Source organism: Salvelinus namaycush, chromosome 29, assembly GCF_016432855.1.
Source record: "Salvelinus namaycush isolate Seneca chromosome 29, SaNama_1.0, whole genome shotgun sequence".
Classification (NCBI taxonomy): domain Eukaryota; kingdom Metazoa; phylum Chordata; class Actinopteri; order Salmoniformes; family Salmonidae; genus Salvelinus; species Salvelinus namaycush.
The window spans coordinates 33,674,043-33,745,409 of NC_052335.1; the positions used below are offsets into that span (position 1 = coordinate 33,674,043).

General features: G+C 44.7%; 4 protein-coding genes across 7 annotated transcripts in view; all 4 read left to right on the plus strand.

Annotated features, from left to right (window-relative positions):
* The first annotated feature begins 9,425 nt into the window (after window positions 1–9,425).
* On the plus strand, window positions 9,426–21,300 carry LOC120024259 (papilin-like). The gene is made up of 11 exons (XM_038968454.1): window positions 9,426–9,482; window positions 13,613–13,722; window positions 13,887–13,947; window positions 14,141–14,243; window positions 14,359–14,489; window positions 14,681–14,989; window positions 17,101–17,277; window positions 17,513–17,663; window positions 19,895–20,042; window positions 20,567–20,642; window positions 21,034–21,300. The coding sequence occupies exons 1-11, from the start codon at window positions 9,426–9,428 to the stop codon at window positions 21,298–21,300; spliced, it is 1,590 nt and encodes a 529-aa protein (XP_038824382.1).
* Window positions 21,301–22,076: 776 nt separating this feature from the next.
* LOC120024347 (enhancer of rudimentary homolog) lies at window positions 22,077–25,100 on the plus strand. Its single transcript, XM_038968569.1, has 4 exons — window positions 22,077–22,225; window positions 22,736–22,823; window positions 23,266–23,386; window positions 24,118–25,100. Exons 1-4 carry the CDS (start codon window positions 22,223–22,225, stop codon window positions 24,218–24,220), a joined length of 315 nt encoding a protein of 104 aa, XP_038824497.1. The 5' UTR covers window positions 22,077–22,222; the 3' UTR covers window positions 24,221–25,100.
* Window positions 25,101–30,721: 5,621 nt separating this feature from the next.
* LOC120024613 (serine/threonine-protein phosphatase 4 regulatory subunit 3) lies at window positions 30,722–57,360 on the plus strand. Of its 4 annotated transcripts, none has more exons than XM_038968910.1 (15): window positions 30,722–31,834; window positions 32,379–32,434; window positions 32,544–32,642; window positions 32,994–33,614; window positions 36,799–36,876; window positions 37,071–37,178; window positions 38,023–38,139; window positions 40,831–40,962; window positions 41,301–41,403; window positions 41,712–41,870; window positions 45,806–45,975; window positions 48,860–49,002; window positions 54,255–54,469; window positions 54,753–54,967; window positions 56,119–57,360. In XM_038968910.1, the coding sequence occupies exons 1-15, from the start codon at window positions 31,684–31,686 to the stop codon at window positions 56,236–56,238; spliced, it is 2,487 nt and encodes an 828-aa protein (XP_038824838.1). In that variant the 5' UTR covers window positions 30,722–31,683; the 3' UTR covers window positions 56,239–57,360. The 4 variants fall into 4 exon arrangements, with proteins under 4 accessions (XP_038824838.1, XP_038824836.1, XP_038824837.1 ...); XM_038968908.1 differs by having other exon boundaries at window positions 30,723–31,834; window positions 37,071–37,187; window positions 48,863–49,002; XM_038968909.1 differs by having other exon boundaries at window positions 30,724–31,825; window positions 37,071–37,187.
* A 13,808-nt stretch (window positions 57,361–71,168) lies between these two features.
* Window positions 71,169–71,367, plus strand: part of LOC120024260 (B-cell lymphoma/leukemia 11B-like) — a 36,832-nt gene continuing 36,633 nt past the window's right edge. Inside the window, exon 1 of the mRNA XM_038968455.1 lies at window positions 71,169–71,292. Coding sequence (XP_038824383.1) covers window positions 71,169–71,292 — 124 coding nt within the window. The remainder of the gene's footprint in view (window positions 71,293–71,367) is intronic.

The following is a 71,367-nucleotide window of genomic DNA, read 5'->3' on the forward strand; positions in this document are numbered from 1 at the left end:
ATTGAAGTAGATAGTTGTGCTGCTATATCATGCAATATTTTACATTTTCTCTGTTCCTTCATCCCAACAGACGCAACAGAGCTGCCTCAAAAGCACGTATATGAAGTGTCAGACTAGCCTGGTTAATAAGTGTCGGACTAGCCTGGTTAATAAGTGTCGGACTAGCCTGGTTAATAAGTGTCAGACTAGCCTGGTTAATAAGTGTCAGACTAGCCTGGTTAATAAGTGTCAGACTAGCCTGGTTAATAAGTGTCAGACTAGCCTGGTTAATAAGTGTCAGACTAGCCTGGTTAATAAGTGTCAGACTAGCCTGGTTAATAAGTGTCAGACTAGCCTGGTTAATAAGTGTCAGACTAGCCTGGTTAATAAGTGTCAGACTAGCCTGGTTAATAAGTGTCGGACTAGCCTGGTTAATAAGTGTCAGACTAGCCTGGTTAATAAGTGTCGGACTAGCCTGGTTAATAAGTGTCAGACTAGCCTGGTTAATAAGTGTCAGATTAGCCTGGTTAATAAGTGTCGGACTAGCCTGGTTAATAAGTGTCGGACTAGTCTGGTTAATAAGTGTCGGACTAGCCTGGTTAATAAGTGTCGGACTAGCCTGATTAATATGTGCCGGACTAGTCTGGTTAATAAGTATCAGACTAGCCTGGTTAATATGTGCCGGACTAGCCTGGGTGGCTGTCTGTTTCTGCTCTCCTACCATGTCCTTATTAATTATCATGTCAAACAGAATCAAAATCTATTTTTCAAGAGCGACCAGGTCCAACCACGACAGCAGCAGTGTGTGTGTGTTGCTGTGTCAGTGTAGTATGTGTGGGTAGAGTCTAGTGAGTGTGCATAGAGTCAGTGCAAAACAATTAAGATGCATAAATAAATAATAAAAGGGGTTTATGTAAATAGTATGAGTAGCCATTTCATTAACTGTTCAGCAGTCTTATGGCTTGGGGGTAGATGCTGTTTTGGTCCCAGACTTGGTGCTCCGGTACCGCTTCCTGTGCGGTAGCAGAGAGAACTTGGGTGGCTGGAGTCTTTGACAATTTTTAGGGCCTTCCTCTGACACCGCTTGGTACAGAGGTCCTGGATGGCAGGCAGTTCTGCCCCGGTGATGTACTGGGCCATACATACTACCCTCTGTAGCGCCTTGCGATTGGATGCTGAGCAGTTGCCATACCAAACGGTGATGCAGCCAGTCAAGATGCTTTCAATGGTACAGCTATATAACTTTTTGAGTATCTGAGGGCCCATGCCAAATCTCTTCAGCCTCCTGAGTTGTCATGCCCTGTGTTGATGTGTGTGGACCATGATAGGTCATAAGTGATGTGGACACAGGAACTTGAAGCTCTCGTCCTGCTCCACTACAGCCCTGTCGATCTGAAATGGGGCGTGGTCGGCCCTCCGTTTCTTATAGTCCACAATAAGCTCCTTCGTCTTGCTGACGTTGAGGTTGAGTTGTAGTTCATAAAAAGCATTCTCATGTACTGTAGGTGTTCCTTTTGTCCGGGTCTTTGTGGGGTATGGGGTCAAATGTGTTTGTGTCCTAAATATCTTGTCCTAATGTAACCAAAGTTACTACATTCCCATGTTGAAAGTGACCTCTGCTGATCAAATGGTGCAGCTGACCTCTGCTGATCAAATGATGCAGCTGACCTCTGCTGATCAAATGATGCAGCTGACCTCTGCTGATGAAATGGTGCAGCTGACCTCTGCTGATGAAATGATGCAGCTGACCTCTGCTGATGAAATGATGCAGCTGACCTCTGCTGATCAAATGGTGCAGCTGACCTCTGCTGATGAAATGATGCAGCTGACCTCTGCTGATCAAATGGTGCAGCTGACCTCTGCTGATCAAATGATGCAGCTGACCTCTGCTGATCAAATGATGCAGCTGACCTCTGCTGATCAAATGGTGCAGCTGACCTCTGCTGATCAAATGGTGCAGCTGACCTCTGCTGATCAAATGGTGCAGCTGACCTCTGCTGATGAAATGATGCAGCTGACCTCTGCTGATGAAATGGTGCAGCTGACCTCTGCTGATCAAATGGGGTAGCTGACCTCTGCTGATCAAATGGGGTAGCTGACCTCTGCTGATCAAATGGTGCAGCTGACCTCTGCTGATCAAATGGTGCAGCTGTCAATCTGCATCTCATACATCATGGTCGGTTCGGTTTAATATCCCCATGCTAGAGTTCTTGTACATAGATTGTATTGCCTTACAAATGCATGAATTGTGTGTCTTCACAGTTTCTAACACCATAATGAAGCCAGAGAGCCGGTTGGGGAGAAAAGATAAGCCATTCTAGTTAAATTTGTCTTTTGTTTCTGTTAGTCTTTAGTGACATGGATAGAAGTACAGTCTGCTGTCATTCTGATCTAAGAATATTACTCCTGCTTATTATGAAGAAAAAATACATCTGTTTAACTTTGTAAACTAAAGGTGTGTTTAGAATTATTTTTGTTGTATTAATGCTATTTAATCTCTCCTCAGACTAATATTATTCTGTTTGTCCTGTGGGTACCTTTGCCACTGTTCCACCCCTTGTGTATTGCGCTGTCATGGTGTATTTGTAAGTATACTGTGTCATTCAGAGGAGCATGGAAAACATATTATAATGGGTCTAATAGTAAAGACATGTAATTTAACAGTAAAAATGTATTACATTTTAATGTGGCATGAACAACCAGTCATGATGTTTTCATCTGATATTCAAACAAATCACCTAAAAAAGTAGGTTACCTGCGGCTGCGCTGCTTAACACCATACGTGTAGTGACATTCAGTGATTGTCATTAGGCCTACTACAGTGGATGTATTCATGTATGCCACGGGAAGCCAATCTTCCCCAAAAATGTGAACAATATAAAAAAAGAAAAAAACGTATGAAATAATGTTTCATAATTTTCCTTCAATTCACAAGTGGCTGAATCTACAGTATCTCACCAGAGAAAGCAGGCTGAATCTACAGTATCTCACCAGAGAAAGCAGGCTGAATCTACAGTATCTCACCAGAGAAAGCAGGCTGAATCTACAGTATCTCACTAGAGAAAGCAGGCTGAATCTACAGTATCTCACCAGAGAAAGCAGGCTGAATCTACAGTATCTCACCAGAGAAAGCAGGCTGAATCTACAGTATCTCACTAGAGAAAGCAGGCTGAATCTACAGTATCTCACCAGAGAAAGCAGGCTGAATCTACAGTATCTCACCAGAGAAAGCAGGCTGAATCTACAGTATCTCACTAGAGAAAGCAGGCTGAATCTACAGTATCTCACCAGAGAAAGCAGGCTGAATCTACAGTATCTCACTAGAGAAAGCAGGCTGAATCTACAGTATCTCACCAGAGAAAGCAGGCTGAATCTACAGTATCTCACCAGAGAAAGCAGGCTGAATCTACAGTATCTCACCTAGAGAAAGCAGGCTGAATCTACAGTATCTCACCAGAGAAAGCAGGCTGAATCTACAGTATCTCACTAGAGAAAGCAGGCTGAATCTACAGTATCTCACCAGAGAAAGCAGGCTGAATCTACAGTATCTCACCAGAGAAAGCAGGCTGAATCTACAGTATCTCACCAGAGAAAGCAGGCTGAATCTACAGTATCTCACTAGAGAAAGCAGGCTGAATCTACAGTATCTCACCAGAGAAAGCAGGCTGAATCTACAGTATCTCACCAGAGAAAGCAGGCTGAATCTACAGTATCTCACCAGAGAAAGCCGGCTGAATCTACAGTATCTCACCAGAGAAAGCAGGCTGAATCTACAGTATCTCACCAGAGAAAGCAGGCTGAATCTACAGTATCTCACCAGAGAAAGCAGGCTGAATCTACAGTATCTCACCAGAGAAAGCAGGCTGAATCTACAGTATCTCACCAGAGAAAGCAGGCTGAATCTACAGTATCTCACCAGAGAAAGCAGGCTGAATCTACAGTATCTCACTAGAGAAAGCAGGCTGAATCTACAGTATCTCACTAGAGAAAGCAGGCTGAATCTACAGTATCTCACTAGAGAAAGCAGGCTGAATCTACAGTATCTCACCAGAGAAAGCAGGCTGAATCTACAGTATCTCACCAGAGAAAGCAGGCTGAATCTACAGTATCTCACCAGAGAAAGCAGGCTGAATCTACAGTATCTCACCAGAGAAAGCATCTGGGTGAAACAGCACCCCCTCTATCTAGCCCATGTCATACTGTTTTAGTCCAGACAGCATCAGATACTTGGGCTACACATACGGAGACAGAGGGGCGCTGTCGGCGCACATCTTGCTGTCGGCGCACATCTCTGTCAAATGATCAATATTTATAGACCCCCCCCCCCCCAAAGTTTTACTTTTGTTACCTTTAGAGGAGCTCATGTCTCATTCAGGGGAGCTGACCCCCGTAATTCACATTCTGCCTCTGCGTCTTATATGGAATTCTGTGATCTATGATCACCTTGACTCAGACAGACAACTTCAGGGCTGGGAAGGACGATGGAGTGGGAGGTAAGCAGGCACCATGACTGTGGGGTGGAGGTCATGTTAGCTGCTGTAAGCGGATTAGTGAGCAGCAGACGTCAGAGAGCGGGCTGAACACACACAGGTGCAGACACACTATGGTCTGTGCAGACATACTGTACTCTCTATTACACACACGCACACGCACACAAAGCACAGAGGATTACCCTTAGACCTGTATTCAGCCAGAAGAAGCTTAAAAACCTTTTACAGAGAGAATAAGAGCAGGAGCCATTTCTCTTTCTCTGTTACTTTCTTCTTGTTTTTTTCTAGCATTTTTCTTTCAACTCTGTACTCATATTTCTTTCCCATTTTACTTGTTGATCATCAGCACCTCTGATTACCGCTACATTTCTGTTTCCTGGTTTGGATTTCTCTTTCTTCTTTCTTTGGATCCCCATTAGCTGACTCCATAGCAACCGCTAGTCTTCCTGTGAAGCCTCTTCACTACAGCCTTTTGTCTCAATCTAGATGGGGGAGGGCGGGATGCTGGTGTCTCCCGAGCGCCTGGAGCAGCTGATGAACAGCATGGAGGTTCTCCTCTCCGACGTGGAGCAGCTCCGGGGCCACTGCGGCCACAACATGACGGAGCTGACCCGCATGGTGCTGGAGCTGAGGCAGGAGCGGAGAGAGCTGGCGGGGAGGTACGAGGCGTTGTCCCGTGACATGCAGGAGGCCATGGATACCATGGAGGAGCTGCAGGACACCAAGTTCGCCTTCAACTCCAAGGAGAGGCAAGCCCAGAAGCTCAACAGGCAGCTCTGAGGGGAAAAGAGCGCTGTGGTGTTCAGTAGGCAGAAAACATTTTGAAATGGAGTGAAACCGGGAGATTCCACCTGGATGTTTCCAATGAGAGTGAAGATTTTCATTTGTTCTGCGAAATGTTTTGCGATGTACTGAACACAACCCATGAGAGACTGACTGATTCAGATTCTGTCACAGACTGCTCTATGGAAAACCAAATGGACACTTGAGAGAGCAGAGACTGTGTGGTGGGGTTAGAGAGGATAGAGATGTATCACTCTGTGTGTGGAGAAACGGGAGGGAGGAGACGTCTTTGTGGAATGGTATTTTTAGCGTTTTTATTTAGCTGTTTGTGATGTTGAGCGATGAGTCAATCAAAGAGCAATCTGTCATGTCTGAGCCTATGCAAGTTTAACAGTCTTGTTTGAGACCTGAAGACTAGCGTTAGCTCCCTGAGCTAATGCCTAGGCTTTAGTTCACAGCTAACGCAGTAGCATGAAGGAGACGCAGTAGCATGAAGGAGACCGTGCGTTTGAACTCAGTTGGGAGCACCTGAAATATGGTCACCAAAGTAGTTCAGGACCGACCAGAAAGAAGTACAGTTCTACACATTACATACTGTAGTTATTTTTGATTTGGGCTCTCAGGTCATCGGGGGACACTTCTCCACGTCAGCTCTCTGTCTTGTCCTTTTCTGTCCCTTTTTCCTGCTCTCTGTCTTGCCCCTTTCTCCTGCTCTCTGTCTTGTCCCTTTCTGTCCCTTTCTCCTGCTCTCTGTCTTGTCCCTTTCTGTCCCTTTCTCCTGCTCTCTGTCTTGTCCCTTTCTCCTGCACTCTGTCTTGTCCCTTTTTCCTGCTCTCTGTCTTGCCCCTTTCTCCTGCTCTCTGTCTTGTCCCTTTCTGTCCCTTTCTCCTGCTCTCTGTCTTGTCCCTTTCTCTGTCCCTTTCTCCTGCTCTCTGTCTTGTCCCTTTCTCCTGTTCTCTGTCTTGTCACTTTCTCCAGCTCTCTGTCTTGTCCCTTTCTCCTGCTCTCTGTCTTGTCACTTTCTCCAGCTCTCTGTCTTGTCCTTTTCTCTGTCCCTTTCTCCTGCTCTCTGTCTTGTCCTTTTCTCTGTCCCTTTCTCCTGCTCTCTGTCTTGTCCCTTTCTCCTGCTCTTTGTCTTGTCCCTTTCTCTGTCCCTTTCTCCTGCTCTCTGTCTTGTCCCTTTCTCTGTCCCTTTCTCCTGCTCTCTGTCTTGTCCCTTTCTCCTGCTCTCTGTCTTGTCCCTTTCTCCTGCTCTCTGTCTTGTCCCTTTCTCCTGCTCTCTGTCTTGTCCCTTTCTCCTGCTCTCTGTCTTGTCCCTTTCTCCTGCTCTCTGTCTTGTCCCTTTTTCTTGCTCTCTGTCTTGTCCCTTTCTCCTGCTCTCTGTCTTGTCCCTTTCTCCTGCTCTCTGTCTTGTCCCTTTCTCCTGCTCTCTGTCTTGTCCCTTTCTCCTGCTCTCTGTCTTGTCCCTTTTTCCTGCTCTCTGTCTTGTCCCTTTTTCCTGCTCTCTGTCTTGTCCCTTTCTCCTGCTCTCTGTCTTGTCCCTTTCTGTCCCTTTCTCCTGCTCTCTGTCTTGTCCCTTTCTCCTGCTCTCTGTCTTGTCCCTTTCTGTCCCTTTCTCCTGCTCTCTGTCTTGTCCCTTTCTCCTGCTCTCTGTCTTGTCCCTTTCTCCAGCTCTCTGTCTTGTCCTTTTCTCTGTCCCTTTCTCCTGCTCTCTGTCTTGTCCCTTTCTCTGTCCCTTTCTCCTGCACTCTGTCTTGTCCCTTTCTCCTGTTCTCTGTCTTGTCCCTTTCTCTGTCCCTTTCTCCTGCTCTCTGTCTTGTCCCTTTCTCTGTCCCTTTCTCCTGCTCTCTGTCTTGTCCCTTTTTCCTGCTCTCTGTCTTGCCCCTTTCTCCTGCTCTCTGTCTTGTCCCTTTCTGTCCCTTTCTCCTGCTCTCTGTCTTGTCCCTTTCTGTCCCTTTCTCCTGCTCTCTGTCTTGTCCCTTTCTCCTGCTCTCTGTCTTGTCCCTTTCTCCTGCTCTCTGTCTTGTCCCTTTCTCTGTCCCTTTCTCCTGCTCTCTGTCTTGTCCCTTTCTCCTGCTCTCTGTCTTGTCCCTTTCTCCTGCTCTCTGTCTTGTCCCTTTCTCCAGCTCTCTGTCTTGTCCTTTTCTCTGTCCCTTTCTCCTGCTCTCTGTCTTGTCCCTTTCTCCTGTTCTCTGTCTTGTCCCTTTCTCCTGCTCTCTGTCTTGTCCCTTTCTCTGTCCCTTTCTCCTGCTCTCTGTCTTGTCCCTTTCTCCAGCTCTCTGTCTTGTCCCTTTCTCTAGCTCTCTGTCTTGTCCCTTTCTCCTGCTCTCTGTCTTGTCCCTTTCTCCTGCACTCTGTCTTGTCTGCTTTTGACAGAGAAATCTCCCTCTTTTTCTTCCTTGTGTCTCTCTCTCTCTCTCTCTCTCTCTCTCTCCCTCTCCCCCCCTTTCTCTCCCCAGGATAGATAGCCTACTGATTAGATTAAAGTATATATTCCAAGGTTCCGTGTGGCTGTGTGTTCACCAGCAGAGAAACCGTAATGTCTACTGTCTTCTTCTGTCTGGTGAAAACGTGGCATGGGAACCGCTACTAATGGTAACCTAACACACAGAAACAGGGGATGATTCCTTCCCCACCCTGGCATTGCTCTTCCTCTGTTTTCACACTGAAATAACTCAGAAATAACCCCCTAAGGTGATTTCAGTGACTTGGTGTGTGTTTAGTGGGGTTGTGGTGGTGTGCAAAAGGGACTTTCAGCGGTTGGAGTGGTAAACGTCGCACGAAGTTGAGCCACAAACAAACCTTTAAATGACTTAACTAACTGTTGTCCCTGGATGTGTGTAACCATGTCTTTTCCAACTGTTATACTCTATGCTTTTATGGATGTGTATATTTGTAATAAGGAAAACTCAGGCCTCTAAGAACGAGTGGCAGCTGGTACAATGAATTAGGTTGAATAATAGCAAAAAGGGAACAACAATCCACATCAGAGCAGAAGATTGTTGCAGTCATAGACTGAATCACACAGCGTGTACAGTATATACTTGATACATAATGGTGTAATACAATTCCTGTGTGTATACATTCATGTGAATCGTCAGTGTGTCCTCGGTCCTTCAGTAACTAGCTCTGTCGTCAATCATTATCATCAGATATATGAGAACAATTTATTATATCAGCCACAATCAATTCTAGATACAATCAGCCCACACCATCACACTATAGACCTTTGTTATCATTTCCCCATCACAATATACATTCTGAATTCTAGGATCATTTCATTGTCCTTCCAATGATCTTTGTTCACTTTATTCTACGTTACTGATACCACGGATACTTACCTCTTACCTGGTACTATAGGAATGGTTGTGGAATTATAATGGGTACTTTCTGGTACTTTCTTCAAAACTTCATAACTGGTAACTAACTACCTGTTTTGCCTAGTGGTGCTTGATAGACTGATTCCTAGAGAAAGAGTAATTCAGTGTTGTAATTCCTAGGTTATTTTTGTGTAATGACTGTTTTAATCATTTTTAAGTAAATCAGAGGTAATTTCTTCACAGTGAAATAAAAGGTACATTTTGTGTTATTGTTTGCTCTTATGGTGTCCTGCTCTGTCCTGTCCTGCCTTACAATATATCAATGTCTGTGTGCAACTAGGTTGATGTATCAAATACTGTACACAATAACATACTGTACTACCAACACATTATTGGCCTGGATGTCACTTCAGACAGAGTTGAATATCATAGTTTGCCAGAATGAACAGAAGAAAAGTTTTACCCCGAAATAGGTATGTATCCTGATAAAAAGAAACATTAATTTTTTTGAAAAACAAAGTGATGGGGGAAATCCAAGTGGAAAGGAACAAAGTGAATTGAATTTAAAAGGTGTTAATTTCATGCAAGGAGTTAATTGTAACCGGACACCTGTACTATAGCTAACAGCTCTGAGAGCTGGGAAGTTAAGAGGGCTGATAACTGAGTGTCAGTGGCGTTCCTGTTTCCTGGGCGAGTGCACATCCTTCTGGGACACTGAGCAAGAGGAGTGGATTTGAACTACAGAGATCTTGAAAAGGTACGATTGAATGATGATCATATATTCTATTGTATTTTGGACATTTTTGCAAACGTTTAGGCACCTTTGTATTTTATCCTATCTCTGCTAGTAACCATGAACATCCTACTGGTCCTGGTCGTCCTGCAGTTACTGGCTGTACCATCATTCTCTGTGAGTGATACTTATTTGATTTGATGTATTGCTTGGGTTAAAAAACCATACAGGTGAATAATGATGAGTGAGAAAGTTACAGACTCACCAATACCATATCCCCCCACCTCAGAAATACTAACATCCCCTGTTATTGTATTTTATTTGTGTTCTTTTTTACTACCATGTTGCCCATAGTACAGGGTAATACTGAACGCATTATTAAGAAACGCTATCTTACCTCTGAAGTTGCTACAGATTTTATTGAGTGTATGACCAATACCCCATCACCTATTCTGCCTTCCTCTTGTGATGATTTAGTTGATAGTTTTTATTGCAATTTAAGGGCAACTGTTGATGCCATAGCTCCAGTAAAGTTGAAAAGGGCCACAGCCAAACGGAGAGGCCCTTGGATGAGTGAGGAAACAAATCAATTAAAGAGAAATTGCAGAAAGGCAGAGCGGAAATGGAGAAAGTAAAAGTTACAGGTCTATTATGATATTCTGAGAGAGCAACTTGGCATATATAACAAGGCAATTAGAAATGCCAGAAGGGCTCATTTTCCAACTTGAGCACTAATAATCTGAATAATTTGAGTGCTCTTCTCGACCATTGATGGCCTGATAAATCCTACCTCCCCGCAAACCTATGTGAACTTTCCTCCACATCTAAATGTGATGAGTTTGTGGCATATTTCAGAGATAAGATAACCAACATTAGACTGGGTATCAGTCAAGACCCGATGAGAAGTTTGGTGATATGTCCCCTAACCTAGCACGCAAAAGCACTATGGATTGATTTTCCCTGGTTGACACAGACATGCTCAGGAAAGGGATATCACATCTTAAGCCTTCTACCTGCCTTCTCGACCCTATCCCCACCACCTTCTTCAAAACAGTTTTTAATTGCATATCTGAAGAAATGCAAGCTATTGTTAATCTCTCCCTGTTTACAGGCATTTTCCCCACTGCACTAAAAACTGCTATGGTGAAACCTCTTCTGAAGAAAGTCATCTAGATTCTTCAGCTCTTAGCAAATTTCAGCCGATCTCCAACCTTCCATTCTTAAGCAAAATTCTGGAGAAATTAGTGTTCAAAGAGCTAAATAATTTTGTAAGTGCCAACCGTATTTAGAATAAAATCCAATCTGGTTTCCGTGCCCACCACAGCATAGAAACAGCCTTATTTACAGTGATACATGATCTTAGAGTCAACACAGATGCCAAACAGCTGTCTGTCCTTGTACTCTTAGATTTAAGTGCTGCATTCAACACTGGTGACCATAATGTCCTTCTGGACAGACTGGAGAGGTGGGTTGGTCTCTCCGGTCCAGTTCTAAATTGGTTTAGGACCTATTTAACCGGTCAATAGTTTTATTTTTGTCAAATTCTGGACCCGATACTGTTCAGTTTATATGTGTTACTCCTTGGCAGCGTTATCAGAAAGCACAGCACTGATTTTCACTGCTAAGCAGATAATACACAACTTTAAATTTCTGTGTCACCAGAGGATTTTAGCTCCATGGATAAATTATTAGACTGTATTAGTGATTTAAATACTTGGATGGCTTACAACTTCCTCCAGCTAAATCAAGACCGAGGTAATTATTGTTGGAGACAAAGCAGAGAGAAAGAATCTAGCCACAAATGTTAATTTACGGACAATATAAGGTAAAAAAGGTGTTATTTTAGATTCTGAACTCCATTTCAAATCACACATTAGAAATGTGACCAAGATAGTTTTTACCACCTGAGGAACATTGCCAAGGTGCGGCCATTTCTCTCTCAGGCTGATACAGAGAGACTCATCCATGCTTTTATTACAAGCAGGCTTGACTACTGTAATGCTCTTCTGTCTGGTCTACCCAAGAAAGCCATTTGTCAACTGTAGAAACATACAGAATGCTGCAGCATGGGTAGTGACCGAGACCAGACTGAACACACACACCACCGGTTTTAAGGTCTCTGCACAGGCTGCCTGTGAGTTTTAGAATTCATTTTAAGATGATTCTATTGGTTTTTAAATCAATCCAGGATTGTGCACCCCAATATATGCAGACATGAATTTAAGTTATGTACCCAGTAGGTCCCTCAGGTCCTCTGGCATTTTTAACTATCCCAAAGCCTCAGACCAAGAGGCATGGAGAGGCAGCCTTTAGTTATTATGCCCCCAGCCTCTGGAATAGCCTGCCAGAGAACCTGAGGGGGGGCCAAGAGGCATGGAGAGGCAGCCTTTAGTTATTATGCCCCCAGCCTCTGAAATAGCCTGCCAGAGAACCTGAGGGAGGCTGAAACTGTGAACATATTAAAAAAGAGATATTAAAACAAATTTTTTGATTTGCTTTTCCTCAGGGTTCTTTTTAGTTCAGTTTGTCATTCTTTTGCTTTTTATTGTTTTTTGTGTAGTAAATTATTTCAGCTTTATTTTCATAGTTTTTTTGTTGTTGTTTTTTTTCTTCTGTAAAGCACATTGCGTTGATGTTTAAATAAAGCTTGACTTCATTTGATTTGATGGTGAGCGGTTAGCATGTCTTGGGGGATATGATATTTGTGCTTCTGTAACTTTCTCACTCATCATTATTCTCGATTCGTTTAAGGCCAATATGTAATCACGGTAGCATCCACAATAATGTAGAAGTGTTTAGAAACATATTCTGTTTACAATAAAAGTGACTCCAAAATGACACAATACATTATGTACCATTCCTTTCTATTGGGCACAAAATAATCCGAAACACAACCAAAACAAACAGCAAATGCATCCAACAAGTTTGTAGAATCACAAGCTTGATGTAATCATTGCGTGCTAGGAATATGGGACTAAACACTTAGCATTTTACTATACTGAACAAAAATATAAATGCAAAATATAAAGTGTTGGTTTCATGTGCTGAAATAAAAGATCCCAGAAATGTTGTGCACAAATTTGTTTACATCCCTGTTAGTGAGCATTTCTCCTTTGCCAAGATAATCCATCTACCTGATAGGTGGGGCATATCAAGAAGCTGATTAAACAGCATGATCATTACGCAGGCACACCTTGTGCTGGGGACAATAAAAGGCCACTATAAAATGTGCAGTTTTGTCACACAACACAATGCCACATACGTCTCAAGTTTTCAGGGATCGTGCAATTAGCATGCTGACTGCAAGAATGTCCAACCTCCAACGACGTTTTAGAGAATTTGGCAGTACGTCCAACTGGCCTCACAACCGCAAACCACGTGTAACCAAGCCAGCCCAGGACCTCCACATCCGGCTTATTCACTTAAGGGATCGTCTGAGAACAGCCACCTGGACAGCTGATGAAACTGAGGAGTATTTCTGTCTGTAATAAAGCCCTTTTGTGGGGAAAAACTCTGATTGGCTGGGCCAGGACAACCCATGACTGTGCCCCTGCCCAGTCATGTGAAATCCATAGATTAGGGCATAATGAATTTATTTCAATTGACTGATTTCCTTATATGAACTGTAAATCAGTAAAATCGTTGAAATTATTGCATGTTGGTTTATATCTTTGTTCAGTATACTTAAATACACATATAAGTGACTTTTTTCCAATACTTTTGGTCCCCTAAAATGGGGGGACTATGTACAAAAAGTTCTGTAATTTAAAACAGTTCACCCGATATGGATGAAAATACCCTCAAATTAAAGCTGACAATCTGTACTTTAACCTCATGATCATTGTATCATTTAAAATCCAAAGTGCTGGAGTACAGAGCCAAAACAACAATGCATGTGTCGCTTTCCCAATACTGTTGGAGCTCACTATATATCAATGTTATACAAAGCAGATTTTCAGTGAGGTCCTCAATGGAAGACAAACAAAACAAAAACAAACCGGAAATACATATGATGATCTAATACTACTACGTAATACCCCAACATGTATATAAAACAGCAATAATACAACACAACTCATGTCATTACACATTAAAGGCACACATAGTCATATCTTGTTTACAAAAACAGCTGGAATGTGGGGATTTTATATCGTTACCATACTGGTGTGTAAAAGGTTTGTGTAATGATATGTAATTGTTTGTGGTGATAGGATGTTTTCTACTTGCTATTCTGGTGTATACTTAACGAGTACTGTGTTTACTGTCGGGTTATGGTGTTTGGTGTGCTCACTGCTGTTGTGTTCCAGCTAACGGCGCCCAGCAATGACTACTGGGGGGAATACGGAACCTATGGGCCATGCAGCCGCCCCTGTGGCACTGGAGTAGCCATGAGGACCAGGCAATGTATCACTGCAAGGTAAAAGAAAAGTGAATGTGAGAGAGTTGAGAGAGTGTGTGGGAGAGAGAGAGAAAAGAGAAAGACAGAAAGAATGAGAGAGAAAAGAGAGACAGAGAAAGAGAGAGTTGAGAGTGTGTGTATGAGGATTGTATGTCTTTCTGACTCTCCTCTTTGATTTGCAGGACAGACGGAGGAAACAACTGCGTGGGATCTTCAAAATCTTACCGCACCTGTAATACCCAGGTACACACAGACACACACACAGACACACACACACACACACACACACACACACACACACACACACACACACACACACACACACACACACACACACACACACACACACACACACACACACACACACACACACAACCCCCCCCCCCCTCCATGAAAACACCAACAGACTGGGATTGTCTGTATTTGCTCCATGCAGGCATGTCCAGTGGGTTCCAGGGATATCCGTGAGGAGCAGTGTGCCCAGTTTAATAGGATGGACTTCCAGAGCAAACGCTATGCCTGGCTGCCTTACCATGGAGGTGCAACGGGAATTACATGCAAATTATAATGTGTCATATTTCACTGTGGATTATTACCCATATCCTCATTATACATACATGAAGAATGACTAATGTTTGCTGTTTACCTGTGAAGCGTCTAACCCATGTGAGCTGAACTGCGTCCCCCGTGGAGAGAACTTCTTCTACAGACACAGGCCTGCCGTGGTGGACGGGACACCCTGCTATGTGGGCCGCAGTGACATCTGTATCGCAGGCATCTGCAGGGTATTAGTACTTACCTTATATCGTTCTTTTCATTCGACATTTAATAGTTCAACATGCCATGCACGCACGTGCGTGCACACACACACACAGACGCACACACACACAAACACTCACACTCACAGACACACATACACATGCACGCACACATACACACACACTCATATTGTCTTAATCTGTTATCTGATACCTAGGCGGTGATCAACGGAGAGATCCTCGGCATGGACCGTGACGTGGTGCCGGCCCCTCCCGCTCCCGCCGCCAACTTGCGCCACCGCGAGTCCCTCACGTATGCCTACACATACAGCGCCTGGTCCGAGTGCTCAGCCCCCTGCAACGGAGGCACACAGCACCGCAGTGTACAGTGCATGGTCCAGGACTCGACGGCGCCCCACGTGGTGGATGACTCTTACTGCGTCTCCCAGGGACTACCCAGGCCGGCCAGCCAGCAGGCCTGCAACCAGCAGCAGTGTGCCGAGTACAGTGTGTCCAGTTACAGTGTGGTGGGTACTGGGTACTGGGTAGCTACAGTGTGGTGGGTACTGGGTAGCTACAGTGTGGTGGGGACTGGGTACCGGTACTGGGTAGCTACAGTGTGGGGGTACTGGGTACTGGGTAGCTACAGTGTGGTGGGTACTGGGTACCGGTACTGGGTAGCTACAGTGTGGGGGGTACTGGGTACTGGGTAGCTACAGTGTGGTGGGTACTGTGTACCGGGAACTGGGTAGCTACAGTGTGGGGGTACTGGGTACTGGGTAGCTACAGTGTGGTGGGTATCGGGTACTGGGTAGCTACAGTGTGGTGGGTACCGGGTACTGGGTAGCTACAGTGTGGGGGGTACTGGGTACTGGGTAGCTACAGTGTGGTGGGTACTGGGAACCGGGAACTGGGTAGCTACAGTGTGGGGGTACTGGGTACTGGGTAGCTACAGTGTGGGGGGTACTGGGTACTGGGTAGCTACAGTGTGGTGGGTACTGGGTAGCTACAGTGTACTGGGTACTGGGAACTGGGCAGCTACAGTGTGGTGGGTACTGGATCCTGGGTAGCTACAGTGTGGTGGGTACTGGGAACTGGGTAGCTACAGTATGGTGGGTACTGGATCCTGGGTAGCTACAGTGTACTGGGTACTGGGAACTGGGTAGCTACAGTGTGGTGGGTACTGGATCCTGGGTAGCTACAGTGTGGTGGGTACTGAGTAGCTACAGTGTGGTGGGGACTGGGTACTGGCTAGCTACAGTGTGGTGGGTACTGGATCCTGGGTAGCTACAGTGTGGTGGGTATTGGGTACTGGGTAGCTACAGTGTGGTGGGTACCGGGTACTGGGTAGCTACAGTGTGGTGGGTACTGGGTACTGGCTAGCTACAGTATGGTGGGTACTGGATCCTGGGTAGCTACTGTGTGGTGGGTACTGCTAGCTACAGTGTGGTGGGTATTGGGTAGCTACAGTGTGGTGGGTACTGGGTAGCTACAGTGTGGTGGGTACCAGGTACTGGGTAGCTACAGTGTGGTGGGTACTGGGTACTGGCTAGCTACAGTGTGGTGGGTACCGGATCCTGGGTAGCTACAGTGTGGTGGGTACTGGGTAGCTACAGTGTGGTGGGTACCGGGTACTGGGTAGCTACAGTGTGGTGGGTACCGGGTACTGGGTAGCTACAGTGTGGTGGGTATTGGGTACTGGGTAGCTACAGTGTGGTGGGTACCGGGTACTGGGTAGCTACAGTGTGGTGGGTACCGGGTACTGGGTAGCTACAGTGTGGTGGGGACTGGGTACTGGGTAGCTACAGTGTGGTGGGGACTGGGTACTGGGTAGCTACAGTGTGGTGGGGACTGGGTACTGGGTAGCTACAGTGTGGTGGGTACCGGGTACTGCTAGCTACAGTGTGGTGGGTACTGGGTACTGGGTAGCTACAGTGTGGTGAGTACTGGGTACTGGGTAGCTACAGTGTGGTGGGTACTGGGAACCGGGTACTGGTTAGCTACAGTGTGGTGGGTACTGGGTACTGGGTAGCTACAGTGTGGTGAGTACTGGGAACCGGGTACTGGTTAGCTACAGTGTGGTGGGTACTGGGTACTGGGTAGCTACAGTGTGGTGAGTACTGGGTACCGGGTACTGGGTAGCTACAGTGTGGTGGGTACCAGGTACTGGGTACTGGGTAGCTACAGTGTGGTGGGTACTGGGTAGCTACAGTGTGGTGGGTACTGGGTAGTTACAGTGTACTGTGTACTGAGTACTGGGTAGCTACAGTGTGGTGGGTACTGGGTACTGGGTAGTTACAGTGTGATGGGTATCGGGTACTGAGTAGCTACAGTGTGGTGAGTACTGGGTACTGGGTAGCTACAGTGTGGTGGGTACTGGGTACCGGGTACCAGTATGGCCAGTATAGAGTCAACGTTAACAGTATGAAGACAGAGGGTAGATTAGGAGAGTGTTTCCCAAACCTCTCTGTCAACAAGATGTATCTGTCGGTACGCAAAATCATGTTCAATATACTGTACCTCTCTAGCAAGGTGTAAACTACTGTACTATCCAACTACAGTGTCGCCACAGAATGATTTTCAGATTGCAGATTTTGTTTTGCCGCTAAATTCCCTAATTTATTTGTCCAATGTCTAGTGCTCAGTGAGCTGTGGTGATGGCCAGCAGACCAGGGAGGTGTTCTGTGTGGGGGCGGGAGGAGAGCGCCTTGGGGAGCAGGCCTGCAGTGGTCTGGCACGCCCACCCACAGTCCAGGCCTGCCGCAAACTAGCCTGCCATACCCACATCAGCTGGCACGTCAATGACTTCGGACTGGTGAGAAATAACTTTTTTTTATTGGGTCAAAATCATACATTACAAAACACTTTAAACAACATACATAAACAATGAGAGAGAGAGTGAGAGATACTTTTGACAGACTACAGTACACTCTTATGTATCCTCTCATCTTTCCTTACTTTTTTGTCACTCTCTCCCTCTCTATCCTTCTATCCTCCTGCTCTTTCTCACTGTCCTCTACCGCTCTCTCTCTCTCTCCTTGTCCCTATAGTGCTCTAAGAAGTGTGGTGGAGGGGTGCGTGAGAGAAGGGTGGTGTGTATGGACATAGAACAGAACCCACATGGGGAGGAAAGATGTTCCCCCCACCCCAGACCCCCCACTGTGGAGCACTGTAACACCCAGGCCTGCCATGAAGCCCAGAGTTAGTCCAATCCCTGTGTGTGTGTGTGTGTGTGTATGTGTGTGTGTGTGTGTGTGTGTGTGTGTGTGTGTGTGTGTGTGTGTGTGTGTGTGTGTTTCTGTTCATCCTTGTCTCTCTCTGTATAGGTGTACCAAGTGTCCATGACCCAAGAGAACATGATAGAACTCTGAGAGGATTTGTGCCTTATGACCCTTCAGGTATGTGTACGTGTGTGTGTGAAATTATAATCATCCATGTGCGTAGACTGTCTTGGGACAATTAAAGTAGAGACAGAAATAGCCTACCGTTTATTTCTCACTCATTTCTCACTCCAACAAATCAGAGTTGACTATGAGACTATCTATCCTCAGGTTAAAACACACTTCTCTGAAGACTTGTTCTCCCTGCAAGCCTCAATGCTCCAATCAGTTCTGTTTTTCAAATCCGTTTTGGTCTACAGACTGTCCAATCAGCAAGTTACAATTGACCAAATGGGATTTGTGCATGTTCAGACAGCAGTCATTTGCTGACATAGCTATGCTAGTTGTCATAGTAACGACGGGTGTGTGCACAGTGGTGTAAGTTGATTGGTGGTGGTCAGTGGAGGCTGCTGAGGGGAGGGTCAGCTCATAATAAGGTCTGAAATGGCACAAATGGAATGGCATCAAACACCTGGAAAACCATAGGTTTTATGTATTTGATACCATTCCACCTATTCCAATCCAGCCATTAACACGAGCCCGTCCTCCCACATTAAGGTGACACCAACCTCCTGTGGTGGTGGTAGTGGTGCTAAAACACACTTCTCTTATGGTACATACTGTATGTCCCAGTCCTCCCTGTCTAGACCAAAGGTATCCAACTCTGACCCTACGAGGTCCAGATCCTGCTGGGTTTCTCTTCTACCTGATAACTAATTGTACCCACCTGGTGTCCCAGGTCTGAATCAGTCCAGGAACTAGCTTTGAGGTCCAGAGTTGAATTTGAGTGGTCTAGGGAGTGTTGTAATCCATCATAAAATCGTAGCTAGATATATACAACACAGGTTCCACTTGCCAAACTGGTAGGCCTATATCTAAAAATATACTGTTTAGCTAAACATACCTACCACTACTAAATATACTGTCTAGCTAAACATACCTACCTCTACTAAATATACTGTCTAGCTAAACATACCTACCACTAGTAAATATACTGTCTAGCTAAACATACCTACCACTACTAAATATATTGTCTAGCTAAACATACCTACCACTAGTAAATATACTGTCTAGCTAAACATACCTACCACTACTAAATACACTGTCTAGCTAAACATACCTACCACTACTAAATATACTGTCTAGCTAAACATACCTACCACTACTAAATACACTGTCTAGCTAAACATACCTACCACTACTAAATATACTGTCTAGCTAAACATACCTACCACTACTAAACATACCTACCACTACTAAATATACTGTCTAGCTAAACATACCTACCACTACTAAACATACCTACCACTACTAAACATACCTACCACTACTAAATATACTGTCTAGCTAAACATACCTACCACTACTAAACATACCTACCACTACTAAACATACCTACCACTACTAAATATACTGTCTAGCTAAACATACCTACCACTACTAAACATACCTACCACTACTAAACATACCTACCACTACTAAACATACCTACCACTACTAAACATACCTACTAAACATACCACTAGTAAATATACCATAGCAAAAAATAAAAACACCCAGTACTACATATTCTTACATGCTCATTTTCATCCGGGTGGGTGTTTACTTTTTGTATATGTACTTTAAGTATAATATAGAGTTCAGTTGGGCCTTCAGTCGCGCCTCACCAAACAAAGGAAAGGAGTGGTGATCAACAACAATGACAAAAATCATGAGAAGGGCTTACCAAGGAAAACTTCCAAAAGGGCTGATTTGAGGTGAAAAGGAGTTGTTGCACTCCACAAAGAAAAGGCAGAGATGTATTTATTTTTGCTCGCTTTAATCCATTGTACAGGATGCGAACAGACGACTGACGTTTCAACGTCAAGCTAACGTCTTCCTCAGAGTGATTTAAAAAAATAAATCTCTGCCTTTCTTTGTGGAGTGCTCCAACTCCCTTTATCTTGAATGAGTCCTTTTGGAAGTTTGTCTTGGTAAGCTACTCTCATTAAGGATAGGCTATTTGTATACATTATGTAAACATGTGACCTTATGTGTGTTTGCTCTCTTTAGCCACTAACACAGTGTACGACCCTTACTCCACCACCGTGGTTGGTCCCCACTGTGCCCAGTCATACTATGGCTGCTGCCCGGATGGCCACACATCCGCTGGTGGGCATAGAGGAGAGGGCTGTCCCACAGATGACTGTGAACGCACCCGGTAAGAACTTGGGTCTGTTCAGTACGGCGCAACGTTACAGAACATTACATAACGTTCAGATAGAGATAGCGTTGTGTTGAACACACATGGCACAAAGAGTTTGATTCTGACAAAAATGTATGTTACTTGCAGTCCAACTAGTGACTTTCAACTTGATGGTCTATATTAGGGCTGCCCAACCCTCTTCCTGGAGATCTACCGTCCTGTTGGTTTTCAGTCCAACCCTCTTCCTGGAGATCTACTGTCCTGTTGGTTTTCAGTCCAACCCTAATTTAACAAACCTGATTCTACTAATTAGCTGCTCAACAAGACCTTAACTAGCTGAATCAGATACGCTAAATTAGGGTTGGACCGAAAACCTACAGGACAGCAGATCTCCAGGAAGAGGGTTGGGCAGCCCTGGCCTGTATGGATGCCGTCTGTGTCCGTGTTTCTGTCTCACCTGTCTTTGTGTGTGTCTGTCCATACCAGCTACCTGTTGGTTTATTTTCTATATCTTACCTGTGTGTGTGTCTGGTTGTCAGGTACGGCTGCTGTCTGGATGGGGTGACTCCTGCTCAGGGTCATGGAAGGGCAGGATGTGCTGATTACCACCCACCTGCGGTAAGAGCTGCTACCATCCATTATACCAGAGTGGCACAGCGGTCTAAGGCACTGTATCTCAGTGCTAGAGGCATCACTACAGACACCCTGGTTCGAATCCAGGCTGCATCACAACCGGCCGTGATTGGGAGTCCCATAGGGCGGCGCACAATGGGCCCAGTGTCGTCATGGGTTTGGCCGGTGTAGGCCGTTATTGTAAATAAGAATTTGTTCTTAAACTGACTTACCTAGTTTAATAAAGGTTAAATATATATATATATGTCTTACTATACCACCTGTTTGTCTGTCTGCCTGTCTTTCTGTATGTATGTATGTCTCTCTGTGTGTGCGTGTGTCTGACTTTCTCTTTCTCTCTCTGCAGGACCACTCCGCCCCAGCTTATGCTCAGTCCGGCCATATGTGCTCCCTGTCACGTGACGATGGACCCTGTGCCAACTGGTCATCCCGCTTCTACTACAACTCAGCCACTGGCAGCTGCACCCAGTTCTGGTACGGTGGTTGCCATGGCAACGCCAACAACTTTGTGTCCAGGGACGTTTGCCAGAGGGAGTGTGGCGGCGCCGTCGTGACACCACGACAGGCATCCCCACCCGCACGGCCTGGCATGAGAGTAAGGGTGGGTGCGAGGGCGAGGGCATACCGCGCCCGGTCTTAAGAGACACAGGATGAATGTGTTTCAGTCATACACACACTGTACAGAGGAAAGGAAAGCTGTGAAGCAATTCCATAAATTACTTCATCTGTGTACAAATGTCTTCCAAAATCTGACTTGCACCATTTCTCTGTGCTTCCTGTCATTGTTGATATCAATAAACTGAACAAATCTGAATCATGTTATCCTTCTTCTTGTGTCATAATATATTTTTATTTACTTTTTACACTTGAAGAGTGGCCCCAGTTTATCACTGGCATTATAAATATCACGTAGTAAATTGAGACTTTTATTTTGAATAGGTGCTTTTACTTTGAAATAGATAGACATTTTCTCCACTTTTTAGTGATGGCCATTCGGAGTCTTTTCGGTGAGCCAGCCAACTTGGCTCCTTTCACGTAAAAGAGCTGGCCTATTTGACTCCCAAACGGCTCTTCGTTCAAAATGCTTAAAAATCGACCTAGAGCCATGACAACATGGCAAACCTCCAATGTAAAGCAAAAGGTTGTCAGATCGTGGAATGTGCGTTCAAATAAATTTGTACCCGAGCAAATTATTATATATATTTTTTTACTCTCTGAAGAAATCTGCGTGAACCAGATTGACGCGCTCTCACCACTATTGTTTCTGCAGTGAGGATTTTCACTCTTTAGAAAAAGTATTTGTGTGCTCCAAAAGCAATCGTAGCAGTTCGCAAATCAGGGAGCCAAACGTATGGCTCTTTCACCACTGCGGTTCGGTTCCCGACGTTCAGCAAAAAATATCCGTTCAAGAGCCGTTCCCGAACGAACCATCACTACTTCCTTTCTCGTAATTTCTTTCCATACAGCTGCATTTCACGGGGCTAGCAGAGCAATATAACAGCCATTTAAACGCTGAATCTGTAAGTCTAGCTTTAAAAGTATAATCGGACACCAGCACAAACATGGTAAGTGTGATTACACTGTACGAAGAGCAAAAACAATCTGAACTACATTATCCAATCATTCGACTCTTGCTGAGCTAGCTAGCTAAAACTGTGGCTAGCTGGCTAGCCCGAGCCACAGGGCTCTGGCATGAGCTCACAACTTTACTAGCTAGATACACATTTGCCTAATGAGCAAAATGCAGTCATTTACACTGTTAGCAAGCTTCGCGGATGTTAATGCGTATCATACAATAACAGCAACTCTGCGTTATCGAGACAGTAAGCAAAGCTGATCCGTTAGGAACTGTTATGAGGTTCGTCAGACCAAATTCCATCTGCTCAATTCTTGTTGGATAAATTGTAACTTTGTCTTTATAATAAAATACCATTTGAGCTGTGGTAAAGTGTAACAATATTTACTTAATGCAATTGTGGAAGACAACGTTATGGTCGGTGTGTTTTGGTTGTTACAGTATAGGCCAAATACACACTTACATATGTAAAAAACCGACAGTGTTTTTGTCTTTACAGTCACACACAATTCTGCTTGTCCAGCCAACTAAGAGACCAGAGGGGCGAACATATGCCGACTACGAGTCAGTCAACGAATGCATGGAAGGTGCGAATCAGTCTACAGACACCGAGTGGTGCTGTTTGGGTCTCTGAAGTGGTTGTTCCCAGTAGCGATAAAAAACTTTCCCCCACTTTTTATATGGGGGTATAGGCTACTACCCGAACGTCCAATAAGAAGACAGATTTTCATGTTTAGTTTCAAAACGTTTTGCTACGGTATGCCCTACTGAACACGACCTCCGGTGTAGGCCCTACTTAAAGAACACTGTGTCAACGAATGGTTAAAAGAAGCGGTTGGCCGTCCTATTGCCTCTGACCAGAAAATTGGCCGTCACTTACTGTTAATATCCAGACGATTCCACATGGTGACATTCTGCTTTTAACTGTTGGTCAGCACAGTGTGTTTTGTCCTGAGCTCAGAAGTATTTTCACATGATGTATCCTCATTCTATGTATCACTGTCTCAACCTGTGTCCCTCCTGATCCAGGTGTGTGTAAGATGTATGAAGAGCACCTGAAGAGGATGAATCCCAACAGTCCCTCCATCACCTATGACATCAGCCAGCTGTTTGACTTCATTGATGACTTGGCGGACCTCAGCTGTCTAGTGTAAGTAGTACTGTACAATCTCACCGTTAGAGCCCAATGGTTTAGCAATAAATCCACCTTGCATTTCAGAGGTGCTATTATTATACTGCATGGTTGTATTTGTTAGTTGACACTGTAGCGAAATGTTTTCTTATTGGACAAGTTCAGGTAATCCCTCACCGTTTTGGCTCGTTTGCTTCCATTCCTAGTGAATACCACCCTGGTCTATCCTGTCATTTCACAGCTTTGCCAAGGTTTTAGGGAACTAGGGTTCCATTTTGGATTGCGACTAAGAATTGCCTTCTGTTTTTCCCCCGGGTAATTAGATCTGGTAGGCTATTTGACCCCAGGAAATAATTCTTTCTACCAATTGAGCACAAGGCTTAATGTCGTGGGAGAACAATCTTATGTTCATGACATGTCTCTCCTGGGTCTTATTTTGCGGGTAGCAGGTAGCCTAGTGGTTAGAGCGTTGGGCCAGTAACCCAAAGGTTGCTGGATCGAATCCCAGAGTAAAAATGTCGTTCTGCCACTGAACAAGGCAGTTAACCCACTGTTCCCCAGTAGGCTGTCATTGTAAATAAGAACAAATTCTTAACTGACTTGCCTAGTTAAATAAAGGTTAAATTTAAAAAATGTTTTGGGAAAAAAAGAGGGTTTCTTGTTGGAAATGTTGATGTATTTCCTCCCGGTTTGTTTGTTTTTATTCTGTTTGGTGGCTAATGAATACTAACCTCCTGCTCTTCATTCAGGTACCGGGCGGACACTCAGACGTACCAGCCGTACAACAAAGACTGGATCAAGGAGAAGATTTACGTGCTCCTGCGGCGTCAGGCCCAACAAGCTGGGAAGTAAAGGCAGGCAGGAAGGGGCGTAGCCAAGAGGTTGCCCCCATTGCACAGATCGAGGGTCAGTTTGCTCTACCACGATCAGAACCCAAACCACTAGGAGGTAAAAACCCTGATTCTGGAACAGTGCATGGGGGCAACTTCATCAGATGGGTGTAGGGGTGGGCCTTGGTTTTATTGGTCTGGGTTATTACTGGGCTGTATAAAGGGAGGGGGACAGTGGCCCTGTTCGAGTACACACAAAACAAAGTGCAGCCTCCCTTCCTTGAGAATCACAGATCTAGAAGTGATTGGATAGATGCGAGCAAGGTTATCAACCTATTGCTTTCGCCAATCCAACCAGATCAGATCAGTGAATACTCCAAGGAAGGGAGAAAACAACTATATTGAAGGTATTCTAACTGGGACTGATCTGGGGGTGGGGTGATGGGACAGTTATCTATGGGGTGGGGCTTGGGAGACAAGCCTGTGATTTGTTTGGGTCTATTTGTGGGAGGGACTAGTTGCTTGGTGAAGATGGGTCTATTGAACAGAAGAAAAACGAGCTAAAAACAGGACAACTATTTAAGTACTGTTTTTCTTTCTGTTCAAGGAAGAGGGATATGAGTGACTATTTGCTTTGTTTTTATACATTTTAAGGGAGAACTGAATTGTAACATGCCACTAAGGGTGTGATTTTGTTCATTAAAAAAAATGAAATTAAAATGTTGATTTTTGATTTAGGGTGATGTTAGTGTCAGTAGATTAATTTCCATATTTGCACCTCTTACTGTCATTCTCATTTTAAACCTGTCTGTTTTTGTAAACGTATTTGCCTGACATCTGATTTCATGTTCATTTGTTATTTTCTCTGAATACAGGAAATGAACTATTGTTTTCAGATTTGATTTGTGGAGTGTCTTTTTTACTGAAAGCATATCAATATACTTCTTATGGTACAGACTGCATCTATGCTTTTATACTGAGATGAGAACAAGCAGAGCGGAAGAGGCAAATCTTTATGTAAAGATTATCAATATATAGCTCGTCTTCGGTGTAATGAAGATTCACAAATGGATTGAATTCCTTAGATAGAAACATTTGGTAAATTACCAGAGGATGAAACATGACATTCTCTAGGGAGACCTGAATCTGAAAAGATTCTTCCAAATAATTTAATATTTTCCTATTACTGTGCACGTGTAGTAGTTATGATTCCTGGTCATTAGCTGCATATATCTTCATATTTTGCACCAAGTGATGCTGAGAGGCTCTTCTTGTCTTACGTTTTGAAACCTGTGTACTGTTGCTTTAAAATGTGGCGGGCTGCTCGATATGCACCCAGCTGCAGCCCCACAGAAGCCTGCCACTAAAACTAGGCAGGTTTCCATTGACCCAGGTTTATTCAACAAAAGCAATGTCGGAAATGTGACGTGAAATGGAATATATAGAGACATTTTCAAAAAATGAAAGTTTTTATCCTTTCAACAGTGGTGGATTTATATTTTGGTAAAACTTTATTGCGAACAAATGATAGAAACAGTGATTTTTGAATAAGTGATTAATGCTGACTCATTTTGAAGGTACGCAGGGCAGGTAATATCATCACGTAACTATAACTCACCAGTCCGCATTTCATTCATTCAAGCATATGCTTGCAGGACAGAGCAACAAATTTAATGTATTTGGCACATGCACCGAATACAATAGATGTAGACTTTACTGTGAAATGCTTACTTATGAGCTAACAATGCTGAGTTAAAGTGAGAAAGATGTGCTGATAAAAAAAAAGAAGTAGTAAAACAAAACAACAATAAGGCTATCTATAAGGAGTACCGGTACCAAGTCAATGTGCAGGTGTACATGTAGGTAGGGGTAAAAGTGACTAGGCAGCAGCAGCATATGTGTATGTGTGTAGCGTACATATGCGTGTGTGTGGGTAGAGCCTATGAAGATGGGGGTGTGCTCGGCCCTCTGTTTCCTGTAGTCCACAATAAGCTCCTTTGTTTTGCTGACATTGAGGGAGAGGTTGTTGTCCTGGCACCACATTGCCAGTTCTCTGACCTCCTCCCTATAGGCCATCTCATCGTTGTCGGTGACCACTGTTGTGTTGTCAGCAAACTTAATGATGGTGTTAGAGTCATGTTTGGCCACGCAGTCGTGGGTGAACAGGGAATACAGGAGGGGACTAAGTACACATCTCTGAAGGGCCCCAGTGTTAAGGATCAGCGTGGCAGACGTGTTGTTGCCTACTCTTACCACCTGGGGGAGGCCCGTCAGGAAGTCCAGGATCCAGTTGCAGAGGGAGGTGTTTAGTCCCAGGGTTCTTAGCTTAGTGATGAGCTTTGTGGGCACTATGGTGTTGAACGCTGAGCTGTATGTAGACAATGAACACCATTCTCACATAGGTGTTCCTTTTGTCCAGGTGAGAAAGGTCAGTGTGGAGTGTGATTGAGATTGCGTCATCTGTGGATCTGTTGGGGCGGTATGCGAACTGGAGTGGGTCTAGGGTGTCCGGGAGGATGCTGTTGATGTGAGCCATGACCAGCCTTTCAAAGCACTTCATGGCTACCGATGTGAGTACCACAGGGCGGTAATCATTTAGGCAGGTTACCTTCGCTTCCTTGGGCACAGGGATTATGGTGGTCTGCTTGAAACATGTAGGTATTACAGACTCGGTCAGGGAGAGGTTGAAAATGTTAGTGAAGACACTTGACAGTTGGTCCGCGCATGCTTTGCGTACACATCCTGGTAATCCGTCTGGCCCAGCGGCATTGTGAATGTTGACCTGTTTAAAGGTTTTGTTCACATCAGCAACCGAGAGCGTTATCACACAGTCATCCAGAACAGCTGGTGCTCTCGTGCATGCTTCCGTGTTGCTTGCCTCGAAGCGAGCATAAAAGGCATTCAGCTCATCTGGTAGGCTTGCGTCACTGGGCAGCTTGCGTCTTTGTAGTCCCTTTGTAGTCCGTAATAGTTTTCAAGCCCTGCCACGTCTGACAAGCGTCAGAGCCGGTGTAGTAGGATTCAATCTTAATCCTGTATTGACGCTTTGCTTGTTTGATGGTTTGTCTGAGGGCATAGCGGTATTTCTTATAAGCGTCCGGATTAGTCTCCCGCTCCTTGAAAGCGGCAGCTCTAGCCTTTAGCTCGATGCGGATGTTGCCTGTAATCCATGGCTTCTGGTTGGGATATGTACGTACAGTCACTGTGGGGACGACGTCATCGATGCACTTATTGATGAAGCCGATGACAGAGGTGGTTTACTCCTCAATGCCATTGGATGAATCACGGAACATATTCCAGTCTGTGCTAGCAAAACAGTCCTATAGTGTAGCATCCGCGTCATCTGACCACTTCCGTACTGAGGGAGTCACTGGTACTTCCTGCTTTAGTTTTTGCTTGTAAGCAGGAATCAGAAGGATAGATATATGGTCAGACTTACCAAATGGGGGCGAGGGAGAGCTTTGTATGCATCTCTGTGTGTGGAGTAAAGGTGGTCTAGGATTTTTCTTCCCCCTGGTTGCACATGTGATATGCTGGAAAAATTAATTGTAGGTCATCAATTTTATTTTCAAATGATTGCACGTTAGCAAGAAGAACGGATGTCAGTGGGAGTATACTCGCTCGCCTCCGGATTCTCAGAAGGCTGCCCGATATGCGGCCCCTTGTCCGGGAAAGTAGTCTTGTCAGGTATCCCGCACTCCGGCCTCTTCCTTTTTCCGAGTCTCAGGGATTTGGGCCTGGTCCGGAATGAGCAGCATGTCTTTCGCCTCCGACTCATTGAAGTAGAAATACTCATCCAAATCGATGTTAGTTATCGCTGTTCTGATGTCCAGAAGCTCTTTTCTGTCATAAGAAACGATGGCGGAAGCATTATGTACTAAAGAAGTTAACACACAAAATAGCACAATTGGTCAGGAGCCTGTAAAACGGCTGCTATACCCTCCAGCGCCATTCAAACCCTGCCGAGCACACAAAGATTCAAGTGGACGGAGGAAGAGACCAAAGAGTTTTTTGGTTTGATTCAAAAGTATTAAAGATGGAAACCGCCAAAGAAACGCCTCATTGTTTGAACAATTACTGTAAATAAGACATGCAGAGTAAGGGCCATAACAAAGCCTGGCACATCTTAAGATCCAAGTGGAAGGCCTTGAAACAGCGCTACCTGAGTGAAAAAAGAGAGCTTCCTCGAAGTGGTCCTGGAGGTAAAAGCATGTTCCACTTCCAGAAAGAATGAAATCCTAGGACAAAGACCTGTTGTTTCAATGCACACCAACATAAACAGCTCACGTGCTGGTAAGTAATGTTACGTTAGGCTATAGGACTTCAGCAAGGTAACTGACAATTGCCCTGAGGGAGAGGCGTCCGTAGACGACGAGGAGGATGACACCCTGGAGAGAGTACCTACAGGTAGGCCTATGTATAAATTCCTCTTAAGAAACTATTAGGTTGGCATTGGCTTATCATGAGGCTGTAGCCTACTTTGCTACTAACTGAAGAAATGCTGAAAATTAGTTGGCTAGCCCATATAATAATGCCTATGTAGATACAACATACACTAGATGGCCAAAAGTATGTGGTCATGTGCTCATCGAACATCTCATTCCAAAATCATGGGCATTAATATGGAGTTGGTCCCCATTTTGCTGCTATAACAGCCTCCACTCTTCTGGGAAGGCTTTCCACTAGATGTTGGAATATTGCTGCGGGGACTTGCTTCCATTCAGCCACAAGAGCATTCGTGAGGTTGGGCGAATAGGCCTGGCACGCAGTCGGCGTTTAGGGCTCTGTGCAAGTCAGTCAAGTTCTTCCACACAGATCGCGACAAACCATTTCTGAATGGACCTTGCTTTGTGCACGGGGGAATTGTCATTCTGAAACAGGAAAGGGCCTTCCCTAAACTGTTGCCACAAAGTTGGAAGCACAGAATCGTCTAGAATGTCATTTTATGCTGTAGTGTTAAGTTTTCCCTTCATTGTAAGGGGCCTAGCCTGAACCATGAAAAACTGTCCCAGACCATTATTCCTCATCCACCAAACTTTTACAGTTGGCACTTTGCATTGAGGCAGGTAGTGTTCTCCTGGCATCCGCCAAACCCAGATTAGTCCGTCAGACTGCCAGATGGTGAAGCGTGATTGATCACTCCAGAGAACGCGTTTCCACTGGTCATGAGAACAATGGCTGTGAGTTTTACACCACTCCAGCCGACGCCTGGCATTGTGTTTGGTGATCTTAGGCTTGTGTGCAGCTGCTTGGCCATGGAAACCCATTTCATGAAGCTCCCGATGAACAGTTCTTGTGCTGACGTTGCTTCCAGAGGCAGTTTGGAACTCGGTAGTGAGTGTTTCAACCGAGGACAGAGGATTTTTACGCGCTACGCGCTTCATCACTTGCCGGTCCTGTTCTGTGAGCTTGTGTGGCCTACCACTTTGTGGCTGAGCTGTTGTTGCTCCTAGACGTTTCCACTTCACAATAACAGCACTTACAGACCGGGGTAGCTCTAGCAGGGCAGAAATTTGACACATGAGAATTACTAGAATATGGCAAATATTAGTAAATTCTTGCATTCTATCCATACTGGCTTTGTCATGCCACCTGAGAAATGAAACAGATACTAATGTGCAATTTGACTAAATGGAAACACTTCAACCACTTCATTTTTATTTGACATTCTAGTTTTTAGCATTTAAAAAATGTTTTTTAGATGTGACATTATGTCCAGCTGTTTTTACAGATACAAGACAATTAAATGTGATCGCATCATAGCAGGAAATTGTTGCATCAATTTTCTATGAGAAAATGTGCCATCTACTGGACATGGTTAATTCCTACCACATACATGTGAACTCCTCATTTTCTTTCTTAGATTTTCTCCTTTCCTCGCTCTCTTTCCAACCTCATTTCCTGTGAAATGTTTACTTACAAGCCTTTAACCAACAATGCAGTTTTAAGAAAATAGAGTTGAGAAAATATTTACTAAATAAACTAATGTAAAAAAAAAAGTAACACAATAAAATAACAATAACGAGACTATATAGAGGTACCGAGTCAATGTGCGGTTAGTTGAGGTAATTGAGGTAATATGTACATGTAGGTAGGGGTAAAGCAAATATTCATAGATAATGAACAGCGAGTAGCAACAGTGTAAAAAAACCTTCCTTTCCTTCCCTACTTCTCATTCCTTCCTACTACTTCTATTCCCCTTATCTCCTTTCCTTACCTAGCTTCCTTTCCTTTACTCATTTTCTTTCCTAGATTCCTTTCTCGCTTTCCTCACTCCATTTTCTAACTCCCTATCTTTTCCTCTTTCCTAGCTTCCTTTCCTAACCCCCTTACCTCCTTTCCTAGATTCCTTTCCATCCCTACCACTCTTTCCTCCCCTCCTTCTCTATCTCCCTTTCCTTAAAGTTAGCAAAGGAGGAAAGAAAAAGTTCACATGTATGTGCTAGGGATTAACCACGGCCTGTAGATGGAGATAGTATTGGTTTTAGTGACAGGCTACTGTGGGGCTGCAGCTGGATACTATTGTGCTGCCCTGTTGTTGCTGTGCTGGAAACCCCGTACTGACTTTCTGAAGGGACCCAAGATGGCTGAATGGTCACAGAAGCTGTAGTTAACAATTATCTAGATAAGCAATATGATGGAAATGAATGACAAATAATGTTAGTATGTGAAACATAACATTGGGGGGAGTTATACGATTACAGCTTGATGGTCTTCCTCATTTTGAAATGCAAGGACACCCAGTGAGAAAGACGGATTTCTCCGCGGCCCGGAGACAGAACATGGCGGAACACTTGGGAAAGAAATAGCTAGCTAGCAGCTAACGTATTATAGAAAGCCGTATAGCTGATCGGAAACGTCGGGCTACATTTAACGACACTGTTTGCGGTTCGTAAACGGGCAATAATGTAACCGGTGTATGGTATTTGTCGATGTATAATAATGTACTGTTTTCATAAGATGTTGAATGTAGCAAGGCAGTTAGCCGACTAGCTAGCTAACGTGCTAGCTAGTTAGCTCCGGTAGATAGCTAGCTAGCTAGCATACAGCAATTATCTCAGTGTACTATAGCTGAAGTCCTCTAACATAGCCATAATATTACACTTAATGTTTCCCATTCGAACCTAGTTTATATACGTATTATTTGGTCTATGGTTGTACTGTTTGTGTAGCTAGTTTCTGAAGGAGAATGTGTAGGTAGCTAGCGAGCTAACTGATCTGCTAGACAGCGCGAACGGACGCGTCGTAGGCTTTTTGGTTTGCGCGAGACAAGTTTTGTGGTTGCCAGCTAGCATCTGTAGCAAGCTACACATAGCGAACTGTGATAACTAGCTAGTTAATCTAGTTTTTGAAATCTTCTGAATAAGTGGATCTACATTAGTTGATCCTCACAACCACCATACTAGGCAGTCGGTAGAGTTGGCGCGTTGCCGCGCAAGGTAAACAGAAGTCGGCTGGGGAAAGCGGTCACGACCACCTGCCAAGATGACGGACACCCGCCGCCGAGTCAAAGTTTATACGCTCAACGAGGACAGACAATGGGACGACCGCGGCACCGGACACGTCTCCTCGGGCTATGTAGAGCGGCTGAAAGGCATGTCTCTGCTGGTGCGAGCGGAGAGCGATGGTGAGTCAGGTAAAAGTATTGTTATACTCTCACTAATTCTCACAACCATTGATTGATTACTATACTCTTTGTTCTGATCATGTCACGATGTTGTTGATAACACCTAGCTAGCTATCTGTAAACAAACTACGTAGCCTCGTTTTTGTGTACTATTATGAAGACCGTCAAAAGAGGAGCCTCGATATCTAATTAGTGGGTGGTCCATTGAGCCCTTGAGTCCTATACAAGTCACCGACCCTGAATCTTCATACTATGTGCACTAAAAGATACAAATACATAGCTAGAAGTGATCATGGAATATCATGCCCCATCTCAGCCAGGCCCCTGTTGTAAATGCATCTAAACAGTATGTTATTGCCTTAAAGTTACATAATCACACTGTCCCCACAGCCACCCAAAGAGGGGCCGAGATACACAACTCCCGATTTAGCCCCCTGCCGTCCTTTTGCAGCAGCGAGCTGCGTACACTTCAGCTGTGGAAATCTTTGTGCAAAGCTGCATGTTAGTTTTTGGTGTTATCGCTAACTCACTTTGTGTTTCTTCACATCCCCAGGTTCCCTACTGCTGGAGTCGAAGATAAACCCAAACACAGCCTACCAGAAACAACAGGTCAGTCACTTGCTAGACGAAGACTCTTGAATGTTAGCGTAATGTTTCCTGTCTTATTCTAACAGTGTATGTATGATAGTAATAGTGCTGTTTTGTCTCTTTCCATCAGGACACGTTGATAGTATGGTCGGAGGCTGAGAACTATGACCTGGCCCTCAGCTTCCAGGAGAAGGCCGGCTGTGATGAGATCTGGGAGAAAATCTGTCAGGTAATCCCACTTTTCTTCTCTGTGTGTGTGTGTGTGCGTGCGTGCGTGTGAGCATAAGATGAAGGTGGAACATACTCAACTCTATTGTCTTGAGGCTAGAAGCCAAAAATCCCTTAATAATGAAGTATAATTATATGTTTAGCACTCACTTAATGTGAGAGAATTTATTTTTCTACATTTCTAAGTATGGTTGAAAGGTTAGAGCATGCATGTTCATGTATAACTAATGCCTTCATGCGTTGTGTTTTGACTCGTGTTTCTCTCTGTTCTGTCGCTAATGTTGTACTGTTATAACTCATTGGTTTGTTCATGTGATTTTTGACTCCCGTGTCTCCGTCCCATCTCTACCAGGTCCAGGGCAAGGACCCGTCGGTGGACATCACCCAAGAGCTGGTGGACGAGTCGGAGGAGGAGCGCTTCGACGACATGTCCTCCCCGGGGCTCGAGCTCCCACCCTGCGAGCTGGGCCGCCTCGAGGAGCTCGCAGAACTTGTGGCCTCCTCCCTCCCCTCGCCCTTACGCCGTGAGAAACTGGCCCTGGCTGTGGAGAACGAGGGCTACATCCGCAAGCTCCTGGAGCTCTTCCGCCAGTGCGAGGACCTGGAGAACGCCGACGGCCTCCACCACCTCTACGAGATCGTCAAGGGCATTTTCCTGCTGAACCGCACGGCCCTGTTCGAGGTCATGTTCTCAGAGGAGTGCATCATGGACGTGATTGGCTGCCTGGAGCACGACCCGGTGCTGGGGGCTGCGCCGCGGCGCCACCGTGACTTCCTCACCAAGACTGCCCGCTTCAAGGAGGTGATCCCCATCGGCGACCCCGAGTTGCGTGCCAAGATCCACCAAACGTACCGGGTGCAGTACATCCAGGACATGGTGCTGCCCACGCCGTCGGTGTTCGAGGAGAACATGCTCTCCACGTTGCACTCGTTCATCTTCTTCAACAAGGTGGAGATCGTGGGCATGCTGCAGGTGAGTCTGTGGGGACACGGGGAGGGCACCAGCATGCACAGTGAACACAAACATGTTTTGTATTTTTTCCTCGTTACTTTCTTTCTATAATTAGTAACATTTTATCTCTGCATTGTTGTCCCGTAAGTAAGCGTTTCACTGTTAGTCTGCACCTGTTTACCAAGGATGTAACATATGATTTGATTTTGATTTGAATTAAGTGGCCACAGTCAGGACATCATAGGCCAGAGTAAGGTGCTACACACACACATGCAGGTGTACACATGGGGAGCAGGGAGCGTGCTGTAATGGTGAAATGTCAGCGATTTCTGTGTTTTGGTTTTTATTTACGTAGAGTTTTTCTTATGATAGCCATATAAACCCCAGTCTGAGTACCAGTCGCTTATGTTCCACTCCTTGTCATTGACAAATAAACGGGCCTTTCGGCAATCTCAACATTCAATGTGTGCTGGATTTACAGTGGAGTTGCTCATTGGTTGTTGGAAATAACATTGAATATTTTCCATGATGACATGTGGAGCCTGAAATAGAATTATAATTTATAACAAAGTCAAAAATAAACATTTAGCTGTTAGCTAGGCAAGTTGTTGTATTTTAAGGCAATTTGTGATTTGAATTGCGTTATGCATTTAGATGTGAGCTAGAAACTTTTGACAGACTGGTTTCATCTGGACAAACAAACTGTTGCTTAGCAACCATATACCAACATGTTCTATGAAGAGAAAAAGTGGTAGTTCCAATATTTGCATAATCGTTGTGATTGGATGATAACTGTGAGGGTGATCTTCTCAAGCTCATTATTGATAGTGTTCGTATTTGAAGATGGCAGAAAGGCCAGTCTCTTTGGCACATGACATGGAGTACAGGAAGTGGATAAGCTAGTAAAGAGACTGGTACCCAGGCTATATGAACCATACCTAGAGCCCAGAGATTTCTCTGGTTGGGTTTATTCTCCTGGCCCTAACCAAACCTCTTGGAACTAAAATAAATGGTCAGCCTTTGTATCAGTACAGAGGCACCAGATAAAGTCTATATATGCTGTGTGTTCTCACTATAAAGGAAGCGTGTGCTTTTTAGTTTGTCTTGTATGTGCTGTACCCATGGTCAATGATTGGCTACTTTTATGGTCAAGTGACCTTATGGTTTTTGCACTGTCAACTCCACACCTTGTTTGTGTACGGTAGTCTCCGTGGAAACGGCAGAGTGTTTTGTAAACAAGTTATGCTGTTTGGGGGGAAACGGACAGACATGGGCTGTGTTAATCAGGCACCAAAGGGAAGAAAGCAGACTGAAGCAGCCAGGGACTAGCTGGGCTTGTCCAATAAGAAAAGTTAATTTGCTGACTCTGAAACTAGGCTAACTATGGTAAAAATGTTGTGACTAGGAATTACTTAGGTGCTGATGCAATATGTATACTGAACAAAAATATAAACGCAATATGTAAAGTGTTGGACCCATGTTTTATGAGTTGAAATAAAAGATCCCAGATATTGTCCATACACTAGTGAGCCTGACAGGTGTGGCATATCAAGAAGCTGATTAAACAGCATGATAATTACGCAGGTGCACCTTGTGCTGGGGAAAATAAAAGGCCACTCTAAAGTTTTGTCATAACTCAATGCCACAGATGTTTTGAAGGAGTTTGCAATTGGCATGCTGACTGTAGGAATGTCCACCAGATCTTTTGCCAGAGAATTGAATTCATTTCTCTACCATAAGCCACCTCCAACGTCGTTTTAGAGAATTTGGCAGTATGTCCATCCGGCCTCACTACCGCAGACCACGTGTATGGTGTCGTGTGGGCGAGTGGTTTGCTGATGTGAACAGAGTGCCACATGGTGGGGTTATGGTGTGGGCAGGCATAAGCTACGGACATCAAACACTATTACTTTTTATCGATGGCAATTTGAATGCACAGAGATGCCGTGATGAGGCCCATAGTCATGCCATTCATCCGCCGCCATCACCTCATGTTTCAGCATGGTAATGCACAGCCTCATGTCGCAAGGATCTGAACAAAATTCCTCAAGGTTGTAATTATCCCAGTTCTTCCATGTCCTGCGTGCGTGACCCATTGACCATGTCTGGGATGTTCAGGACCGGCGTGAATGACAGCGCATTCCAGTTCCCGCCAATATCCAGCAACTTCGCACAACCATTTAAGAGGAGTGGGACAACATTCCTCAGGCCACAATCAACAGCCTGATTAGCTCTATGCAAAGGAGATGTCAAACTGCTTGAGGAAAATGGTGGTCACACCAGATACTGACTGGTTTTCCTTCTGTGACCGACATATGCATATCTGTATTCCCAGTCGTGAAAAATCCATAGATTAGGGTCTAATGAGTTTATTTCAATTGACTGATTTCCTTATATGAACTGTAACTCAGTAAAAATCTTTGACATTTTTGCATGTTGCGTTTTTTAACATTTTTGTTCGGTATATTACGATTCTAAATGTATTTCGATTCTGCTATTTTAAATGTTACAAACATATTGCTCACTATATGTCTGGTGCGGTGGGATAAACGAGAGCCATTCCAAAACTAGGTTTTGATCAGTCATGGAAATAAGTGCTGAAAACATGTTGACTCACCATTTTAAAAAGAGAAGGTGCTATAGAAGGAAACAAGAGTTTTGTCACAGGTACTTCCCACTAGCACAAAAAGAATACCGTGATTAATGTTTTTTTTTTTTTTTGCAATACAAGTAAATAAATATGCCGCTATGTAACAATCATTTCCCCCCCCCCATCACTAATTAGGACTTCTCATAAAGGTCCTTTATCTAGGAAACGGTTTTCAACTTCCTCTTACAGTGAGTCAGGGTTGTTAAGCTCAAATGTTTTTCAACTAAAAGTTAAAATGAGTGTTCTTATTGGACAAGGACGGGTAGTACTTCCTCTTTTTGGAAAGATGTTCTCTTGTTTCGTGCCTATTGAAACAACCCCAGGGTAAACATGGCATGTTGGGACAGCTAAACATCAGCAGACCTATTGACCATGATAGCTTCAGATACAAATTACCTTCATAGGCACATATCTATGATCAGTTTAAACCCTCTCCAACCATAGCCATTTGGGAGTCAAACTCAAAAACGGACAGATCTGTGTCCGTGTACAACTTTATGGCGTTATCATCCTCCTCATCCTTTGTTCTCTTGTTTTTCTTTCCTTCACGGTCAGGACGATGAGAAGTTCCTGACAGACCTCTTTGCACAGCTCACAGACGAGGCCACCGACGACGACAAGCGATACGAACTGGTACGCCAACTGACATCAGCACAGACGCAACTAATGCCGGACTCCCACTAGGTCGCATTACCAGGCCGGTGGGGCTTGGCCTTGTAATGTGAATCAAGCACAAGGGTTTATTTGTACAAAATGGACAATTATTACCGCCTTTCTCACACATTGTATAGTAGTCATTGGCAAACATGAAGTTCTCTTCCCCACAGGTAAACTTCCTAAAGGAGTTCTGCGCCTTCTCCCAAACGTTACAACCTCAAAACAGAGAAGCCTTCTTCAAGACACTGTCGAACATGGGCATTCTCCCTGCACTAGAGGTGGTACTGGTGAGAGCCCACACAGCACTCCAGACCTGGGTCATACACGACAAATACTTGAAAGTGTTTGAGGATTTTATTTTCATAGTCTTGGGGAGAAGGAGAAATGTATTGTTTGTCAAATGTGACAAAATGGCAGCTGTTCTTGCCATGATTATGGTCTGTGTGTAATTTTAACGTTTTATTAGTTGTATGTATGGCATACACCGTCCAATGAAATGCTTACTTGCAGGTTCCTTCTGGACAATGCAACAACAATAATAAATAATAATAGGAACATAAAGTAAATGTCTCAGAACAGAATAAACATTTTAACATCCGTATAATACAGGAAGGCCCAATTTATAGTACTGTATTTACACGTGTTTGGGGATGAGGGTATTGGTGAAGTGTTTAAATTGTGCAGTTTTTAGCGATCATGTAATTTTAGTTTTGTGTTTTGTGCACATAAAGAATTAATAGTGTTACTTATAAGCCCATGTGAGCTGACCACCAATAGGTGTATGACACTGGAATAAAATCAATCAATCAACATCAGTTGATTAAGGCGTCAGGGTGAGAAATGGTCAGATAACTTTTGGAAGCGTTCCATTTGACCAGGCAAACTAAATCAAATACCGCTCAAGCATTTGACTGATCTTTTTTGACCAGCGTACTAAGGTGCCATCAGCCTTTAACAATTACTAACAAATTCAGATGTTTTTTTCCCTTGACTAACTACGTATGATGATGTTATTCTAGTCTAATCTGTTCTACTCCGTAATATTCTATTCCATTGTGTTCTGTGACTGATGTCGTGTGTTTGTGTGTGTGTGTGTTTGTGTGTGTGTGTGCGCGCCATCAGGGGATGGATGATGTGCAGGTGCGTGGCGCGGCCACTGATATCTTCTCCTATCTGGTGGAGTACAACCCCTCTATGGTACGAGAGTTTGTCATGCAGGAGTCCCAGCAGAACGACGACGTGAGTACAGCTCTCACCTATACCAGGGATGTGTTTTAAGATGAACCAAACATAAGCAAACACAATTAAGCGGGGAGGGATGTACAGTTGAGGTTGGAATTTTACATACACTTAGGTTGGAGTCATTAAAACTTGTTTTTCAACTACTCTGCAAATTTCTTGTTAACAAACTATAGTTTAGGCAAGTCGGTTAGGACATCTACTTTGTGCATGACACAAGTAATTTTTCCAACAATTGTTGACAGACAAATGATGTCATGGCTTTAGAAGGTTCTGATAGGTTAATTGACATCATTTGAGTCAATTGGAGGTGTACCTGTGGATGTATTTCAAGGCCTACCTTCAAACTCAGTGCCTCTTTGCTTGACATCATGGGAAAGTCAAAAGAAATCAGCCAAGACCTCAGAAAACAAATTGTAGATCTCTACAAGTCTGGTTCATCCTTGGGAGCAATTTCCAAACGCCTGAAGGTACCACGTTCATCTGTACAAACAATAGTACGCAAGTATAAACACCATGGGACCACGCAGCCGTCATACCGATCAGGAAGGAGAAGCGTTCTGTCTCCTAGAGATGAATGTATTTTGGTGCGAAAAGTGCAAATCAATCCCAGAACAACAGCAAAGGACCTTCTGAAGATGCTGGAGGAAACGGGTACAAAAGTACCTGTTTCCACAGTAAAACGAGTAAAGGTAAAACCTGAAAAGCCGCTCGGCAAGGAAGAAGGCACTGCTCCAAAACCGCCATGAAAAAGCCAGACTACGGTTTGCAGCTGCACATGGGGACAAGGATTGTACTTTTTGGAGAAACAGTTCTGGTCTGATGAAACAAAAATAGAACTGTTTGGCTATAATGACCATCGTTATGTTTGGAGGAAAAACGGGGAGGCTTGCAAGCCGAAGAACACCATCCTAACCGTGAAGCACGGGGGTGGCAGCATCATGTTGTGGGGGTGCTTTGCTGCAGGAGGGACTGGTGCACTTCAAAATAAATGGCATCATGGTGGAGGAAAATTTATGTGGATATATTGAAGCAACATCTCAAGACCTCAGTCAGGAAGTTAAAGCTTGGTCGCAAATGGGTCCTCCAAATGGACAATAACCCCAAGCATACTTCCAAAGTTGTGGCAAAATGGCTTAAGGACAACAAAGTCAAGGTATTTTAGTGGCCATCACAAAGCCCTGACCTCAATCCCAAAATTTGTGGGCAGAACTGAAAAAGCGTGTGCGAGCAAGGAGGCCTACAAACCTGACTCAGTTACACCAGCTCTGTCAGGAATGGGCCTAAATTCGCCCAACTTATTGTGGGAAGCTTTTGGAAGGCTACCTAAAACATTTGACCCAAATTTAACAATTTAAAGACAATGCAACCAAATACTAATTGAGTGTATGTAAACTTCTGACCCACTGGGAATGTGATGAAAGAAATAAAAGCTGAAATGAATCATTCTCTCTACTATTATACTGACATTTCACATTCTTAAAATAAAGTGGTGATCCTAACTGACCTAAAACAGGGAATTGTTACTAGGATTAAATGTCAGGAATTGTGAAAAACTGAGTTTAAATGTATTTGGCTAAGGTGTATGTAAACTTCCAACTTCAACAGTACCTGAATTTGTCCAATAGAAACTCTCGTTGTCATTGCAAAAAATGTTTTCCATTTGGTTTAAACGGTTGCCGTTGCAAAATGTTTGGAACTGGATTTGCTACGGTGTTTGTCTAATGAATACACCCCTGCATTCCCATTAGTAGGACATTCGAGATGCTAACCTCAAGAGTTATGGACTATCGAAATGGGACAAATATGAAACAACCAAAAAAACGGCCTGTTCCGGAATACTAGAGATCACTTTCGGTTCTGTTTCCGTTCCTCAATGTCGTTATTTTCCGGTTTTCGGTTCTGTTCCCTGAACCGGTTCCAACCACTGGTTTGAACATTGTGAGGGGTGACGTTCCAGGTTGTTCTTTTTGCTGTCGCACTGCTGTGCATTTCAGAATATTTCTAGGCTTATGTCCCATCAAAAAGATTCCTGAGACGTTACACACCTTTCCAGGCTTTGATCTTGAATCCTTTGGTAATCTGCACAGCTTGACTGCAATAAAAATGACCTGGAACGCCACCATTGTGCATGATGCTGCGTTCACATAGGCGACTCATCATGCCAGGATGAAACCTGATGTCATTGTTTGCAATGAGACAATGATGCCTAAAACATTGAACCTTTTGCCTTCTGTTAGCATAAGACTAGTCGTGAAGACCAACTAAAACAATAACTAGGCTCATTTCAATGTCTATCAGGATATGTTTAGCAACATCACCTACAGTGTAGCTAGGAAGTTTGGATGTTCAAAGTGCCATATTTGTTCAGTTTGGAATTTTGGATGTAGCTAAGCTAGCATGTTCTTCAAATCAGCCAGCCAGGCAAACTGCCAAGCAACGTAGGGTAGTCCACAAGTTTTCACGTCATCCGGTCTGACGTTCTTTGAGTCGCCTATGTGTTTTTAAAGGTAGCATGAGTGCTAGTGGTAATATTGCCTCTAGACGCTGATCTTGGGTCATTTTTGCATTTCCCCCACTACTGGTTAGGTTTGGGGGAGGGAAAGCTGATCCCAGATCTGTCCCTAGGGGAGCAGTGCTAATGGTGTCTGTCTAAAGTCTCTCTTGTATCTCCCACCGTGTCTCTCCCAGGACATTCTGCTGATCAACCTGATCATCGAGCACATGATCTGTGACACTGACCCCGAGCTGGGCGGCGCCGTGCAGCTGATGGGCCTGCTGCGCACCCTGGTGGACCCTGAGAACATGCTGGCTACCGCCAACGTGAGTAGAGCTCGCTTCTTACCTCTTAACCTCTTCCTCTCACCCTTCCTTACACCTCTCACTCTTCCTTACACCTCTCACCCTTCCTTACACCTCTCACCCTTCCTCTCACCTCTCACCCTTCCTTTCACCTCTCACCCTGAGCTAACAACCCTCACCCGGGAACATGCTGGTCATCGCCAACGAAAGTCTAGCTCCTTCTCACACCTCTCTCCTCTCGTCCGGAGACGAGGCCTCTCTCTCGTCTAACCCCTGGTGTAGATCTCCTGTGTTTTGTTGAAGCTTTTTTTTGCTTGGGAGTGTTTGTAACTCACAGTTTGTCTCTGGTCCTCCTGCAGAAAACGGAGAAGACTGAGTTCCTCAGCTTCTTCTACAAGCACTGCATGCACATCCTCTCTGCTCCTCTACTGGCCAACACCACAGACGACAAACTCAGCAAAGGTGAGTCATCAATCCCCTGTGCGTGTGTGTGTGCGCGTGCGTGCCAAGATGACATTATTTTTGACCTGTCCATGGCCCACTGTAAATGTGTGAGTTCTCTGATTATCATGAGGACGGACACGTTCACTGAAAGTTATACATACAGGCACGCTCACCTGAGATGAGTTACTGTATGTGTGAGTGAATGAACACCAATCTTACACACACACACACACACTCACCATATGAGCCAGTGTACTGTATGTGTGTGAGTGCTTTATGATAGTTATGAACCCCCCCCAAACACAGTAACCACCTCTCTCCCCCAGATGACTTCCAGACGTCTCAGCTGCTGGCTCTGATCCTGGAGCTGCTGACGTTCTGCGTGGAGCACCACACCTATCACATCAAGAACTACATCATCAACAAGGACGTGTTACGCCGGGTCCTGGTGCTCACCGCCTCGCAGCACGCCTTCCTGGCCCTTTGTGAGTCCCCTATATATATATATTTTGAATGCAAAATAGGTGACCTACGTGATTTGTGTAGATCCGATGAGAAAAGTTTGGGAGGAAGGGGGGGCTTTGGATGACTCCTTGCCATTCCTCAAGTTATAACACGTTAGTGCTTACTGGACCCTGGAAATGTTCACTAGCTACTAGCTAACGAACTAACCACGATCTGTTAACTAATGTTTTCCCTCTAAAGTATGTGGCTAATTTTCAGAATGAGAGAATTAGGTGAAAATGAGGTGTTGCTTGTTCAACAAGTGGATTGAGGGTTAAAGTGTAGCTGGAGCTGGGCCTGGCTTAAGCTGGATGCCACCATAGAGGTGAAAGGAACACCACATCTTTCTCACTTTTGCTGGCACATTGTAGAACAGATGTCCACAGGCAGAAAGTGTACAATGTAGTAATGTGTAGCCCAAAGATATTGCTTTTGTTGTGTTGAACTTGACAGTAACACGTGTGAATGAGGGGGGATTATCATTTTTTTTAAACTCAGTGAATGTTATTTTTGCACACATGTAGCCTTGTGCACTTGATCAATGTCTACTATAGTGTCCACTATAATAGAGAAACAATAGAATGCCTGTTTGTTTCATTCTATTTCTACTTGAAGATGTTTTTTCCCCAAGTGCAATATTTATGTGTGTGTGGTCACAAGCGTTCTATTATAAAGGCTGTCATGGTAACAAGCATTCTATTATAAAGGCTGTCATGGTAACAAGCATTCTATTATTAAGGCTGTCATGGTAACAAGCATTCTATTATTAAGGCTGTCATGGTAACAAGCATTCTATTGTAAAGGCTGTCATGGTAACAAGCATTCTATTGTAAAGGCCGTCATGGTAACAAGCATTCTATTATAAAGGCTGTCATGGTAACAAGCATTCTATTATAAAGGCCGTCATGGTAACAAGCATTCTATTGTAAAGGCTGTCATGGTAACAAGCATTCTATTGTAAAGGCTGTCATGGTAACAAGCATTCTATTGTAAAGGCCGTCATGGCTAACTGCAATATTACTGTATTGTTTTTTCTAATTTGCGGTAAAGTCTAGGTAACAAATAACATTAGATTGCATTCTTTACATGTTTTAGCTGTGAGTCAAGTTCACATTAACTACTTTTTATTTTACACACAGAGACTGATCATGTAGAATATATTCTTTGTTGTTTAATTAGTTAAAACCTGCATTTCCCCCTAGCAGGGTTTTTCTTTACATGTTTCAGTGCAACAAAAAAAGTGTCACCACACACCAAGCTTGCACTTGCTAGCTAATTTGTCCTTTTTAGCTAGCTTGCTGTTGCTAGCTAATTTGTCCTGGGATATAGACATTGAGTTGTTATTTTACCTGAAATGCACAAGGTCCTATACTCTGCCAATTAATCCACACATAAAACGGTCAACCGAATCGTTTCTAGTATACATATCTCTCCTCCTTCTAGGCTTTTTCTTCTCTTGACTTTATATTGCGATGGGCAACTTTCATTAATTAGGTGCATTACCGCCACTGACCTCGTTCATCTTTCAGTCACCCACGTGGGTATAACCATTGCGGAGATGGCATGTGGGTGCCTGCTTCTATAAACCAATGAGGAGATGGGAGAGACAGGACTTGCAGCGGGATCTGCGTCAGAAATAGAACTGACTTCTATTTCAGCCCTTGGCAACGCAGACGCTTGTTGGCGCGCGCGAGCAGTGTGGGTGCAATAATTGAATAACATTTTGCAACATTCGCACACGCGGTGTAGTCAGCCTGTAACTTTTAGTACGACGGGTTTCCCTCATGGATTCTAGATTATTTTTTTCTTATCAGATCAGTGTAGATCTGAAATAAAATGTATATCTGGGGGGTTAAGTGTGTTTGTGGGTAGGGATAGGTGTTTTCATAACAATTATAATGCACACACACACAGTACATTGGGGGGGGGGGGGGCTGGTTTGGACTAATACATACCCATGTCTGTTCTACGAAATATATTCCCAAATAAATGTATATCTCAAATATTTTACTTTCTCTTACACTGTGTGCACTGAACTGACATGCACGATTGTTTGCGGACACTCTGATGTTCAGATGAAGGGAATTAACAGGTCTATAATGCACATCACTGTGGCAGCGGCGTGTAGCCTACGATAGCTGCCGGCTAAGTCATTCTCTCAGGATGGAACTGTCCAATGCTACTATTTCTGCCATCTAATGCTGTTATTAAAACTAAATCAGACAGCCCCATAGAAGAACAGTTTACCTAGGGATAGGGAGGGAAACATGTATTCTGACATGAAGTCAATGCACAGCAATTCTTAATGCAATCACAGGAAAACACTTTCGAAAGCAGTTTTTGTAAATGTATTTTGAAAGCCGTTTTGGCCTTTGTTAATAAAGAGGGTGATCCCAGTTTTCCATTGTCGCCACGTTTATTTCTCTACTCCTTCAATTGCTAGAGTGGCATCGTTTTACAAATGCGGTTACAACCGGCAATGACATAGCCCTACTTTGTAATAGAAACCAAAATAATCAACCTTTTTTTGAGTGAATAATAATAATAAGATGAATCAGGATGTTGTCCAATGGGGTAAATACAGGTGGACCAAGCCCATGCTTCAGCCTATATCAGATCCCTTCCCCCTGAGTGATACAGTGCATGTGGAAAGTATTCAGACCCCTTTCCTTTTTCCACATTTCTTACATTACAGCCTTATTCTAAAATGGATTAAATAAACTTTCCGGCTTCACCTGCGGTATCGTCTGAGACCAGCCACCCGGATAGCTGAGGAAACTGTGTGTTTGCACAATTTAATTGAATTCTTTTTAGAATAAGGCTGTAATGTAACAACATGTCGAGAATGGGAAGGGGTCTGAATACTTTCCAAATGCACTGTAGCTGATGTGAAATCACTAGCTAGTTTGTATCTAGCGATAGTAGTAACGGCCATCGTGCAATTGACGTCACCTTCCCTTAGACATAAAAGTCAACATGATAGACTAGTCTCTTGGCCTGTCAGCTAGCACGGCTGGATTTGGGTGGCAGGTGTTGTACAGAGTCTCTGGGTCTAACTCTGCTTTGGACAGACAGGGACGGAAGCTATATTGTCACACAGTGCTGACACTTCCTCTCATCCTACACCCTCTCTCCTCCACCCTCTCTCTCTCTCATTCCTCTCTCTCTCCTCCACCCTCTATCTCTCACCTCCTCCACCCTCTCTCTCCTCCTACACCCACCCTCTCTCTCCTCCTACACCCTCTCTCTCCTCCTCCACCCTCCCTCTCCTCCTACACCCTCTCTCTCCTCCTACACCCTCTCTCTCCTCCTACACCCTCTCTCTCCTCCTACACCCTCTCTCTCCTCCTACACCCTCTCTCTCTCCTCCTACACCCACCCTCTCTCTCTCTCCTACACCCACTCTCTCTCTCTCTCCTACACCCACTCTCTCTCTCTCTCCTACACCCACCCTCTCTCTCTCTCCTACACCCACCCTCTCTCTCTCTCCTACACCCACCCTCTCTCTCTCTCCTACACCCACCCTCTCTCTCTCTCCTCCTACACCCACCCTCTCTCTCTCTCCTCCTACACCCACCCTCTCTCTCTCTCCTCCTACACCCACCCTCTCTCTCTCTCTCTCCTCCTACACCCACCCTCTCTCTCTCTCTCTCCTCCTACACCCACCCTCTCTCTCTCTCTCTCCTCCTACACCCACCCTCTCTCTCTCTCTCTCCTCCTACACCCACCCTCTCTCTCTCTCTCTCCTCCTACACCCACCCTCTCTCTCTCTCTCTCCTCCTACACCCACCCTCTCTCTCTCTCTCTCCTCCTACACCCACCCTCTCTCTCTCTCTCTCCTCCTACACCCACCCTCTCTCTCTCTCTCTCCTCCTACACCCACCCTCTCTCTCTCCTCCCTTACCCTCTCTTCCAGGCGCGCTGCGCTTCATGCGGCGGATCATTGGTCTGAAGGACGAGTTTTACAACCGCTACATCATAAGGAACTTCCTGTTTGAGCCCGTGGTCAAGGCCTTTCTCAACAACGGCGCACGCTACAACCTCATGAACTCAGCCATCATAGAGATGTTTGAGTATGTCCGCGTGGTGAGTATTTTTCCACTTCCGATGTCTCATCTTTTTGTGATTGAACTTTTTATTGTAATTTTCAAATATATACACTGAAATAAAGTAATTAGGCCCTTATTTTTGGATTTCACATGACTGGGAAAACAGATATGCATCTGTTGATCACAGATACCTTTAAAAAAAGAAAAGTAGGTGTGTGGATCTGAAAAACAGTCAGTATCTGGTGTGACCACCATTTGACTCATGCAGCATGAGACATCTCCTTTCGCAAAGAGTTGATCAGGCTGTTGATTGTGGCCTGTGGAATGTTGTCCTACTCTTCAATGGATATGTGAAGTTACTGGATATTGGCGGGAACTGGAACACGTTGTCGTACACGTCGATCCAGAGCATCCCAAACATGCTGAATGGGTGACATGTCTGGTGAGTATGCAGGCCATGGAAGAACTGGGACATTTTCAGCATCCAGGAATTGTGTACAGTTTCTTGCGACATGGGGCCGTGTATTATCATGCTGAAACATGAGGTGATGGAGGTGGATGAATGGGACGACAATGGGCCTCAGGATTTTGTCACGGTATCTCTGCATTCAAATTGCCATTGATAAAATGCAATTGCCATCGATAAAATTGCAATTCATTGTCTGTAGCTTATGCCAGTCCAAACTGAAACCCCACTGCCACCATGGGGCACTCAGACCCTGGTGAGGATGACGAGCATGCAGATGAGCTTCCCAGAGGGAGTTTCTGACAGTTTGTGCAAAAAAAAATCAGTTGTGCAAACCCACAGTTTCCTCGGCTATCCGGGTGGCTGGTCTCAGACGATACCGCAGGTGAAGAAGCTGGGTGTGGTCTTGGGCTGGTGTGGTTACACGTGGTCAGGTGGCTTATGATAGAGAAATTAACATTCAATTCTCTGACAACAGCTCTAGTGGACATTCCTGCAGTCAGCATGCCAATATCACGCTCCATCCAAACTTGAGACATCTGTGGCATTGTGTTGTGTGACAACCTCACATTTTAGTGGCCTTACATTTTCTCCAGCACAAGGCGCACCTGTTTAATGATCATGCTGTTTAATCATCTTCTTAATATGCCAGGTGGATGGGTTATCTTGGCAACGGAGAAATGCTCACCAACAGGGATGTAAACAGATTTGTGCACAAAATGTTATCTATATACAGTACCAGTCAAAATTTAGAACACTTAATCATTCCAGGTTTTATTTATTTATTTATATTTTTAAACTTTTTAAATTATATTTTTAAACTATTTTCTACATTGTAGATTAATTGTGAAGACATCAAAACGATGAAATAACACCAAAAAAGTGTTTATATTTGAGATTCTTCAAAGTAGCCACCCTTTGCCTTGATGACAGTTTTGCACACTCTTGGCATTCTCTCAACCAGCTTCATGAGGTAGTCCCCTGGAATGCATTTCAATTAACAGGTGTGCCTTGTTAATTTGTGGAATTTCTTTCCTTCTTAATGCATTTGAGCCAATCCGTTGTGACAAGGTAGGGGTGGTATACAGAAGATAGCCCTATTTGGTAAAAGGCCAAGTCCATATTATGGCAATAACAGCTCAAATAAGCAAAGAGAAATGAGTCCATCATTACTTTAAGACATGAAGGTCAGTCAATCCAGAAAATTTCAACAACTTTGAAAGTTTCTTCAAGTGGTCGCAAAAACCATCAATGATGAAAATGGCTCTCATGAGGACTGCCACAGGAAAGGAAGAACCAGAGTTACCTCTGCTGCAGAGGATACGTTCATTAAAGTTAACTGCACTTCAGATTGCAGTCTGAATGAATGCTTCACAGAGTTCAAGTAACAGACACATTTCAACATCAACTGTTCAGAGGACACTGCGTGAATCACGCCTTCATGCTCGAATTGCTGCAAAGAAACCATTACTAAAGGACACCAATAAGAACAAGAAACTTGCTTGTCCAAGAAACACGAGCAATGGACATTAGACCGGTGAAAATCTGTCCTTTGGTCTGATGAGTCCAAATTTGAGATTTTTGGTTCCAACTGCCGTGTCTTGTGAGACGCAGAGTAGGTGAACGGGTGTTCTCCGCATGTGTAGTTCTCACCCTGAAGCATGGAGGTGTGATGGTGTGGGATTTTGCTGGCACCCGCCAAACCTAGATTTGTCCATCGGACTGCCAGATGGTGAAGCTTGATTCATCACTCCAGAGGACGCGTTTCCACTGCTCCATAGCCCAATGTTGTTTGAGCTGTACACCACTCCAGCCCCGACGCTTGCCATTGCACATGGTGATCTTAGGCTTGTGTGCGTTTGCTCGGCCAAGAAAACTTATTTAATGAAGCTCCAGACGAACAGTTATTGTGCTGTTGCTGCTTCCAGAGGCAGTTTGGAACTCAGTAGTGAGTGTTGCGACCGAGGACAGACAATTTCTACGCGCTACGCGTTCAGCACGCGTTGGTCCCGTTATGTGAGCTTGTGTGGCCTACCACTTCGCGGCTGAGCCGTTGTTGCTCCTAGACGTTTCCACTTCATAATAACAGCACTTACAGTTGACCGCCACAGCTCTTGCAGGGCAGAAATTTGATGAACTGTGAGTTGTTGGAGAGGTGGCATCCTATGACGGTGCCACATTGAAAGTCAGTAAGGCCATTCTACCGCCAATGTTTGTCTATGGAGATTTCATGGCTGTGTGCTTGATTTTTATACACCAGTCAGAAACAGGTGTGGCTGGAAATAGCCGAATCCACAAATTTCATTAGAGTCCACATACTAATGTGCGTATATATACATGACACAGGACATTGTATTAAACAAGACTGGTACGTTCTCCCTCTTCCCATCCCTCCCTGCCTCCCTCCTTCCTCCCTCTCTCTCTTTCTCCCTTTATACTCTCCCGTTCCCCCCAGGAGGATGTAAAGTCCCTGACGGCCCACATAGTGGAGAACTACTGGAAGGCTCTGGAGGACGTGAACTATGTGCAGACCTTTAAAGGACTGAAGCTGCGCTACGAACAGCAGAGGGAGAGGCAGGACAACCCCAAACTGGACAGGTAATATATTGACAACCCAAACCTGGACAGGTAATATATTGACAACCCAAACCTGGACAGGTAATATATTGACAACCCCAACCTGGACAGGTAATATATTGACAACCCCAACCTGGACAGGTAATATATTGACAACCCCAACCTGGACAGGTAATATATTGACAACCCCAACCTGGACAGGTAATATATTGACAACCCCAACCTGGACAGGTAATATATTGACAACCCCAACCTGGACAGGTAATATATTGACAACCCCAACCTGGACAGGTAATATATTGACAACCCCAACCTGGACAGGTAATATATTGACAACCCCAACCTGGACAGGTAATATATTGACAACCCCAACCTGGACAGGTAATATATTGACAACCCCAACCTGGACAGGTAATATATTGACAACCCCAACCTGGACAGGTAATATATTGACAACCCCAACCTGGACAGGTAATATATTGACAACCCCAACCTGGACAGGTAATATATTGACAACCCCAACCTGGACAGGTAATATATCGACAACCCCAACCTGGACAGGTAATATATCGACAACCCCAACCTGGACAGGTAATATATCGACAACCCCAACCTGGACAGGTAATAATTCGACAACCCCAACCTGGACAGGTAATAATTCGACAACCCCAACCTGGACAGGTAATATATCGACAACCCCAACCTGGACAGGTAATATATCGACAACCCCAACCTGGACAGGTAATATATCGACAACCCCAACCTGGACAGGTAATATATCGACAACCCCAACCTGGACAGGTAATATATTGACAACCTTGACAGGTAATATATTGACAACCCCAACCTGGACAGGTAATACACTGCTCAAAAAAATAAAGGGAACACTTAAACAACACAATGTAACTCCAAGTCAATCACACTTCTGTGAAATCAAACTGTCCACTTAGGAAGCAACACTGATTGACAATAAATTTCACATGCTGTTGTGCAAATGGAATAGACAAAAGGTGGAAATTATAGGCAATTAGCAAGACACCCCCAAAAAAGGAGTGATTCTGCAGGTGGTGACCACAGACCACTTCTCAGTTCCTATGCTTCCTGGCTGATGTTTTGGTCACTTTTGAATGCTGGCGGTGCTCTCACTCTAGTGGTAGCATGAGACGGAGTCTACAACCCACACAAGTGGCTCAGGTAGTGCAGTTCATCCAGGATGGCACATCAATGCGAGCTGTGGCAAAAAGGTTTGCTGTGTCTGTCAGCGTAGTGTCCAGAGCATGGAGGCACTACCAGGAGACAGGCCAGTACATCAGGAGACGTGGAGGAGGCCGTAGGAGGGCAACAACCCAGCAGCAGGACCGCTACCTCCGCCTTTGTGCAAGGAGGTGCACTGCCAGAGCCCTGCAAAATGACCTCCAGCAGGCCACAAATGTGCATGTGTCTGCTCAAACGGTCAGAAACAGACTCCATGAGGGTGGTATGAGGGCCCGACGTCCACAGGTGGGGGTTGTGCTTACAGCCCAACACCGTGCAGGACGTTTGGCATTTGCCAGAGAACACCAAGATTGGCAAATTCGCCACTGGCGCCCTGTGCTCTTCACAGATGAAAGCAGGTTCACACTGAGCACATGAGCACATGTGACAGACGTGACAGAGTCTGGAGACGCCGTGGAGAACGTTCTGCTGCCTGCAACATCCTCCAGCATGACCGGTTTGGCGATGGGTCAGTCATGGTGTGGGGTGGCATTTCTTTGTGGGGCCGCACAGCCCTCCATGTGCTCGCCAGAGGTAGCCTGACTGCCATTAGGTACCGAGATGAGATCCTCAGACCCCTTGTGAGACCATATGCTGACACATGCACATTTGTGGCCTGCTGGAGGTCATTTTGCAGGGCTCTGGCAGTGCACCTCCTTGCACAAAGGCGGAGGTAGCGGTCCTGCTGCTGGGTTGTTGCCCTCCTACGGCCTCCTCCACGTCTCCTGATGTACTGGCCTGTCTCCTGGTAGCGCCTCCATGCTCTGGACACTACGCTGACAGACACAGCAAACCTTTTTGCCACAGCTCGCATTGATGTGTCATCCTGGATGAACTGCACTACCTGAGCCACTTGTGTGGGTTGTAGACTCCGTCTCATGCTACCACTAGAGTGAAAGCACCGCCAGCATTCAAAAGTGACCAAAACATCAGCCAGGAAGCATAGGAACTGAGAAGTGGTCTGTGGTCACCACCTGCAGAATCACTCCTTTTTTGGGGGTGTCTTGCTAATTGCCTATAATTTCCACCTTTTGTCTATTCCATTTGCACAACAGCATGTGAAATTTATTGTCAATCAGTGTTGCTTCCTAAGTGGACAGTTTGATTTCACAGAAGTGTGATTGACTTGGAGTTACATTGTGTTGTTTAAGTGTTCCCTTTATTTTTTTGAGCAGTGTATATTGACAACCCCAACCTGGACAGGTAATATATTGACAACCCCAACCTGGACAGGTAATATATTGACAACCCCAACCTGGACAGGTAATATATCGACAACCCCAACCTGGACAGGTAATATATCGACAACCCCAAACTGGACAGGTAATATATCGACAACCCCAAACTGGACAGGTAATATATCGACAACCCCAACCTGGACAGGTAATATATCGACAACCCCAACCTGGACAGGTAATAATTCGACAACCCCAACCTGGACAGGTAATAATTCGACAACCCCACCCTGGACAGGTAATATATCGACAACCCCAACCTGGACAGGTAATATATCGACAACCCCAACCTGGACAGGTAATATATCGACAACCCCAACATGGACAGGTAATATATCGACAACCCCAACCTGGACAGGTAATATATTGACAACCCCAACCTGGACAGGTAATATATTGACAACCCCAACCTGGACAGGTAATATATTGACAACCCCAACCTGGACAGGTAATATATTGACAACCCCAACCTGGACAGGTAATATATTGACAACCCCAACCTGGACAGGTAATATATTGACAACCCCAACCTGGACAGGTAATATATTGACAACCCCAACCTGGACAGGTAATATATTGACAACCCCAACCTGGACAGGTAATATATTGACAACCCCAACCTGGACAGGTAATATATTGACAACCCCAACCTGGACAGGTAATATATCGACAACCCCAACCTGGACAGGTAATATATCGACAACCCCAACCTGGACAGGTAATATATCGACAACCCCAACCTGGACAGGTGATATATCGACAACCCCAACCTGGACAGGTGATATATCGACAACCCCAACCTGGACAGGTGATATATCGACAACCCCAACCTGGACAGGTGATATATCGACAACCCCAACCTGGACAGGTGATATATCGACAACCCCAACCTGGGCAGGTGATATATCGACAACCCCAACCTGGGCAGGTAATATATCGACAACCCCAACCTGGACAGGTAATATATCGACAACCCCAACCTGGACAGGTAATATATTGACAACCCCAACCTGGACAGGTAATATATTGACAACCCCAACCTGGACAGGTAATATATTGACAACCCCAACCTGGACAGGTAATATTGTTTTTGTGTATGTTTGTCATGTTTCAATTGTTTTTACTATGTGGTGCAAAAGGATTCCCCCCTCTGGGATAATAGAGACTACTGTAAGATGGAGGGAGGGTGGTGGGAGAGGGATGGATGGATGAAAGGTGGGTGGGTGGATGAATGATTGAATGGATGGAAGGACGGTGGAATCAAAATTCTGCTAGTGATGTTTGGAGTTGGTGGTGTTCATTCTAGCTGTGGTTGTTTGGGAATGACTACCGTTAGCTACAGGGTGAGTGAGTGGTTGTTTGGGAATGACTACCGTTAGCTACAGGGTGAGTGAGTGGTTGTTTGGGAATGACTACCGTTACCTACAGGGTGAGTGAGTGGTTGTTTGGGAATGACTACCGTTACCTACAGGGTGAGTGAGTGGTTGTTTGGGAATGACTACCGTTACCTACAGGGTGAGTGAGTGGTTGTTTGGGAATGACTGCCGTTACCTACAGGGTGAGTGAGTGGTTGTTTGGGAATGACTGCCGTTACCTACAGGGTGAGTGAGTGGTTGTTTGGGAATGACTACCGTTAGCTACAGGGTGAGTGAGTGGTTGTTTGGGAATGACTACCGTTAGCTACAGGGTGAGTGAGTGGTTGTTTGGGAATGACTGCCGTTACCTACAGGGTGAGTGAGTGGTTGTTTGGGAATGACTACCGTTACCTACAGGGTGAGTGAGTGGTTGTTTGGGAATGACTACCGTTAGCTACAGGGTGAGTGAGTGGTTGTTTGGGAATGACTGCCGTTACCTACAGGGTGAGTGAGTGGTTGTTTGGGAATGACTACCGTTACCTACAGGGTGAGTGAGTGGTTGTTTGGGAATGACTGACGTTAGCTACAGGGTGAGAGTGGTTGTTTGGGAATGACTGACGTTAGCTACAGGGTGAGTGAGTGGTTGTTTGGGAATGACTGACGTTAGCTACAGGGTGAGTGAGTGGTTGTTTGGGAATGACTACCGTTACCTACAGGGTGAGTGAGTGGTTGTTTGGGAATGACTACCGTTACCTACAGGGTGAGTGAGTGGTTGTTTGGGAATGACTACCGTTACCTACAGGGTGAGTGAGTGGTTGTTTGGGAATGACTACCGTTACCTACAGGGTGAGTGAGTGGTTGTTTGGGAATGACTACCGTTACCTACAGGGTGAGTGAGTGGTTGTTTGGGAATGACTACCGTTACCTACAGGGTGAGTGAGTGGTTGTCTTTTGACTTTGAAGGATTCCCATTGGCTTGTGCTGCGATCTTCTTTTGACTCGATCTAACGTCAAACGTTGATAAAGATGTCGGATATGTTCAGATATGTGATTGTTTTAGCACTACCCACTGATTGTTTAAACTACTGCACGCGACATGGTATATGCCAACAAATCAGCACAATCTTTTTTCAAATTGCTGCCATCTTGGATCTAAAATTGGGATCATGCATATTTTGCTAATGACCATACAAGAAAAGAGTAACGGAGAGCACTGTACAATACAGAGAACTTAACAAATGAGGAATTTGTGATAAGTACATGGAGGGCCGCTATATTTATGCCCCTCGACTATTGACTTTACCAATAGTTTAAAAAAAAATTAGTTTGGAATCTGCCGGTTCTTTATTGATTGCTATTCATTATGTATCTGTAAATAAACTCTACAGTCATGGTCAGGTTTAACCGTTGGTCACCTCCCCTCACACAGCATGAGGTCGATCCTGAGGAACCACAGGTTCCGCCGGGACGCGCGGACGTTGGATGATGACGAGGAGATGTGGTTCAACGCGGACGAGGACGAGCTGGAGGACGGCGAGGCGGTGGTGCCCCCCTCAGACAACAAGACCACCAAGACTAGTGGCGGCGCCGGCGAGAACGAAGACCTCATGGACCCCATCAGCAAGTTCATGGAGAGGAAGAAACGTAAGTTGCAGGGAACGAATGCATGAATTCCTGGCAAAACATGTGTTTGACCCAGGCCAGTTGTGTACTAAAAACTGTATTTCACATGTGGATTAACTTGGAATTTGTACTTTTGGGATTATTCAATTGGTTCTGTTACTCTGCGTTAACTCAATTTAAGCGCAGCTCATGCATTTGAAAGTAGTTGACATACTCTATGTACTGAGAAGTTAGTAAGTTTTGTCTTTAAAAATTGTCAAACTGACTGCTTACAACTGTCTATCTCGGTCTCTCCACCCCACAGTGAAAGACTCAGACGAAAAGGAAGTCCTGGGCAAGTCCAGTAGTCTGTCGGGCCGCCAAAGCCCCAGCTTCAAGCTGTCCTTCTCCGGCTCCACTACCAAGACCAGCCTGTCCAGCCCGCCTCCCTCCGCCTCTTTGCACCCCGGCTCGCCAGGCTCCCCAGGATCGCCAGGGTCAGGGGCCAAGGGCTCGCCCCCGACAGCAGTCACCACAAAGGTGGGTAGTAGTACCTAACCCACGGGGACCTGAGTTGTGTTCATTAAGGCACATAAGAACAGAAAACATTTTAAATGTTTCCTGATGTAAAATGAAAATGTCTTATTGGACAAGTCCAGGTAACCCTGCCAGTTTATCAGTTGTCTTCGTTCTGTGTCTAGTAATGGGGTGATTTGTTTGGGGGCTGGGGGGTGTTTTAGTAGTTTAGGTCTTACAGAAGACAGGGATAGTTTACCCATAGTAGAAAATTGACATTTGTTTCCTTACCTTGAACGCAGTCTGGAGAAGGACAGACTGCAATCCACTCTTTGGGTTTGTTTACAGAGCCACTACCAACAACCGCTGACTTTTACCAGTAGTCAATTTATCTCAAATTAACAGGTGCAGTGTATGCTAGCTTTGCACAGTCTGATGCCGGAGTCTCAAACACCCATCTTGCTGCTGTTATAGGTGGCCATTTTGAGCAATGCCCACATTGTGCAAAATATTATTTGTGTGGTGTTGGGGGCACATTAACATATTTGCTAGCATTCTATGTTAGTGGTTGGAGTTGTTGCGTCATTTATGTAGATTGTTTTTTAGGTGGTCCACAAAATGGTTACTCCAAAGATATGTGGCCTGTGCGATAGTAATAAACGTAATTGGTCCAATAGGGAATAAGTTCTCTGGATGGGAATCAGATATCAGTCTGTGGGCCCCAAGAAAGTAGCTTGCGGTTCTGATGTGGCCCCCGGGCCTTGTGTTTGGTAGTTAGTAGGTAAAGACTTTAGTGGAGTTATTTAGTTTTCCTTCAAATCAGAGGATCAGCTCTGAATAGATGAATTTTCTCTCCCCCTTCTCTCGCTTTCTCTCTCCATCTCTCGCTTTCTCTCTCCATCTCTCGCTTTCTCTCTCCATCTCTCGCTTTCTCTCTCCATCTCTCGCCATCTCTCGCTTTCTCTCTCCATCTCTCGCTTTCTCTCTCCATCTCTCGCTTTCTCTCTCCATCTCTCGCTTTCTCTCTCCATCTCTCGCTTTCTCTCTCCATCTCTCGCTTTCTCTCTCCATCTCTCGCTTTCTCTCTCCATCTCTCGCTTTCTCTCTCCATCTCTCGCTTTCTCACCCCCTTCTCTCGCTTTCTCTCTCCATCTCTCGCTTTCTCTCTCTCTCAGGGAGGTCTGGTGGGGCTGGTGGACTACCCCGACGACGACGAGGAAGACGAAGAGGACGTGAGCGGCGAGAGTAAAGAGGAGACTCCTCCCCTGTCCAAGAAGTCCAAGCTGAGCTCCTAAAAATAATAATAATAATAATAAAATAAAAAAAACGTTAATGTTGTTGTTCTCTCTCGCTCCGAGCGCCAGACTATTTCCCACCGATCCCATGAATGACTTCACCCCCTTGGTTTTTTTAATGGGGGCTCTTGTTGAGGAGCGGACTATGAATGGAAATGCGTCTCCTCGGACTAATCCCAATATACAAGTGCCAATCGGGAGGCCGCGGAGCTAGGAGCGAACGAATGGACGAGAGAGGAAGGCGTGGAGAAATGACTATCTCCGATATTACGGTCAGATAAAAGGGGCGGACTGACGATTTATAATTCAACAAAGCTAAAATACCGGAAAAATAGACACATTTATCCACACACACACACTCACATACAAACTAAAACCCCAAAGAGCTTGCTGGCTCAGACCATGACTCACTGCCCCACCCCAACCCCCCACTCAGGGAAGGACATCGCAACGACCTCCAAAATGGGGCCGGCCAATCCGGACGCAGAACCACCACTCACCCCCTACGCTGACTCCTCCTTCACCCAGCTCCTTTTTTTTTCTGTCTCCTCCCTCCGCTACATTTCCTCCCCTTTTCTCTCTCCGTTTTTGTTGTTGTTTTTACGTTGTTTTTTAAAAGAAGTTAGTTTCTAGGACCAGACGGGAGACGGCAGACACCGGCGCGGCGAAAATGCTGTCTGTTTTTCGTTTTGATGATGTCATTGTCGTCACTCAGAGGGAAGTTTTTCCTCTTGATTAGAAAAAAGACGGCGGTTTCTTACTTTGTCTTTTTACTCTCTTTTTCTCTCTCTCCCTCTCTCTCTCGCTCTCTCTCTCTCTCCTGTTTTTGTAAACAACCCAGCCTTTACATGTTCAGGACATTTTCAGTCGCACTTGAACAGGTTTTTAAAGACCTCAGTAGGTTGAGCTAGTTTGACCCTTTTTTGCCCTTTGAAACTGCAGATTTTTTGGGAAAAAGAATTTGTAATCCCGTCTTGATTAAAGATTGAGTGGAATTGTAGATGTGATCAATTTTGTCATATCTTCTCTTTTTTTTTGTTTTCTTTTACATAAGTGTATACTTAGTTGTTCAGAAATATTTGGGACCATTAAAAATTATCTTTGCTGTATGATGTCCTACTACCTTTTGTGATGGCGACTGAATTGTGTTATCTCTGCACTCCTATGTTGCTGTAGCCTAGTCCCAGATCTGTTTGTGCCGTCTTGCCAACTCATATAGGGGTTTGACAATGACCACAGGAGTTGGCAAAGCAAACAGCTGGGACTAGGCTCATGTTTTAAATGTTCTCTAGCTGCTTTTCACCTGACACCTCAAACATTTTTGGGGAGGGGGTTTATTTTTCATTTATTTATTTAACCTTTATTTAATTAGGCAAGTCAGTTAACAAATTCTTAGTTACAATGACGGCCTACCAAAAGGCATAAGGCCACCTGCGGGGACGGGGGCTGGGATTAAAAATACAAAATGAATAAAATATTATTATAGGTCCAAAACTGATGTTGAAAAGTCTAGTGGAATATTGTTTTATTGTGAATAGGAACTTTTTATACTTTAAACCTATTTCTAACAATTTTGTAATAGTTTGAAGCTGACCTCATCAATTATCAGTTGTAAATATTGACATGGGTAAACCTCAGTTAGTGCACACATTCAACATCTCCTCCAGGTGGTGCCCTCGCATCACACAAGATGTGCCAGTCCATTTGGAAAAGTTATACTGGGGGTCTTTGGGAGGTGGAAGGTTGTCCGTTCTGGTCTTAGCTACTCATTATGTGTTGAAGTTCATTCTGGGTCTTTGTTGAAGTCCTTTTGTTGGTCTTTATTGAAGTCCATTGTTTTGTTCAAATCAAATTTTATTTGTCACATGCGCCGAATACAACAGGTGTAACCCTTACTGTGAAATGCTTACTTACAAGCCCTTAACCAACAATGCAGTTCAAGAAATGGAGTTAAGAAAATATTTACTAAATAAAGTAACACAAGAAAATCACATAACAATAATGAGTCTATATACAGGGGGTACTGGTACCGAGTCAATGTGTGGGGGTACAGGTTAGTCGAGGTAATTTGTAAAGGGACTATGCATAGATAATTAACAGAGTGTAGCAGCAGTGTAAAAACAAAAGGGTGGCCATTTGTTGAATTTTTCAGCAGTCTAATGGCTTCGGGGTAGAAGCTGTTAAGGAGCCTTTTGGTCCTAGACTTGGTGCTCCGGTACCGCTTGCCGTGCATTAGCAGAAAGAACAGTCTATGACTTGGGTGACTGGAGTCATTGACAATTTGTTGGGCCTTCCTCTGACACCGCCTAGTATATAGGTCCTGGATGTACCAGTGATGCACTACCATCTGTAGCACCTTAAGGTCAGATGCCGAGCATTTGCCATACCAGGCAGTGATGTAACCAGTCAGGATGCTCTCGATGCTGCATCTATATAACTTTTTTTTCACAACTGTATCGGTGTGTTTGGACCATGATAGTTTGTTGGTGATGTGGACACCAAGGACCTTGAAATTCTCGACCCCGCTCCACTTCAGCCCCGTCGATGTTAATGGGGGCCTGTTCGGCCCTCCTTTTCCTGTAGTCCACAATCATCTCCTTTGTCTTGCTCACATTGAGGGAGAGGTTGTTGTCGTGGCACCACACTACCAGGTCTCTGACCTCCCTATAGGCTGTCTCATCATAGTCGGTGATCAGGCCTACCACTGTTGTGCGTAAGCAAATTTATTGATGGTGTTGGAGTTGTGCTTGGCCATGCAGTCGTGGGTGAACAGGGAGTACAAAAGGGGACTAAGTATGCACCCCTGAGGGGCCCCAGTGTTGAGGATCAGCATGGCAGATGTTGTTGCCTACCCTTACCACCTGGGGGTGGCCCATCAGGAAGTCCAGGATCCAGTTGCAGAGGGAGGTGAGTGGTAATCATTTAGGCAGGTTACCTTCACTTTCTTGGGCACAGGGACTATGGTGGTCTGTTTGAAACATGGAGATATTAGACTCATCAGGGAGAGGTTGAAAATGTCAGTGAAGACACTTGCCAGTCTGCACATGCTTTGAGTACATGTCCTGGTAATCCGTCTGGCCCCGCGGCTTTGTGAATGTTGACCTGTTTAAAGGTCTTGCTCACATCGGCTATGGAGTGCGTGATCACACAGTCGTCCGGAACAGCTGGTGCTTTCATGCATTCTTCAGTGTTGCTTGCCTCGAAGCGAGCATAAAAGGCTTATAGCCTGTATGGTAGGCTCGCGTCACTGGGCAGCTGGCGGCTGGGTTTCCCTTTGTAGACCGTAATATTTTTCTACCCCTGCCACATCCGACGAGCGTCAGAGCCGGTGTAGTATGATTCAATCTTAGTCCTGTATTGAAGCTTTGCCTGTTTGATGGTTCATCTGAGGGCATATCGGCATTTATTATAAACGTCCGAAATAGTGTCCCACTCCTTGAAAGCGGCAACTCTAGCCTTTAGCTCGGTGCAGATGTTGCCTGTAATCCATGGCTTCTGGTTGGGAAATGTACTTACGGTCACTGTGGGGACGACGTCATTGATGAAGTCGGTGACTGAGGTGGTATACTCCTCAATGTCATTGGATGAATCCCGGAACATATTCCAGTCTGTGCGAGCAAAATAGTCCTTTAGCATAGCATCTGTGTCATCTGAACACTTCCGTATTGAGCGGGTCACTGGTACTTCCTGCTTTAGTTATTACTTGTAAACAGAAATCAGAAGGATATAATTATGGTCAGATTTGCCAAATGGAGGGTGAGGGAGAGCTTTGTATGCCTCTCTGTGTGTGTGGAGTAAAGCTGCTCTAGAGTATTTATTTCCTCTGGTTGCACGTGACATGCTGGTAGAAATGAGGTAAATCTGATTTAAGTTTGCCTGCATTAAAGTCCCTGGCCACTAGGAGTGCCGCTTCTGGATGAGCATTTTCTTGTTTGTTTATGTCCTTATACAGCGGTCTTAGTGCCAGCATCAGTTTGGTGGTAAATGGACGGCTACCAATAATATAGATAAAAACTCTCTTGGTAGATATAGTGTGGTCTACAGCTTATCATGAAGTATTTTACCTCAGGCGAAAAACACCTCAAGACTTCTTTAATATTAGACATTGTGCACCAGCAGTTATTGACAAATAGACATACAGCCCCGCCCCTTGTCTTACCAGACGTAGCTGCTCTGTCCTGCCATAGCACGGAGAAGGCAGCCAGCTCTATATTATCTGTGTCGTCGTTCAGCCACGTCTCGGTGAAACATAAGATATTTGTTTTTAATGTCAGGTTTGTAGGATAGTCTTAATCGTAGATCGTCCAGTTTGTTTTCCAGTGATTGCACATTTCCAATAATACGGAGGGTAGTGGTGGTTTACCTACTCGTCAGCAAATTCTTACAAGGCACCCCACCTTCCCCTTTTTCTCCATCTGTTCTTCACGCCGATGACGGGGATTTGGGCCTTGTCTTGACAAAGCAGTATATCCTTCGCGTCGGACTCATTAAATAAAAAAATCTTAGTCCAGTTCGAGGTGAGTAATCGAGGTTCTGAGGTCCAGAAGCTCTTTTCAATCATAAGAGACGGTAGCAGCAGCATTATGTACAAAATGTGTTACAAGCAATGCGAAAAACCACAACATAGCACAGTTGGTTAGTAGCCTGTAAAATGGCAGCCATCCCCTCCATTCAAAGTCCTTTGGTGAAGTCCTTTGTGGGCCTTTGTTGAAGTCCTTTGTGGGTCTTTGTTGATGTTCTTTCTGGGCCTTTGTCTATATTGAGTCTTGAGTTCTCACATGCAGGTTAATCAGAGGTTGTCATGGTTCTTATTTTCTCAACAAACTGCTTATTTTGATAAACTGTTACTTTGTTCTACTACAGTCGTGCATGTTTCTGTTACCACATGTTTCTGTTACTACATTGTTCTACTACAGTCGTGCATGTTTCTTCAAAGAGAAGAGCATCTGTAGTCCACTTAAACCCGCTGTGTAACGTTTGATAGCAGGGTTTGACCGCTAAAGCAACAAGCACCACCTCTGGGATTACAATAACACTTTACATTTAATAAGAAAAAAAATGTATTCTCTCATCTGTATTAGATTGCCTTCGTATGCTCATTAAAATGTAAATTATTAAAATACTTCCCATTTTGCAGGTAGTCTATGGGCCAGGGGAGATTAGTTTTAATTCCATCCACTCTATTAATCCCCAAGGGGCAATTGTTGAAGGTAACTACACACAATTTTTATGGTTAAGACCAGGATAGATGTGTGACTGACAGTTCTCTTTACGATAAACATTGATTAGTCTTGTCTTATCTGTGCCTCAGTGGGCCCTGGAACTAAACCAAAAAGCAAACTGTGACACCGTCGCCTTGGTGCGCGACGCATTATCCTGCCTCATCCCTTCAATAGCAGAGTTCGGCTATCAAACGTCTGCTATTAATTAAAACCATCTGATTAAACCCATCTGATCCACAAAGCTCAGCAGGCCGCGATTCATTGTGATTCACAACGCCTATTTCCAACCCCATTCACTACAAAGCCTTTATTGACTTTAGAGACAAGACGCGTTTCAAAAACAGCCTTTCTCCCCGCCAATGCTACTTTTGTTCCACAGCATGACGGTGTGTGTTCTCTCTCGACTCCCTACCAGACTGGGGAGAGGGGCAGTCTGGTAGTGGCCTAGTGATGCCAGCTCTACTCGACCAAAAGGCATGCCAACCCAACGCAAGGCTTTTGCCAAGACCCTTGCCCCCTTGCGTTGCCCGCCTGTGTGTCTGCCAGCTTGAAGGCATCCCCACTGGCGGAACTGCTGGCGTGCCGTGGACTTCCTGGCGTGCCATTGAATACCCTCTTTGACAGCTCTTTTGATTGGCATGACTCCCTGTCTTCGCCGGCATTGCTGCCCACAGTTTTGTCTGGGAGCGATCAGGAGCTGTTCCGTCGACTGACCAGTCCAGGATGAGCATTAACAGCAATGCAGGTAACTGACAACGCTACATAACTGTTTCACTTAAATGCTATCTAGCCAAGGTCCCTTTGGCCAGTGTTTCCCCTAGTTTAATTTCCAGGTGGGCCCCCAAAGCAACATCCAAGCCTGTGTCTGGCATCACAATTGTCAATTGAAACCGATAAAAAATAAATTTTGCCTTAATTGATGGATTTCACATGACTGGGCAGGGGCACAGCCATAGGTGGACCTAGGAGGGCGTAGGTATGTAGCCTATAGTTAGCCCATATGTTTAGTCCTACTACCCCAGTCTTATTTTGTTCTATTAAGAATCCAGATGACTCTGCATCATCTTCTTGCCAATGGGCCATGACTCTGTCGTGGGTTCCTGCAGAGGGAAATGTCGGCAAATATTAATGGCATTTGGTTGAGATTAAACCGGCTAAGCATACAAAATGCTTATGGCAGTGGTAATTTGTGTTTGTACATCAGTAGCCTAGGAATTGAGGGTTATATACGGGCATGGACCGGATTCTGGGAGTGAAATAATTTTGACATGTAAAAAATTAATTTAAGGTGAATTCAAGGATTTTACGTTAGTGGGTTCCCAGACTGATTTCCACCCTTGATATAGAGGTTGTGAGGTAGGCTAACACAATGTGTTGAACAGTGAGATGACTTCGGATCCCCTAATTGGGAGGTAGATGAGGATCACGGCCCATATTCACAAACAATTCAGAGTAGGAGTGCTGATCTAGGATCATTTTTGCATTTTTAGATCATAATAAGGTTATATGGACTGATCCTAGATCAATACTCTTACTCTGAGATACTTTGTGGATATGGGCCCTGAACCTTCTGTATGACGCTATAACTAGAGTGACCAGCAGCCCTTCTGCTGTGTACAGTCCTGATTTGGTCACCTCACACTTCAGGTAGGTCAATCTTGTCCTCTGATCTGGTCTTGAAAGCAGGGACAGGGAATGGAAAGGGGGATACCTAGTCAGTTGCACAACCTGAATGCATTCAACCAAAATGTGTCTTCCGCAATTAAGCCAACCCCTCTGAATAAGAGAGGTCCGGGGGGCTGCTGCCTCAATCGACGTCCATGTCATCGGCTCCCAGGGAGCAGTTGTTGTTGGGGGTATACTGCCTTTCTCAAGGGCAGGACGGCAGATTTTTCCACCTTGTCGGCTCGGGGATTCAAAACCAGCGACCTTTCGGTTACTGGCCCACCGCTCTGGCCATGGTTTTGAAATAAATGTTTTATAATCCGAATCAGAAATGTTATGTGTATCTGATACTTTTATTATAGCATTGCCATTGAGACTTTGTTTGGGACTTTTATTTTCACAGTAGGCTACCCTTCTAATGCTCACCTGCACCTGAGGAGATTCACCTGAGAGATGAGAGGGTGATTCCTCACCAAACTATAATATAACAAGACCAGGATTTTTAATTAAAATAATAATTATTCATCGAAGGGTCTTTTGGAGAAAGAATTGTTGGCATACAGTATAATTGACGTTTGTGTCTTAATTATTTCTATATGTTTTAAGTTGGATTTTTTTTTGGCCTTACCCAGACCTCCTTTAATACTACGTAACGTTTCCTATGTATGCGCTACAAAGGACTGTGTGTCAAATGAAGCTCTACCTCTTGCGCTGTAATATGAGTAGTAAGTTATTTTGATATCAATAACAATTTTCTAAATTCATGAATATAGAAATATATAAACATGAATATTAAAAATATTACGTTCCAAAGTGGAATCTTTCCTAGTTTTAGTGAGGAATCACCCGTCAGCTGTAACAAAGGAGAGATGAAGATGAAGTCTTTGCTGCTGCTACTTGGGTTTGGATTAAACTGTAGAAAGGAAATTCATTGTAACCTGGCGTTTTGTCATCGAATCCCCGCAACGGGCCCTTCGGAGAAAGTGATATATAATTAAAAGTCAAGAAGTTAGTGTTCGAGTATCAACGTGCAAAACAACTTACATGTGCCAATTATTGCCGTGGAGGAAGCCACCCAGATGTCATTTCTGCTACTTTTTGCTAAGTAAGTGCCTTTTTTAATCTTCTAGCATGTAGGCCTAATATGAAACATTCATAAACAATTAATCTTGTGGCAAAATATGAAATAGGAACCGTAGCCTGTACTGGAGAGGAAATACATGGCCGTACACGGCGAGGTTGTCTAAATAAGCCCCGCACAATGTCCACTTCATGTCCGCAAAATGGACCCAGGCGTCGCGGCCGCGACCGGCGGACAATGACCTGTGTTCTCGCCAACAAAGTCTCCTCTGTCTCGCCGTGTGTTGGCGGCGGTTCCCGGGCTAATAGAGGTGATTGGCCATGTTCAGCACAGCGTGTCCGCTGTGATTAATCACCATGTGAAAACGGCCGGATCTCTGTGTGCTGTGTCCTACGGGGCGAGAGAGTGGCGGGAGGTCCAACTGTGCAGATGGCTGCCGCTCGCGTTGCGAAATTGGTAGTAGCCGCCCCATGCCCGAGGTCACAGCAAGTCGGCATCCGTCTCCGCAACAGTCAGCATCCGTCCGTCGGTAGCTGTAATGAAAGACCTGAGAAAAAAAGTCATCTGTTTCGCCATGTGTTTTAGATTAATGCCGCTGCCGGGAGAGAAGAGGCCTCACTGCAGCACTACACTGCTGGCTTTCTGCCAGCCCTGGAGTTTTATTTTTAATTGTCAGTAGGTGCGTTGATGAGACATTAGAGCTCAGGTTCTCTGGTGATAACATGCTTCACTGGAAAGGTCAGATGTAGGCCTTGGATGAATCCCGTATTCTTGGATATAAAACATGTCGTCCTACCCTATTCAGTAACCTAATTTGTATTTTGAGTTGTGCAAAGCATTATCCAGTGTGTGTGTTCGTTTGTTGCGTGCCTGCATGCATGCTTATATCACTCATATCCCTTATCCCATCTACAAATGGACACGTGTTGTACATCTGTGATTTCCTGTACAACACTACTTAAATAAGCAGACTTGTCTTCCACGAGAAAAGGGAACGCCTACCAGGTCAGATGACCAGTACAAAATGTGCTTTCTCAAGTGCCAACATACACTGAGTGTACAAAACATTAGGAACACCTTTAATATTGAGTTGCACCCCATTTTGCCCTCCGAACAGTCTCAATTCATCTGGGGTATGGACTCTACAAGGTGACGAAAGCCATCCACATGTTGACTCCAATGATTCCCACAGTTGTGTCAAGTTGGCTGGATCTCCTTTGGGTGGTGGACCATTCTTGATACACACAGTAAACTGTTCCGCAGGAAAGCCCCAGCAGCATTGCAGTTATTGACACAAACCGGTGCGCCTGTCACCAACTACCATACCCCGTTCAAAGGCACTTAAATATTTTGGAGTTAACGAGTGACATCAATAAGGGATCATAGCTTTCACCTGGTCAGTTTATGTCATGGAATGATCAGGTGTCCTTAATGTTTTGTATACTCAGTGTATAGGCATACAGTATAACCCAGCTATTCAATGTGACTATCGTTTACATACATCTGTTTCTCAATAAGTTTTGCAGCTTGGATACATCGCCTATTCTCTTTGTCTTGGATAACAGCAAACCCCCAATCCCACCATCAGTCTGCTGTCACTCCAGATCTGGAGGGATATGATGAGCTTTTCTGTGAATGGCGATGGGATCTGTTCCTGCTTTACACCCGTCTCAAATGTTAAGTGGTGGGGGGGGGGTGTTATTGCTCACTATGGGGGCACAGGAAACACGGATGTGAGGCTAAGTGCGTTCGAGCCGCGTGTTAAATGGAACTGTCACAGTGATAAAGAGCGCACCTCCGGCACCGGAAGTGTGTTTGTGTGTGAGAGAGATAATGTGAGAGAGACTATTCCGCAATCGCTACAACTCCCATTTGCAACTCCCATTTCTCTACAATCTAGAGAATGGGCTCCCGAGTGGCGCAGCGGTCTAAGGCACTGCATCTCAGTGCTAGAGGCGTCACCACAGACACCCTGGTTCGATTCCAGGCTGTCCCATAGGGCGGCGCACAATTCACCCAGCGTCGTCCGGGTTTGGCCGGTGTAGGCCGTCATTGTAAATAAGAATTTGTTCTTAACTGACTTGCCTAGTTAAATAAAGGTTCAATTTAAAAAATTGCTATGTAAAGTCATGCATTGAGATCGAGCAGATAAAAACCTCCACAGGTGTGAATTTCTCCCCTCCATTAACAGACGTATAAAACTCACACTGAGTGAAACTAACAGTTAAAAAGGCCCCAAAGGCTTGTACAGTAGGCTGTTCAGGAGGTGTTATTGAGGATCGAGACCGCGCTGGGGAACGTTCAGGAACACAAAAACTCCTCTGAGCGCAGCCCAGAGGGAGAGAGAGACAAACATCCGGACAGGGGTCGTATTCATTAGGGCATGCCAAAGCAAAGTGTTTTACAACGGAAAACGAATATGAGCGTTTCACATTGGGCAAGTTCAGCTAGTCCCTCCCTGTTTATTTTTGTTTCGTGCCTAATGAATGTGACCAGGGGTTAGCTAACCTCACTCACAGCGGTGTAACATCACTTGGCATAGAGGGAAACTGCCAACAGCAATCAAGTTATTGAATTCACTTCATTCACCTAAGTATACTGCCCTACCAAGCAAAAAGGCAGTAACTGCTCATTTGGTTGAAAATTAGGTAGTAATTTTTGCTTCATTAAATACATGATTAATCATGTACAAGTATCCTGCCTCGTATTGTTGTTTGTAGAATATGGTGGTCGTGTTAGCAGTAACTGCATAAAGTTACTGTGAAACCAAGGTAAATAAAAGCTGTTTTTCTCAGTTCCTCGCTTTGAGCAGTTACTGCCTTTTTCACTTGATAGGGAAGTATAAAGGTCCAATGCAGCTGTTTTTCTCAGTTCCACACTGAGCAGTTACTGCCTTTTTCGCTTGGTAGGGAAGTATAAAGGTCCAATGCAGCTGTTTTTCTCAGTTCCACACTGAGCAGTTACTGCCTTTTTCACTTGGTAGGGAAGTATAAAGGTCCAATGCAGCTGTTTTTCTCAGTTCCACACTGAGCAGTTACTGCCTTTTTCACTTGGTAGGGAAGTATAAAGGTCCAATGCAGCTGTTTTTCTCAGTTCCACACTGAGCAGTTACTGCCTTTTTCACTTGGTAGGGAAGTATAAAGGTCCAATGCAGCTGTTTTTCTCAGTTCCACACTGAGCAGTTACTGCCTTTTTCACTTGGTAGGGAAGTATAAAGGTCCAATGCAGCTGTTTTTTTCAGTTCCACACTGAGCAGTTACTGCCTTTTTCACTTGGTAGGGAAGTATAAAGGTCCAATGCAGCTGTTTTTATCTCAATATCAAATCATTTCTGGGAAACAATTAAGAAACTTAGGCCTACTTAAATCAAATATGATCAGGATAGACAATGAACAGAGTAGCAGCATATGTGAAAGTGTGTGTGTGTGTGTGTGTGTGTGTGTGTGTGTGTGTGTGTGTGTGTGTGTGTGTGTGTGTGTGTGTGTGTGTGTGTGTGTGTGTGACTGTATATATTGTGTGTGTGTTGAAGTGTCAGTGTAGTATGTGTGGATAAAGTCTAGTGAGCGTGCATAGAGCCAGCGCAATGTTTCTAAATACAATATAAAGGGGGTTTATGTAAGTAGTCTGGAAATAAATTTGACTAACTGTTCAGTAGTCTTAAGGCTTGGGGGTAAAAACTGTTGAGAAGCCTTTTGGTCCCAGACTTGGCGCTCCGGTACCGCTTGCCGTGCGGTAGGAGAGAGAACAGTCTATGACTTGGGGGGCTGGAGTCTTTGACAATTTTTAGGGCCTTCCTCTGACACCACCTGGTATAGAGGTCCTGGATGGCAGGAAGCTTGGCCACAGTGATGTACTGGGACGTACGCAGTATCCTCTGCAGCGCCTTGCTGTCGGATGCTGAGCAGTTGTCATACCAAGTGGTGATGCAGCCAGTCAAGATGCTCTCAGTGGTGCAGCTGTAGAAGGTTTTGAGGATCTGAGGCCCCATGCCAAATCTATTCAGCCTCCTGAGGGGGAAGAGGCATTGTTGTGTCCTCTTCAGGACTGTGTTGGTGTGTGTGGACCATAATATGTCCTTAGTGATGTGGACACTGAGGAACTTGAAGCTCTCGACCTCCTCCACTACAGCTCTGTCGATCTGAATGGGGGCGTGCTCGGCCCTCAGTTACCTGTAGTCCACGAAGCTCCTTTGTCTTGCTCACGCTGAAGGAGAGGTTGTGCTGGCACCACACTGCCAGCTCTCTGACCTCCTCCCTCGTCGTCGTCGGTGATCAGGTATACCACCATCGTGTCGTCAACAAACTTAATGATGGTGTTGTAGTTGTGTGCAGACACGCCGTCGTGGGTGAACGGGGAGTACAGGAGGGCACTAAGCACGCACTACAGAGGGGCCCCCGTGTGGAGGGTCAGCGGGGAGGATGTGTTGTTGCCTACCCTCACCACCTGGGGGCAGTCCGTCAGGAAGTGCATGATACAGTTACAGAGGGAAGAGTTTAAAACATCTGCGATGTAAGGACCCCTGTTTTGGGGACCTGTGTGGTTCTGGTACTGGTTCCGACTGACATGTTCACTTATAAATTGATCTGTGGACACGGTAGATTGAAATGCCTTACATTGAGTGATAGCCCTGGTTTTCACACACCCAGTAGTATTTGTTTTGAGCCTGTGTGACGTAGGATGTGCAATCTGAAACCACTTGAAGCTGGGATGTTCCTCCTACCGTTTAATTAGCTCTTCTGACTGTCCATCAATTCCTGGCTGAACCCTACATCTCAGCCACTGACAAAGCACACATTCCTGTAATTGTTACATGCTAGCGCAGTAGAAGAGTGGTTTCATCACGGTAGCACATTCAGAGATCTATTTATAGCCATTCATCTAAAATAGTTCATAGATTTAAAACAAAAAAACACTCTGTTTGTCATAGACGGACAAGATTAATATGAAATGAAAGGCGAGTTCCTAACGAATTCAGGAAGCCAAGCTAGAGCTCTGAGACGTTCAAAGCGATGGGGGCAGAGAAGAGACCTTAAGAAAATATGCACATTTATCTAACACTAAACATGAAAATATGTATTTTACAGGTGAAATCTTATAGTTAGTCGTTTTATAATTTGATTATGTTAAATTTAGAAAACATATGTCATTTCCAGCCTTATTCATAGTTTTGTTGAATAGGAAATGCATCATATAAAATATTTCATATTTGTATCATACTTGAGCTTGTGACCTCAGCAATATATAACTTTTATTTTTAAACCAGAAAAGTAAGATTTGATCCTTTCTCTGAGTTTGCAGCACTACTAGTTATTGGTTATGACCCTCTCATGATAAATAATGACTTTAGGGTTTTATGTAGATTTTTGATTACATTTGGGCTCCCAAGTGGCACAGCGGTTTAAGGCACTGCATCTCAGTGGAAGAGGCGTCACTACAGTCCCTGGTTCGAATCCAGGCTGTATCTCATCCGGCCGTGATTGGGAGTCCCATAGGGCGGCGCACAATTGGCCCAGTGTTATCCGAGTTTGGCCGGGGTAGGCCGTCATTGTAAATAAGAATTTGTTCTTAAGTTAAATAAAGTTTTTTTTTTTTTTGAATAACTGGTTAATCCCAGGGTCCTTAGTTTAGTCATGAGCTTGGTGGGCACTATGGTGTTGATTGTTTTCAATTAAAAAGGTCAAAAATAAATTCTTAGCAAAGAGCAATTTCTCAAGCAAAAATGTTGCAAGGACTGTCTGGAAGTGATCTGAGTGGGGAGGGGGAAACTGAAAACGAGTTGTTTTTGGCAGAACGGTTTGGATCTCTCTTCCTTATTAGTCTAACTCATTTACCACCTGGTGATGTCACCAGGAAGGCCAAAAACAGGCAGAAATTTAAATCAGCCTTTTGAAACAGCTCTTACACTAAAAGGGCATTATCATAATTTTCACAATTTCGCATTATTATTACAACCTCATAGTGTGGAAATACACACTTAGTGTAAAAAACATTGGGAACCACTTCCTAATATTGAGTTGCACCCCCTTTTACCCTCAGAACAGCCTGAAGTTGTTGGGGCATGGACTCTACAAGGTGCCGAAAGCATTCCACAGGGATGCTGGCTTCCCACAGTTGTGTCAAGTTGGCTGGATGTCCTTTGGGTGGTAGACCATTCTTGATACACACGGGAAACTGTTGATTGGGAAAAACCCAGCAGCATTGCAGGTCTTGACCCACTCTAACCTACCATCTGTCTTGTCCATTCACCATCTAAATGGCACACACACAATCCATGTCTCAACTGTCTCAATGCTTAAAGATCCTTCTTTAACCTGTCTCCTCCCCTTCATCTATACAGATTTGAAGTAGATTTAACAGGTGACATCAATTAGTGATCATAGCTTTCACCTGGATTCACCTGGTCAGTCTATGTCATGGAAAGAGCAGGTTTTGTATACTCGTGTATATAAAACACAGGTAAATCACGTTTTTGACTGCACCGGGTCTTTTAAAGCTGGAACGAATAAAGCCTTAAAGATATCGCGTTTCAATAAACAGTAATAAATAGTAATTATAATAAATTAATAATAAGCAATAAACAGGGGAGTCAGAAGTCGAGGACCTAAAGGTTCAACCGGAGTTGGAACATGTGGAGCGATCCACCGATTTGCATCCCAACCCCAGTCACCGTTGTCTGGATACACACTGTTATACTCTGTGTACATTTCACTCCTCATTTAACTTAACGTTTAACTTGACAATTCAAAAACCTGTAGCTTTTATGGTAATGTCTTGGCAGCCGCTATGTTTAGCTAGTAATATAAAACTAAGCAAATATATATGTTTTCTACATACGGTAGCAGTCGAAGCGTTGGTTGACATTCACACTTCCCCTCACAAATTTTCCACGGACACAACGGTCATTTTTTTTGTTACGGCGAACTATCAGCTCCAAAGATGTTAAGTCAGGGCTGTCAAGCAAAAATGGTGGCCCGCTGGGGTGTCTGGAGGATTGTGGCGGCGGCTCTGTGTCGTGGGGCGATGGCGTCTGTGCCCTGCCAGTTGCACCACGGCGGGCCGGCGATGTGTGTGGTCATCAGGCGACTGGGTGACCATGGGGGAGAGAGTGGAACCAGGTCATAGCCGAGCCCCTGCTAACTCCACTCATCTTTCCCCCATCTGT

Excerpts from the sequence above, each read along its gene's own strand:
- LOC120024259 (XM_038968454.1), top strand. The coding sequence starts at position 9,426 with ATGAACATCCTACTGGTCCTGGTCGTCCTGCAGTTACTGGCTGTACCA. Across the intron at positions 20,043-20,566 it reads GATGACTGTGAACGCACCCG|GTACGGCTGCTGTCTGGATG; the intron begins GTAAGAACTTGG and ends TCTGGTTGTCAG. Across the intron at positions 20,643-21,033 it reads GTGCTGATTACCACCCACCT|TCCGGCCATATGTGCTCCCT; the intron begins GCGGTAAGAGCT and ends GCTTATGCTCAG.
- LOC120024613 (XM_038968907.1), top strand. The coding sequence starts at position 31,684 with ATGACGGACACCCGCCGCCGAGTCAAAGTTTATACGCTCAACGAGGAC. Across the intron at positions 32,435-32,543 it reads CAGCCTACCAGAAACAACAG|GACACGTTGATAGTATGGTC; the intron begins GTCAGTCACTTG and ends TCTTTCCATCAG. Across the intron at positions 33,615-36,798 it reads AGATCGTGGGCATGCTGCAG|GACGATGAGAAGTTCCTGAC; the intron begins GTGAGTCTGTGG and ends CTTCACGGTCAG.
- LOC120024347 (XM_038968569.1), top strand. Across the intron at positions 22,824-23,265 it reads AGTCAACGAATGCATGGAAG|GTGTGTGTAAGATGTATGAA; the intron begins GTGCGAATCAGT and ends CTCCTGATCCAG. Across the intron at positions 23,387-24,117 it reads GCGGACCTCAGCTGTCTAGT|GTACCGGGCGGACACTCAGA; the intron begins GTAAGTAGTACT and ends CTCTTCATTCAG.